Raw genomic sequence first — 69,690 nt, forward strand, 5'->3', positions numbered from 1 at the left:
CACAAACAATTTTTTTTAGGGCTTAAAATCTGAGCATCAAAGGGGATGTAGGCTAGGTAATAAACATTTAAAATACTGACATATCAGACAACCAAGCCGGATGTGCGTTAGAATGTTTACATACAAAGTACAAAGTAGCCTTAGCTCTCTTGGGGGATCTGCTCCAGCAGTTATTATAGGCTACCATGGCGAAAAGAAAGGCAGAGCAGGTGCCGCAGAAAAAGGTCTGCCTAATGTTTAAACATGAGTGGATATATGAAATAGTCCAAACTGAGGTAGGATACAACTTTCAGACATATTTACATATGAAGAAAGGAGTGGCGTGATCTGCAAATTCTGCTCGGCGGCAAAGTTCATGGTTAATGAAAAAAAGGAAAAGCGGGCTGCTTAAGTCATTTTCTGATATTGTAACCTGGTCGCTGAAAAGTGAGCTTTTTCCAGATCTGGTACAACTTCTTGACATTTGCGGCACATTCCAAGCATGTAGCGCCGACTGTGAACGCGGTTTCAGTCTAATATCACTAAGACAAAATCGTGAGGCAAGAGAAGATTTGAGGAAGACATTTCCAATATTTTGAATTTGACCTATTAGGTCTTATAGATCAAAGCGATCTTGATTACTGCAACAACATTTTGACATAATGTTTAGTCAGAAAGATGTGTCTTCCATAGGCCTGAAGACAAGATGAGTCACACAGCCAGATAGGCCTATCTCCCTCAATGAAATTCAAATGACTTGTTTTGTAGCCTAGTTTGTTACAAACCACTCCAGTTATTGAATTATTTATAAAGGCTACCTTTATGAAAAATTACACCATAATTACTATATTTCTTGTAAAGCACTGCATTAGCATTTTTCTTTAAATGAAGTTCCTCTTAAATGTTGTACCTGCTCAGAAATGACTAAACACCTTGGATACTTTTATTTTGTATATATATCATTATCATTCATAACCAGTGAACCAGTCATAACCTCTCTAAACCTTATTTTTATTTTTTTTTACCAAATATCCTTTAAGTTCAACTAAACTGACTGGTAAAACCATCAATACAATGTTCCAAAGTCCAGCCATTATAAAGGATATTGAATAAATATCAACCTTGTAGACATATTGATGCATTATCTGTCATCTCTTTGAAAACCTATTGCTAACGCAGGCTCGTGGTCATTTTCGGCAGGTCGCGTGGTTTACGAACTGGTCACAGTGCTGAAATGTGCGCTCAGAATAAAAAATATTTGCTCAGTGCTGAAAAAAATTAGAGGGAACATTGCTGGTACTCATCTTTCATTATTCGAAAATGTGCCAATGCCACTGAGCCATTGAGGACATTTGGGTTAGCCTAACACTGTCCTGTTCAATGCAAAATCTCCTATATTAGTTTATCCAATAATGAATCCAGCCACAACACATTACAGTGGCCATGAGTTATTGGGTGCCAATACGTTTATTTATTCTCTTTTTTATTATTATTATCATTATTAATAATGAATTAATTAAAAGTGTACATGGAGTATTATTAACCCCGACAAACAGGTTGTTTTCGGTGCGGTTTTTTAGCAGGATTCTAGAAAAAGAAGTGCACGATTTTGGTGATTATTGATGGAAGGGCGTTGCATGCCACGGGAGAACCCATTAAAGTTCGGAGGGAATCCGAAACAGGAGGCGGATCCACAAATTTAGCTCTACTTTCGTTAACATTGCAGGATATAAAAGTAGTAGCCTATGCCGGTCCTCTGCATCTGAAATTAAAGGCACCCAGTGCAACTTTCGAGGCTTAAAATTAAACATTCAAGTTCTAGTCTTTTTTTACAAGTAGCCAAGTAAGTTCCAATAACTCCATACCATTAGCCTACATATCGACATTCAAGGAGCAAAGATGAGACATCGTTGTGTGGTGAGAACGGATAGAAAATCGTAAACAACAACAATCACCGCCATTTCCCCCCCAAATCTTTATTTATTGGTGCCACCAATAAATAAAGCAGGATTCCAGTCAATGGAAAAATGGCCTCTTCCCACCAGCGATTGTTGTTGTGTACGATTTTCTATCATTTCTCACCACACAACGACGTCTCATCTTTGCTCCTTGAATGTCGATATGTAATGGTATGGAGTTATTGAAACTTACTACGTGTAAAAAAAGACTAGAAATTGAATGTTTATTTTTCGAGTCTCAAGCCTATAAAGTTGCACTGGGTACCTTTAACCTATACATGCCCTACCTGAATTATCAACCAGGACACATTTCTGATAAGGATAAAAATAGCCTATATAGCCTAGAAATTGAATGCTTATTTTTCGAGTCTCAAGGATACAAATAGCCTATATACATTCATATAAACACACACAATAATATACACACACACACACACACACACACTCAGCGGTTCAAGGTGTCAATACAAGGGCAAATGAACTGGTCCAGGAATAAAACTCTGTGGGTAAGTCCCTTTTTATCTATCTCCAGAAATCTCTGTGTGTCTGTCTGTCAGTCTAGGGCGTATCTCCCTGACGTTAGTTTCGTTAGAAATTAGACTTAGCATGTAGCTAACGCATGTCATGAACCTGTGCATCTTTGATTTTGAAGATTTCTGAATTCATAGTTCGCGAGATATTTGTATTTTATCGTTTGCCGTAAGCACTATGGGTTATCGTTTGCCGTAGGCACTGTGGGTAGACGATGGATTGACTCCTAAAACGATCGGTGGACAATCAAATTCTAGAATGTTGACGCAAAAAATGATGGGTTGACAATGTAATTCTAGTACATGGATTGGTTAAGATTGGGTAGACGATGGATTGACTCCTAAAACGATCGGTTGACAATCAAATTCTAGAATGTTGACGCAAAAAATGATGGGTTGACAATGTAATTCTAGTACATTGATTGGTTAAGATTAGTTACTAGGCAGGAACTGGCTAATACCAGGACCTCTATTTTTCGCTGAGCAGCAACGTCGTTTGCCTGACTTTTAAATTATCGTTTTATTTTTTTAATTTTAATTCTGTGAAGTTATATGTTTTAACACTCAACTGTTTTGTTAACAACATTTTTACGAAGTCATACGGCTAAACACACAAACGACTTGTTAACCGAACTTTTCAACAGTGGAAAATACATAGCTGCAAGCTAATGTAGCTAAATGATTAGTTAGTTTAGCCTGGTGGTTAACCTGTTGCCAACGTATCTTGGTCGCATTGGGCATAATTCCGTTTGACACGTCTCTTACGTCTACTCCTCATGTCACGAAGTTGCTACACTAACTGTCCGTAACACTATGCACAATTTAATATACACAAAACAATAAAGCACATTGATATACAACCTAGAATCTATGCACAATTTAATATACACAAAACAATAAAGCACATTGATATACAACATAGAAATGCTAAGCCCCCTGAACTCCTATGCTTGGTTATGTTATTGTTCTCAGTTTGCGTGGAAAAATATGTCTGCAAAGAAAAGAGAAACCTTCCTCGCAATATACATTTATCTTAGTTACAACCAGTCAACTATTTTACAGAGGTATATAAAACCTTGGCGATAGAAACTAGGTTCTAAAAATGGTTTCCAATTAACGTCTTTGAAACCAATCTATTTATTTAGTGGCATAGTCTTGACACATTACTGCTCAGTCATATGACTGACAGCTGAGTACTTACACATTACAGCCATCAGTAGAGCTAACAATACATACATTTTCCAAACCAAGTGAAGTAATTGCACTAGGGTGTAGATATGCACACACATGATTAACAACATATGTGAACGAATTTTACAATTCAATTGCCAACATTGAAAACACTATGACAGTGTATATGTTTTTTATTTTTTATTTTGATGCAAGACATTCAGTGTCGAGTGATTGCAGGGAGATAGGTGCCAGTCTTCAGGTGGAGGTTCTTGTATGCTGTGGTCAAATTCATTGAGTCTTGATGAATCTTCAATTCAGTAGAGCTGTGGAAATATACTGCAAAGCATATACTTGTTTTAAAAACATGACTACTAACACCCTTCAAAGCATGACCTGTTAAGTTGAAAGCCCACTCGTCAAGGTACAGGTTATTGGTGGGATGTTAGTAAGACAGGACAAAACAATACAAGGTTAATAAAAAAAACAAAGGATGACCAGGACATGTGACAAACACATACAACCATAGAACATAAATTTAAACCACACCTGTAAAGCTACACTAAAGCAACCTGCACCCCACATCTTTCTAACCCCAGGCCGCCACTCACAGATTGTACGCCGCACTTGGGAACCGTAAAGGACATCCTATTAGCGCAACGTACGCACTGCTCGCTGACCACACCTGTAAGACCTATTTTATTTTATCTTTCTATTTTTACGCAAACCTACACAATTGTGCTGTATGGTACAGCCTGAGGTGGGAGAGCTCTGCTTCCCTTAATTCAACCCTCTCCATCTTGATACGCCTGACTATAGCCTCTGCTGCTGTGCAGACAAAAACACCACAGTAAGTGCTGTCTGTCTGTTTCCACTGTGGTGGTATCACAACTTCCCAAAGGGACAGATCAGCAAACATATTCCTAAATGCGTTGGCCAAGACTAATCTGTCCTTTGATTCTAAACTGTTGTACATTCCTAGTGAATTAAAAATTTGGATATTTTTCTGGGTACCATTAATTACCCATAAAATAAAATGGTTGCCATGTTCAGGAGAGCCTAAACCAACAAGACGGGGCAGTAGCACCACACCATCTGGCTTAATGCCATCTATACAAGTTAAAGCTCTATCAGTAATACAACTATTTGCTTGCCAGTCACGACACCACAACGTGTATCGACTGTGGTAAGATTGTGAAACACTGCCTTGTCCTGTGAAGACAAAAAAAAACAGGGGTAACTTCAAAAACCATAACAGATATTGGTAGGTTGTCAGACTAGAGAGAAAATAGAAACTACTTACAGTGGAATGATATGCCCACTTACCACGTCAAGGTACAGGTTATTGGTGGGGTGTTAGTAAGACAGGACAAAACAATACGCTGACCACACCTGTAAGACCGTGATAGGATAAGGCACATCTTTCTATTTTAACGCAAACCTATTATACTATACATATTTGGAGGTGTATAAGTGAAGAAGTACCTACAGTACTTACAGTAGTGAAGAAGTAATGAATGAAGTCTAGGTAACTTCAAAAGAGGCTTTTGGTCTTCAAAAGGCTTTTCAATGTCTTTAAGTCTTAACGTCTCAATGTCAGGCATTTAGTGTCTGGTGATTGAAGGAAGATAGGTGCCAGTCTTCAGGTGGAGGGTCTTGAATGCTGTGGTCAGTCAAAATGAATTGAGACTTAATGTGTTAAATTCTGTCAGTAACACAACTACAGTACGTTGCGTAAGTATTCACCCCCTTGGATGTTTTACCCTTTTATGGCTTTTATAAATCAGTCATGGTCAATATAAGTTGGCTTTTTGGACAAAAAAAATTCACAAAATAGCTCTCTTTAATGTCATAGTGAAAATATATTTCTACACAGTTATGTAAATTAAATACAAATATGTAATGAAAATAAGTGCTTGCATAAGTATTCACCCCCTTTATCACCCCCTTTATATAGACTGACCTAATTCAACAGAGGTCCAGCCAATTGGTGCTAGAAGTCTCACAATTTGTGTAATGGGGGTCAGTGTGCAGTGAATGTGTCTCAAGTGATTGTAGTATAACGACACCTGTGTCTGGAAGGTCCATTCACTGGTCAGTATTCAGTAATCAGTATTACTGGCTATTGTTAAACCATTAAGACCCAAGATCACTCTAAGCAACTCAGAGAAAAGGTTGTTGAAAAGTATAAGTCAGGGGAAGGATACAAAAAAATGTCCAAGGCACTAAACATCCCCTGGAATTCTGTTAAATCCATCATCAAGAAATGGATGGATTGTGGCACATGTGTAAATCTGCCTAGATCATGCTTATTCTCCTGATCAGGAATTACAGTGAGGTAATTACACTTAGTTCCTATCGCGCGGCATGCTACCGAAGGTCAACGATTGTTACAATTGTGGTACTTGGAAAGCCAAATATTTTCTGAGATGGTACTCACAGTGAAACATTTGAGAACCACTGACTGACCATGCGTATGATGCGTTCATGCATCTACTGACGCAATGAGAAAGGTTTTCCGATGTATTAGTGTCCCGATGTATCGGTTGTAATTCGTGTGCACTTTGTTTTCTCATTATTGCAATATTATAAACCTCAGTCTGTGTTCCCATCAGTGGCGGTTCTAGACCATATTTACTAGGGGGGCCAAGGAGGGGCCAGGGTTTAACCAGGGGGGCACATAAAAAACCCGCAACAAATGATATTTAAAGATTATAAACTTATATTACTTTAAAAACATATAAACATGTATAACTTAACTTAACATTATAAGAATGAGTGCAAGAGAGGTAGGGCCATACAAAATGAACAACAAGTCTTTTACAGTCATTTAACCCACCATGGGCAATGCTGAAATCACTGTTACAGATAGTACAGTGTGCAAGACTGTAATTGTGGTTTACTTTTATAAGACAGGGGTATGTACACCTTTGTATAGTCTGTTGTAAAATGTCTTACATTTTCTTTTTGGGGGGCACTCTCCCTGTGCCCTGTTCCTAGATACACTGAACTGATTCATTTCATTATCGATTAATTCGGTCGGGAGAAGAGATAAAAGCCTGCCCACACTGAAAATTCATTTGTTGACTTACCGAAACAGGTAAATCAGGTTGCTCCTGAGGCACACACGCACACTGCCTCACACACGCACAGTCTCTAGGTCCCTCTCCCTCTCTGTCGTGAGCGCGCTACACAGATGCTAACGAGGCGTTCACACTAGCCGCGAATTTTCTCAGGCGGTATGCCGCCTAGGGGGCATGGTCAGAAAAATATGTTTGGTTGTCATCTTGCGAGTGTCATGTAGCAAGTTCGACTGCAGTGCAGCGCTAATAGCATTTTAGCAGCTAGCTTCTTCATTCATCTTCAATCAAAGCGTTAGCAGCAAGCTAACATAACGGTTAGGAGCTTAATTTAAGACCTACAATATTCAGTTTGCTCTGACAATGTTCGTATAGTATATGCATAACAAACTGAGTCGATGTAGACTTATAAAAGTCGTGTAAACACCTTTATTCACATACAAATATTTCCAGTTAAACAGACTCCCGGGACCCAGGATTAGCAGCTAGCTTCTACATTGATCTTCAATGAAAGCGTTAGCACCAAGCTAACAATAACGGTCGAGAGCTTAATTTAAGACCTACAATATTCAGTTTGCTCTGACAGTGTTCGTATAGTTTATAAACAACAAACCGAGCAGATGTTGACATATTAAAGTCGTGTAAACACCTGTATCCAGCTTGATTCACATCAAATATTTTCCAATCCGGACTTGCGAGGCTCCGCCATTTTGTATGAAATATTTTGAATTCACCGGGCTTCTGCACTACGTCAGTAACGTCAAACTCCAATTCTGACACACGCCGCGCTGATTGGTTACCGCCTGGTTAACATTTGCATAAAGTTAAAGGTTCGTCAACTTTGATAGTCAGGCGGCGGCGTTTTTTGCTCAACAGATGGAATTTCGTTTCCATTCATTCCCAATAGGAGCGGCACGAAGTTCGTCTGTGTGTGAACGTACCGTAACGGTGTGGAAATAGCATGCAGTCCAACTGTCAAAGACGACACCAAACAATCTCATTGGCTGCTGCCGGGAAATATCGCTCCTCATTTGCATAAGTTTCAACATGTTCGAATTTTCAACGGACGCGTCGCTCAGATCGCTAATTTACGTCACAATGGATTGGCTCCCATTGAAATGCATTGGGTTTAGAGATCGCGTCGCTCACAACGGTGGCATGGGTTTGCACCGTAACGCGGTTTGGATCACGTCTGTGCGCGGTCTGGCTCGCTCGCTCTAGATTCCGGGAGATTTTAAGTAATTTGCGGGCATCAAGGAGTCGTTATCAATATGCGGGAGACTCCCGGAACTTCAGGGAGACTTGGGATGTCTGTGTATTCACATAACATCTGGGAAAGTCAACAGGCATAGGATATTTCCATCTTTTGGTTCTTGAAAAAAATCTTCTCTGCCTTCATGTGGCAGAAAAATCACCAGCTCAGCCGGTAGACAGTTGTATATCATCACTATGGTTACCACTACAGGCACAGGCAGACTACCAGTTTAAGCTTAAGACCCAGCGATCCATTAATGATAGGAAGCGAGCTAAACATTTAAATCGTAGCTCCTCTCTCCAACAAGCACCACACATGGCAAACTACAGTGCGCTGTTTTAATTTACCCGTGTGGAACGTTGCGTCGCATTAGTACCGCTTTTGGCGCTTGGTGTAAAATCATAATAAATTCATATTTTGTTTTATTTGGTCAGCACGGGGTGGCCGCAGGGGTGGCCAAGGACATGTCTACGGGGGCACGGGCCACCCCCGGCCTCCCTGTAGAACCGCCACTGGTTCCCATTGTAGGGACATTATTAGCTTACGATCTGTCTGAGAGTGGGCTGTCAAAGCTAGCATCATCGAAGTCATACAGTACAGTACATACATTCAATAAAATTAACCTACATTTGAGTCCAACTGCATGACCATTCTTACCCTATACACTTACCATTACAATAAAGAAGTGATCCTATTTCAACCATAACTTAATTTTAAATTATTTCTTTCTTTATGACATTTAGTTTATAGTTTAGACAGCAACTTTGACATCTATATTCAACTGCATCCACTACATAATCTTACATTTTATTTGTTGGTATATCTCCAAAAAGGCTATACAACATTAAAACATTTCTTAATGAAAAGGAAACATGCAACACAATAATACTTCATTGTAACCTGTACCTATGTGGAGTGCAAATATGTCTTGCTATTACACTACCCAACAGCTACACCTACGTCTGCTAACACTACAGAATGCATAATTCCTACGGGCACTGCACTAGTCATTGTAAATGCACAAATTAACTTAACTTTGCCGCAGAAGAGGTATAAAATGTAAATTAAAAGTATTTTGACAACTCAGGGCTCCATGTTCACTGTGCTAAGACACTCAACTTAAGCTTACTCAAACTGATCTTTTTCTCACTCAAGTAATTTACTTATGCAACTGGTGAAGGAATATTCCATCCAGTTGCACATCTCCACCTAGTGGACACTGTATACACCTGAGACAATATAGGACTAAGTTGCAGAAGTTTCAGTTTCATAGCAAGGAGCTTACCACCTCAGTACATTGGCGTGTACAAACTCTGCCAATAACATCTTTTTGTTCTTTTCAAAACACTTGTCGACTATCTGAAGTCCTCAAAAGTTAAAAAGTAGATGCAAACCTACTTTGTCTAAATAAATTCTACACAAATTCTACAAAATAAGCTTCATGTGTCTAAGACACAAAAACAAATATAGGATTAGAAATATACAATACTGAAAACTATATAATAAATATCAAATAACTGTTGCATATTAATAAATATCTTTATTATGTAAATTTTGCACATTGCGCTCCTCATTACATCCAAATGTACACCCATCACACCCAAGTGTTACAAATGGATTTTTTTCTCTGTAAAGTCTTTATATTCAGATAATTTCTGTACACATTTATTGGTAAATCCTTTGCCACCAAAATGTCACAGGCAGTGAGACAAAATAAAGACAAAGGAAAAAAAAAAAAAAAAAAAAACAAGACTAGTCTATCGGCATCTAAAACTTAGTCACAGCTTTACAAGCTTGATTTCACTCTCAACCAGCAGCCCTACTGAACTTGAGGAAAATGGATTTGGTCAGGTGTGAACAAGATGTGGTGAAGGGGGATGAACATGGTGGAGGAAAAAAAAGGGGGCACATGGAAAAGGGGATTCTGGACAACGAGAATCACATTCACTTTCATGGAGAAAAACCATAACTGAACAAGAATGAGTGTCTAAAACTTAAGTCTTTTTCTTTCATTTGAATTCATATTTTTCGTCTTTTGTTTAAAGGCATTGCAGCAGTAGTAATAGTGAGTTATCAATTCATAAAAAGATAAATTCTCTAGGTGTGTGTTTCTAGTTGACGCTGGTGGTTGGAAGCCATTCTGCACTGCATACAGACTTACTCTGCTCGTTGGAGCGGCAGTATTTAGTGAATCGATCTTTCAGGTGCTGTCTGTACCGATTCCGGTTGCTCATGAAAGACTTGTTATTTTCCACAAACGACTTTATTTCGTCTTGTGTGAGACAGTTGTCTTCATCTGAGGTCACTTCAGATTCATCCTGTTTTCACACAAAGAGAGAGAGAGAGATTACCAGCGCTGTAAGGTTTGCCCACAAGAGGACTCCTCGCCTAATTTCCATGATGATAAAGCTATCCAAAATACATGATGTTTAAATTAAGTTCACCTTATGCTGATACTAGGGCTGGGAAAGGTCAGTAGGTGAAGTTCACCATACGCTGAGACCAGGGCCCGTACGCTGATACCAGGGCCCGTACGTTGATGCTGAAGAATCACTAATCTGGACTTTGCAAATTTTGCATTTTTTTTTTTTACCATCGTTTAAAAACACTTAACTCATCGAATTAGCCCTGCCTGATACTATCAAGTACCGAACACTACATAAATGTTACGTGTGAACGTTGCAGCGCACAACACGATAATACTTAACTACAGCCTAGGTCTCGGCCATCACTGCACACATTAAAACCTGCCCTACCTTTACAAAACGGACACAATGATGTGTAATGATTTCTTCAGACAGCAGCCGTCATGGTTAACCAACAGGGCAGACCTGACTCACCAGAAGTTGCATGAGGCTCTTGGTGCCGCCGCACTCCCCCTGGGTACACTCGGCTGGCAGGCCGGGGAAGAGGGCGCTGCTCTTCGGATGCTCCGCCCACGGGAGTTGAAGTACAATGCTAGCAAACGAGTCACAGCACAGCTGTGCACAGGCTTCCTTCCCTCTGCACGTGTGTGAGATCGTTACGCCGTGAGCCATTCCTGGGGTCACTCTCCTGTTGATGTCCACCATACAACCCTCTGGCTTGGACCCCTGGGACAACCAAAGGAAGAGTCAACATTCACCCTAACTGGGGCTGTTTCACTTAGTCAGACCACAATTTATATATATATATATATATATATAAAAAAAAAAAAATCTAATTTAGATGTTTGGGTGTGAGAAAGATAGAAAAAAAAAAAAAAAAAACAGCCTTGCGTACCTGATCGCTCCCAAACATTCCAACCTTATTCTTTCTTTTCTTCTTTTTATTCTTGCCTAAGAGGTTCTCTTCGGAGTTGGCCCAGCATTCAACACAGCTGTCCACACAGTCCTCCTCCTTGTCCTCTGAGCACCGGTGACTACACGAGTAATCACCTGCAGAAGTTCACAGAAATACATCAAGTCACGCAAAGAGCAGGCGCCTCAGGCAGCATTCACATCGCATTCATATGTATATATTTTTTTTCACCTTTCTCAATTTCAATTGTTTCTCTACGGAACAGTGTGACTAGAGAAACACTAGACCGGTGGGACTCCCCTTGCTAAAATAATTAGTTACTTATTTTTGTAAGGGACACAACTCCTGCAAGTAGACTCCAAACCTTAACTAGGTCACCAGTCAGGTACTGGTGGTAACACTGGTCCAAGAACAACAAAGCAAAACACAGAAGAACCATACACAAAAACATAGGTTTTAAATTCTTCTAAGACGCATTAAAGGTAATTAGTTTGGAACCGCAACCACTGCACATTAGAGCTGTGACCCATGTAGAAAATTGTATTCTCCGACTTGGTTACAAGATGCACCAGATTTCAAACCCTTTCTTCTTTTCCAATGACTACCAGAGCTAAAACCAGTGATGCTTCAGGACTGACCTGCTTCATCATGGTTGCAGATGCCCTCGGTGCACGCTACATCTGAGCCTTCCCTGGAGCTGGTCTCGCTGCCCTCCATACTGGATGAGTAGCCACAGTCGCTGCCGTTACTGCGGGGTGACAGACCTATGGAAAACATCACAAAGAGGATTTACTTAGATATACTGGTGTAAATAGCCATCAGTGGCCACACACTACTTTATAGTACTACAAACTCTTAACTGACACACAGACGGCCAGCTCAAGGTCTTACAGGTAAAATAAGGAGTGGGAGAATTACCCAGGAAAAGAAATGAGACTCAAGTCATGTTCACCACATGCAGACCCACATACCTTTTTTGACTTTGGTCGAGCCCAGTATGGACGCTGCGGGGCAACTACAGGAGGAGCCCTCATTGGTGACCATGACTTCCCCACAGCTTACAGACTCCTCTCCAATTCTGCAGTCCTTACAGCCACCGTTCACCGACTCCGTAGAGCCCTGGAGGAGAGGAAAAGACAAGACTGAAGAAACAGAAGCCTGAGTGAAAGCAGCCAAAGGCTGCATGGTAGGCCACACTGACAAGACCTTCTCACCAACATCGGAACTGAGATAACAGACAGACCTGAACTCTCTACTGAACCACCAGAAAAACACATCATCTTTCCCAGTATAATAATCACCTTCCCATTTTGCTGCCTTTCATGATAATATAACCAAAGGACTAAGGATGGAGATTACCCAGTGAGGTTTGACCTCAACAGCCAATGAAATTACACCCCTTCCTTCAAAGCTCCTAGAGCACCATACTTATTGGCTGGAATAGTGTTTGGCTCCGTCTGAGCAACTTGGTGAACAGTCCTGGCTCTGTAAGGACTCTCTAAGCAAACACCAGGTTCTTGAGCATGCACACAGAATGTACAGAGGCCCGCTTGAGGATGAGAGAATTGCGGGCTGCACCTTTAAGTTGTAACACTGTTTTTTCACCAAAACTGTAAACCCTATGAGGGGTTGTCAGCAGTGTTGTACCTGAACGCGTTCATTGAACGAAAGTTCATGAACTCGTTCATAATTTTGGTGAATGTGAACTGAACGTTCTGTATTATTGCCTGATGAACGATACTGTGAACGCGTTCATTCGGGTGTCTGTGAACGGCACGTTCACTCTTTTTAATCTCGTTCAATAAGGTGCCAGATTTCTAGAGACTTCCAGGCGAAAAACACACATTTAACAGACATTTAACAGTTTCAAATCGCTGCGTGTGCTTTATTTTACTGCCAATGCCTGGCAAGTGTGAGAGCGACAAAGTTGCATAGAGGCCGAAAGCGGTATTGCAGACATATAGAGATTTCGATTTTTTTTTAGCTCGCAACATATTGAAAAAAAGAACTGAACTAGTTCATTTTTTGGAGCTGTGAACTTAGTTCAAATTTTTGAATTATGAACTATGAACTGAACTAGTTCATTTTAAAATGTGTGAACTATGAACTGAACTAGTTCATGTAGAAAGTGAACTTTCCCAACACTGGTTGTCAGCATATGCACTGGCTACAGTCACGCCAAATTACACAAGAGAAACTGAAGCCCTATTAAATATCACAACACTGAAGAGATAGATAAGGGGCATCAGGTCAAGATGGATAATCACAGGCACTGGAACTGAAGTTTGATACGGCAACAGTTCTATGAATGGGCAGTTCATGTGTTACCAAGCAACACAAACAGACTTCAGAGATGGGAGTGATACAAGCAGTAAAACGTCATACAGCTTAAGTAAATATCTACGCTCATAGAATGCCTTGTTCAATGAAATTGCTTGAATAGAGTCGTAAAGGATTCTGTTAGGAGAGCAACAGAACTTGCTCAATAAATGGGCTCAACAAACTGGAATTGGCTAGTTGGCCACAGCGGTAGGACGTGTCCGAAAATTAGGGTACATTTGAGCATGTACCCCTTGAATTAGCATGGTATTCTGTTACCCTCTGTGGTAGTTTTAAACAGGCAGCATTAACTTTGGTGTTGGAAGCTATTGGTGGCTGAATAGAGCCAATGCAACCAGTGGCTAATTTACAGACAGACTGAGGTACTGTTCAAATAGAGGTCCGCCTACTACTGAAGGCACGAGACACCGCTTTCAGATCAGGTGATGCTCAGGCCTACAGTTCATCCAGGGCTGACCTGAAGAGGGGCATCAAGCAGGCCAAGCACTGCCACAAGCTAAAGATCGAGGAGCACTTTAAGAACAACTCTGACCCCCGACGCATGTAGCAAGGCATCCAGGCCATAACAGACTACAAACCCACTAGCACCACCCCCCAAAACAGTGCTGCCTCCTTCCCTGACGAGCTAAACAGCTTTTATGCACGCTTCGACAGGGACAACCAGGAGGCTGCCATCAAGGCTGTGGTCACTTCAGACCACCAACCCCTAACACTCTCCTCCACCGACGTGTGTGCTGCACTGAGCAGGAAAATGCACGCAAGGCCGCTGGCCCTGATGGCATCCCAGGACGCGTGCTCAGGGCCTGTGCTGGGCAGCTAGCTGAGGTCTTGACTGACATATTCAACCTGTCTCTGGCCCAAGCTACTGTCCCCGCGTGCTTTAAAAATACCTCCATCGTGCCGGTGCCAAAACACACCACTGCAGTGAGCCTAAATGACTTCCGCCCTGTTGCACTGACCCCCACCATCATGAAGTGCTTCGAGAGGATGGTCCTGGCTCACCTCAAAAGCTGCTTACCACCCACACTGGACCCCTTCCAATTCGCCTACCGTAAGAATAGGAGCACGGAGGATGCCATCTCCACGGCATTACACTCCGCCCTTTCTCACCTGGACAATAAAAACAGCTATGTGAGGATGCTGTTCATTGACTTCAGTTCAGCCTTCAACACCGTCATCCCCTCCAAACTGATAATGAAACTAAGTCACCTGGGTATCAACCAATGTTCCCTCTAATTGTTTTCAGCACTGAGCAAATCTTATTTATTCTGAGCGCACATTTCAGCACTGTGAGCAATTCGTAAACCACGCAACCTGACGAAAATGACCACGAGCCTGTGTTAGCCATAGGTTTCCAAAGAGATGACAGCAAATGCATGAATATGTCTTCAAGGTTGATATTAATTCAATATCCTTTATAATGGCTGGACTTTGGAACATTTTAATGATGGTGTTTTACCAGTCAGTTTAGTTGAACTTAAAGGATCTTTGGTTGAAAATAAATAAGGTTTAGGGTTTATGACTGGTTCACTGGTTATGAATGATAATGATATATACATATATTTATACAAAATAAAAGTATCCAAGGTGTTTAGTCATTTCTCAGCAGGTACAGCATTTAAGCAGAACTTCATTGAAAGAAAAATGCTAATGCAGTGCTTTACAATACATATAGTAATAATGGTGTATTTTTTCCTAAAGGTAGCCTTTATAAATTATTTAATAACTGGAGTGGTTTGCAACAAACTAAGCTACAAAACATGTCATTTGAATTACATTGAGGGAGCTTGGAGCTAGGCCTATCTGGCTGTGTGGCTCATCTTGTCTGCAGGCCTATGGAAGACACACCTTTCTGACTAAACATTTGTCAAAATGTTGTTGCAGTTATCAAGATCACTTTGAATGGGGCCTTATAGGTCTAATTGAAAATATTGGAAATTTCTACCTCAAATCTTCTCGCCTCACGATTTTGTCTTAGTGGCATTCATTAGACTGAAACCGCGTTCACAGTCGGCGCTAGATGCTTGAAATGTGCCACAAATGTCAAGAAGTTGTACCAGATCTGGAAAATGCTCACTTTTCAATAACCATGAACTTGAATTTGTTGTTGACAAATAGTCATATTATGCTTCCTCCAGAAGCGCTTCGAACCTTTTTGCCAGATTGGTCACGTCATTCAGCCCATGATCAAATGTACTAACTGCGCAACGTGTCTGGCTCAAAGGCAGCCCACTCAGCTCAGGGAAGTGAGCATCCAAGTGCTCACAAACTTTAAGGACAAACAGAATAATGTCACTTTTGTTCACTGCATGTTTTCCCACGAGCGAACTCTTTTCGCGTTTGCCTCGGAGCATATGTAAATATGTCTGAAAGTTTTATCCTACCTGAGTCAGTTTGGACTATTTCGTCTAGCCGCTCCTGTAAACGTTAGGCAGACCTTTTTCTGGGACACCTGCTCTGCCTGTCTTTTCGCCATGGTAGCCTATAACTGCTGGAGCAGAGCCCGGCAAGAGAGCTAAAGGAAATTTTGTATGTAAACATTCTAGCGCACATCCGGCTTGGTTGTCAGACATGTCAGTATTTTAAATGTTTATTACCTAGCCTACATACCCTTTGATGCTCAGATTTTTAAACCCCAAAGAAAATCGTTATGCGGTCTGAACAATGTGCGCTGTCTGCAAAATCTATTGCGCGGCCTCTTCGACTGGCCTGCGCGGGCGTGCGCAGCTTAGAGGGAACATTGGTATCAACCCTTCCCTCTGTAACTGGTTACTGGACTTTCTAACCAACAGACCCCAGTCTGTTAGGTTAGAGAACCACACCTCCTCAACCCTCACCCTGAACACAGGCCTGCCACAGGGCTGCGTGCTAAGTCCTCTTCTCTACTCCCTCTTCACCCACTGCATACCTGTACATGGTTCCAACACCATTGTCAAGTTTGCAGACGATACAACGGTGATTGGCCTCATCAGCGACAACGATGAGTCGGCCTACAGAGAAGAGGTCCAGCACCTGGCGCTGTGGTGCGCTGACAACAACCTGGCCCTCAACACCATGAAGACCAAAGAGCTTATTGTGGACTTCAGGAAGAAAGATGGCGCACACACCCCCATCCATATCAACGGGATGGAGGTTGAGCGTGTTGCCAGCTTCAAGTTCCTGGGTGTCCACATCTCTGAGGACCTCTCTTGGACCCTTAACACCTCATCAATAGTCAAGAAGGCACACCAGCGTCTCTTTTTCCTGAGGAGACTGAAGAAGGCCCATCTGTCTCCTCAGATTCTGGAGAATTTCTACCGCTGTACCATTGAGAGCATTCTCACTAACTGCATCTCAACATGGTATAGCAGCTGCTCTGTCGCCGACCGAAAAAGACTGCAGAGGGTGGTGAAAACTGCCCAACGCATCACCGGTTCCACTCTTCCCACCATTGAGGCTGTCCAGAGCAAGAGATGTCTGCGGAGGGCGCGCAGCATCACCAAGGACAGCTCACACCCCAGCCACAGACTGTTTGTTCTCCTCCCCTCTGGGAGGCGCTACAGGGTCCTCCGTTCCCGTACGAGCAGGCTCAAGAACAGCTTCATCCCTGTGGCTGTCACCATAGACATGTATAGGTAGACGCCTCTAACGCGTCGCCGCCATTTTGGGAAAGGAGCTCTCTGCCGTCAGAGGTCTGTCAGACATGTCAAACAAGCGCAAGTTGCCAGGAGCTGCGGTTTAACTGGATAAAAATCACGATAACCTTTTACATTTCGCAACCAATTTCATGGAGTATTCAAGGGTTTATGCTCTACGTGAAGTGTGTGAAAAAGATTTGCCTCTACGTTACTTTGAATCTCGCTAGTTAAATCGCCAGTCATACATGTGCATGGGTCTATGATAAACGCTCACTTTTCTTGCAAAGCTCGTGCATTTTGAAAATACTGAGAAGATCTATAAACTATCGAAATAGTGCTTCTTTAGTTACTACGTATTGACCATCATTAAGAGAAAGAGCATACATCAAATAGTGAGAAACTGGCAGTCAGTGTGTTTTTCATAGTTTAATAGTTCCTTTTCAAGTATGTGCATTAAGAAACCTTGAACAGTGCAATTGGCAATACACAGTTATTTCACAAATCAACATTACAAAAAAAAGCTATATATTTCTACAGCAGTAAAAATATACACATCTCAATATATACATACACATCTCAATAGTTGAACTGTAATATAAATAACGTATATATAATACAATATAATATAATGACTCAGTATAATGTGCAATGGAATAACATATATATGATATATACAGCCGCGGAAAAAATTAAGAGACCACTTCAAAATTATCAGTTTCTCTGGTTTTACTATTTATTGGTATGTGTTAAAGTAAAATGTACATTTTTGTTTTATTCTATAACCTACTGGCAACATTCCTACCAAATTTCAAATAAAAATATTGTCATTTAGATCATTTATTTGCAGAAAAATGACAATTGGTCAAAATAGCAAAAAAGATGCAGTGTCTTCAGATCTCGAATAATGCAAAGAAAACAAGCTCATATTCATTTTTAAACTACACAATACTAATGCTTACACTTAGGAAGAGTTCAGAAATCAACTTTATGGTGGAATAACCTTGATTTAAAATCCACCAGTCTTTCACATTGCCGTTGGGTGACTTTATGCTACTCCTGGCGCAAGAATTCAAGCAGCTCGGCTTCTTTTCATGGCTTGTGACCATCCATCTTCCTCTTGATCACATTTCAGAGGTTTTTGATGGGATTCAGGTCTCGAAATTGGGCTGGCCATGACAGGGTCCTGATCTGGTGGTACTCCATCCACACCTTTACTGGCCTGGCTGTGTGGCATGGAGCATTGCCCTGCTGGAAAAAACATTTCTCAGAGTTGGGGGACATTGTCAGAGCTAAAGGAAGCAGGTTTTTCTTCCGGGACAACGTTGTACTTTGCCTGGCTGAGGTTTGTAAAAGACCATAAGGATTGAAAAAAGCGGACTGGAGGGTCTTCTAGTTCGTCTTCTCTGATGAGTCCAATTTTCAGCTTTGCCCAACACATGGTCGTCTGATGGTTAGACGGAGACCTGGAGAGGCCTACAAGCCAGAGAGTCTTGCACCTACTGTGAAATCGGACTCATCAGAGAAGACGAACTTAGAAGAACCTCCAGTCTGCTTTTTCAATCCTTATGGTCTTTTACAAACCTCAGCCAGGCAAAGTACAACGTTGTCCCGGAAGAAAAACTTGCTTCCTTTTGCTCTGACAATGTTCCCCAACTCTGAGAAGTGTTTTTTCCAGCAGGGCAATGCTCCATGCCACACAGCCAGGCCAGTAAAGGTGTGGATGGAGTACCACCAGATCAGGACCCTGTCATGGCCAGCCCAATTTCGAGACCTGAATCCCATAAAAAACCTCTGATATGTGATCAAGAGGAAGATGGATGGTCACAAGCCATGAAAAGAAGCCGAGCTGCTTGAATTCTTGCACCAGGAGTAGCATAAAGTCACCCAACGGCAATGTGAAAGACTGGTGGAGAGCATGCCAAGACACATGAAAGTTGTGATTTTAAATCAAGGTTATTCCACCAAATATTGATTTCTGAACTCTTCCTAAGTGTAAGCATTAGTATTGTGTAGTTTAAAAATGAATATGAGCTTGTTTTCTTTGCATTATTTGAGATCTGAAGACACTGCATCATTTTTGCTATTTTGACCAATTGTCATTTTTCTGCAAATAAATGATCTAAATGACAATATTTTTATTTGAAATTTGGTAGGAATGTTGCCAGTAGGTTATAGAATAAAACTAAAATGTACATTTTACTTTAACACATACCAATAAATAGTAAAACCAGAGAAACTGATAATTTTGAAGTGGTCTCTTAATTTTTTCCGCGGCTGTATATATAATATGTGATACAATATAATATAATTTTAAAGGCACAATATGCAACAATTATGCTTCAGGATTAGGGTTAGGATAAGCAGTTTAACCTTAAAATAACAGCTTAAAAAAAATTGGGGCGCTACAATGACTTTTAATATGAAGAATTGCGTCTGTGCCAATGGCATAGCAGGGTCGATAGGCATATAACTGCCTTCTGTAGTTTTGCCTGCCGATGCCCGCCGACCTGACTTTGATTACCTTCTGCCGATCTAGTAAGTAGCTTATTTGCCGTCTTGCTTAGTCTTGTGTTGCACATGATTGATGTTTGACTGTGTAAGGACAGTCGTTGAGTAATTAGTTTGTCATAATGTCAAAATCAGCACATTTCAAGAGATTTCGTTAGTTTTTAGCTACTAGCATACCTTTAGCGAATAGCTATTAATCCTTAATGCACCTTTAAGTATAAGTATATATTCATATTATACAATATACTGTATATATATATATATATATATATATATATATATATATATATATATATATATATTTGTACAATTTGACATAATATACAATCATGCTCTTAACATTTTCAGATCTATGCAGTGCAATTGACACAATATATAATTGTGAAATAACTATGTATTGCCAATTGCACTGTTCAAGGTTTCTTAATGCACATACTTGAAAAGAAACTATGAAAAACACACTGACTGCCAGTTTCTCACTATTTGATGTATGCTCTTTCTCTTAATGATGGTCAATACTAGTAACTAAAGAAGCACTATTTCGATAGTTTATAGATCTTCTCAGTATTTTCAAAATGCACGAGCTTTGCAAGAAAAGTGAGCGTTTAAACTATGAAAAACACACTGACTGCCAGTTTCTCACTATTTGATGTATGCTCTTTCTCTTAATGATGGTCAATACGTAGTAACTAAAGAAGCACTATTTCGATAGTTTATAGATCTTCTCAGTATTTTCAAAATGCACAAGCTTTGCAAGAAAAGTGAGCGTTTATCATAGACCCATGCACATGTATGACTGACGATTTAACTAGCGAGATTCAAAGTAATGTAGAGGCAAATCTTTTTCACACACTTCACGTAGAGCATAAACCCTTGAATACTCCATGAAATTGGTTGCGAAATGTAAAAGGTTATCGTGATTTTTATCCAGATAAACCGCAGCTCCTGGCAACTTGCGCTTGTTTGACACGTCTGACAGACCTCTGACGGCAGAGAGCTCCTTTCCCAAAATGGCGGCGACGCGCCGAGAAGCAGTGGAGGCGGCATCTACCTATACATGTCTATGTGGCTGACTGCCACACACCTCTCCAGCCACTAATCATTTGCACTTTACTCCCCCCACCCCCACCCCCACCCCCACCCTGGCTTGACTGCCACACAAGTTCCAACCACTGAACATTTGCACATTGAACATTTGCACAAGAATGTCTTTTTTTTTTTATCACACTTTACCGTTTACCCAACTCTTAACTGTATTACCTGTTCTTAGAATACTTTTTTTTGCTGTTTTACTGTACTAACCGTACTTACACCACTTACTAATCATTATATTACTAATACCTCATTCACTTCTTTTTACTTATTACCACCACTAATACTTACACCTGCACTTTACTTTATATATTTCACATTTATATATTTCACATCTATCTACACTTCCTACCTCAATTGCTGCTAGTCCCAATTCTGTTCTTTTTTCATACCCAACTCTTACTGTATATATCTTATTTATTCAATTATTCCACTTTACATATGCACATACTCTGCACTTTTATTGCTATTTTGCACTTCTGGTTAGATGCTAAACTGCATTTCGTTGTCTCAGTACCTGTACTCTGTACAATGACAATAAAGTTGAATCTAATCTAAAATAACTGGACACATAGCAATAAAACAACCGGCACAGCAAACCCTGCCATTTCCACCAATACCTTTTCAAGACTCTTGACTTCGCATTCAGTGTCCGGCTCAATGATGTCAAAGCCACACTTGTTTTTACGCCGGTTCTTGCGTTTCTGCCTCTTCTTCTCTTGTTTTAACTCCTTGGCTCTCTCCTCCTCTGACAGCTCCTCGCACAGCTGCTCCAGTCGGCTGATGCCCTGCACCTTCTCCACTGCCATCTGACAGAACGAGTGAGACGCACAAATCGACAGACACACATTATTCAGCTGCATAACTTCCCCCCCCCCCCCCCATCAATCGCTCAGCTAATGCTTCACTAACTGATGAATATATGTATAGGAATGCCACGTTGTTTGTTACAATGTTTGTTTGACTCCAACTGTGAGCCACACAATAGACATAACTTTACTATTTTAGTGGGACATTCCCACCTTAGTGGGAAATTGTGATTGTAATGTCTAAAAGCACAACTATAGCAGAAGACATACAACACATACATATTGTGTTGGGAGAAGGCATACTTGCAAGTTGCACCATCACACCTAGTTATGAATTATTATCTCACTCTCTAAAAATAGTCCCAGTAAAGGGTCACAGCCTGGTGCCTGTAATACTGTACCTCAAAACTTTTGCGTAGAGCATCAATGCCCAGATAGAACAACAACTGCCAAGTCTGCTCCTCAGCTCTCAATTTCTGCCAGATTCGATGCAGCCTCTCGTAGAGATGTATGCCCAGACAGGTCAGAACCTCCTCTTGTGCAATATCTATAGTTTTGGCATGTCTTTCTCTGCGTCTAGATCAAAAATAAGAATATAAATATTAGAATATATGCTTCCTAAACCAAACAAAACACACACACATTCTCAAAATGAGTAGTGAAAGTGAAAGTGAAAGTCCTCTCTATGGCAGAGGTGGTGTAGACACACACACTCTGAAATCCACCTCTACATTTAACCCATCCAGGGAAGTGACACACACACAGTGAAGTGAGGTTACACACTAACCCGGAGCAGTGAGCTGCCTTTGGCGGCGCCCGGGGAGCAGTGATCGGGGTTAGGTGCCTTGCTCAAGGGCACTTCAGCCATGGATGTGGGCATGTGAGAGCAGTGGTCTACCACTTCCCCCGTCCACATTTTTCCTACTGATCGGGGATCCAACCGGCCACCCTACGGTTTCCGGCCTGAAACCCTAACCAGTAGGCCACGGCTGTCCATGTATGTAGATAATTACTGCCATTACCAAATATTCAGAAATAAAATAAAGATACAGTATAAAAATTAAAGTATAAGTGAAACTATAAAGTTGCAAGTTGTTCAAAGCTCCCCATATTATAATAGCACCATGTAACTAGAAAATGCATTTCCTGAAGGAAATACCAGTGCATGAAATGCAAAGGTTAAGAAAGGAAGAAGAAAAGAAAGAAGAGTGAAAGAAGGAAAGAAGAGTGGAAGAAGGAAAGACAAAAGGAAAGAAGAGTGAAGAAAGGAGAGAAGAAAGGAAAGAAGAGTGAAAGAAGGAAAGAAGAAAAGAAAGAAGAGTGAAGAAAGGAAAGAAGAGTGGAAGGAGGAAAGAAGAAAAGAAAGAAGAGTGAAATAATGAAAGAAGAAAGGAAAGAAGAGTGAAGGAAGGAAAGAAGAGTGGAAGAAGGAAATAAGAAAAGAAAGAAGAGTGAAAGAAGGAAAGAACAAAGGAAAGAAGAGTGAAAGAAGAAAATAAGAAAGGAAAGAAGAGTGGAAGAAGGAAAGAATAGTGAACAAGAGTGGCTCTGGATGAAGAGATAAAGAGAGAGTGAAAATATTGAAAAAAGGAGATAAAAATGGATTGAAGAAGGATGGATTGAGTGTGAGAGAAAGTTGACTGAGAGAGAAAGATGGAGAGATGGAGTGAAAAAAAATAGAGAATGGATGGTGTCTTAATGTTCCTAGTTACAGTTAAATTGAGAGGGACAGAGAGAGTAGAGGTTCCTTTGATTCGATGCAGCTGTCAGTGAAGCACAGGTGCAAGCCAGTTTAAAGACCCTATTATGATGTCATAATGGCCCAATGTAAGTCAATGGGAGACATTTATATTCGTTTTTCTTTAATATCTTAAAAAGTATAAAGTTTAGAAAAGTGAAAAATACATAGCATAAGTGTCGTTTACAAGACCTACGCGACAAAGTTTAAATGAAGTTTCTACGTTAAGCGGTTCGGGCTGAATTAATCGCAGAAAAAGGTAACAAGAAGAAGAAGAAGAAGAAGAAGAAGCCTAGGAATAACAATACAGGGCATTTCATGCACTGTAATTAATTTTCTGTTGCACTTTTCTAAACTTTATACTTTTTAAAATATTAAAGAAAAACGAATATAAATTTCTCCCATTGACTTACATTGGGCCATTATGACATCATAATAGGGTCTTTAAACTGGCTTGCACCTGTGCTTTACTCTGCCGTGCTAAGGCAAAAGACCGTAACTTCAAGTTTGGTCAAAAATGAGTTTTTGACGTATTTGTAAAATATCAGCAGTAATTAAACAAATGTACTGATATTAAATGTACTACTAACATGCCATTATCAAATTAAAGCCAGTGACATCAGTATTTTGGTTGATTTCACGATGTATAGGCTACCGACAGTTAGCATACCAAGCTAGGTAGCATTACCATTAGAATTGCATGGCAGATATGCTAAGCTATCGGGCTATTCCCCCACCCAGTGCCTGTGGCTAGTCCGAAAAAGGTGCATCTAAATCGGGTAACTTCGCTTGGCGAGCGGGGGCATGTGGAGGGGGAAAATGGGCCTCATTCTCTATCGTTCTCTCTCTCTCTCTCTCTCTCTCACACACACACACACACACACACACACACACACACACACACACACACACACACACACACACACACACACACACCCCAATGGACTGACATAGATGTTTTATGTGTTTCATGTGACAATTCAAGTTCATTGTTTTATGTGCTTAATGTGATAATTCAATGGTGTGTGTGTGTGTGTGTGTGATAATCATTGTATTGGTAATTGTGATAAATGAAATAGTATTACTACTGATTAATTAATAGGGTCATTATTCCATTGTTATCATACCACTGAGCTTTAACATAGAAGTTACTGCCTTCTGCCTTAGTATGCTTCACTGACACCTGTGCCAAATCCAAAGAACCTCTTCTCTCTCTGTCCCTCTCAATTTAACTGTAACTAGGAACATTAAGACACCATCCATTCTCTATTTTTTTTCTCTCCATCTCTCCATCTTTCTCTCTGTCAACTTTCTCTCACACTCAATCTCTCTTCTTCACTCCATTTTTATCTCCTTTTTTCAATATTTTCACTCTCTCTTTATCTCTTCATCCAGAGCCACTCTTGTTCACTCTTCTTTCCTTCTTCCACTCTTCTTTCCTTTCTTATTTTCTTCTTCCATTTTTCTTTCCTTCTTCCACTCTTCTTGCCTTTCTTTTTTCCTTCATCCACTCTTCTTTCCTTCTTCCACTTTTCTTTCCTTTCTTCACTCTTCTTTCCTTCTTACACTCTTCTTTCCTTTCTTCTTTCCTTCTTTCACTCTTCTTTCTTTCCTTATTTCCTTCTTCCACTCTTCTTTCCTTCCTTCACTCTTCTTTCCTTTCTTCTTTCATTATTTCACTCTTCTTTCTTTTCTTCTTTCCTTCTTCCACTCTTCTTTCCTTTCTTCACTCTTCTTTCTTTTCTTCTTTCCTTCTTTCACTCTTCTTTCCTTTCTTCTTTCCCTCTTCTCTCCTTTCTTCACTCTTCTTTCCTTTTGTCTTTCCTTCTTCCACTCTTCTTGCCTTTCTTTTTTCCTTCATCCACTCTTCTTTCCTTCTTCCACTTTTCTTTCCTTTCTTCACTCTTCTTTCCTTCTTACACTCTTCTTTCCTTTCTTCTTTCCTTCTTTCACTCTTCTTTCTTTTCTTCTTCCTTTCTTAACCTTTGCATTTCATGCACTGGTATTTCCTTCAGGAAATGCATTTTCTAGTTATACTGTTCTTCTCCCATCACAAGGATACAATTACCTTCATGCTCCCATTAAACAAAGTATACATCTTAACAACACTGTACTGTGTTGACATTTCTCCTTCCCTTAAGAAACGTGAGGAAATGCATAATATTCTTAAAATTAGGGCTGGGGGTAAACGATTATTTTATAAACGATTTATCTGGCGATTATTTTATCGATTAGTCGACTAATCTAACGACTAATTGGACGATTAGTCTAACGATTATTTTTCTGTTGCCCGATTAAAACCATAATGTATCTCAAATAAATACCCAAAAAAATCTTAATAATATACTTTATTGAGCATCGTTTTGCACAGCAAAAGTCCAAAAATGCATTTCATGTTTATTTAGAGGCACAGTAAAAATGTTTGGTACTCAAATGAGCCCTATCACACTTGGATGTGGTGCTCATTAATTTAAATGTTTTCAGTGCTCATAAAAACATTTATTCATTCATGAGCACTGCGCACCACCTTATGTGCAGCCCTGGTCTGGACATTGCTCTGCGCCATTAGTTGACATTGCCGATCTAACGTAGTGAATCATGATACATACTATAAGCTGGCCAACGTTAGTCTAATGTTATGTGTTTGACTCGTAAATGACCACAGCATGAGTTAGCTCTCTGTGCCGTTTGTTCGTGCTTGGTTGCCGTGTTCTGCAGCCGTAAGTTAACGTCAACTAAACTGACACAGCTGTCTAGCCGCTAGTAGTTAGCTAACGTTAACTTCTAGCTACCAAGCACGTTAGCTAGCTACTAGTGTGTCAGTTTAGTTAACGTTAACTTACGGCTGCAGAATACGGCAACCAAGCACGAACAAACGGCACAGAGAGCTAACTCATGGTGTTGGGCAGCTTATAGTATGCATCATGATTCACTACGTTAGATCGCTAATGTCAACTAATTGCGCCAAGCAATTCCCTGGTTTTCTGCTCTCTCAGTACTTGCACAATGTTTGTTTCTGCTTGGGTCAACCACGTGTATATGGCGAAGCGTCAACGTAATTTTGAAATCGACGCGTCAACATCATCGACGCATCGCTACAGCACTACTTAAAATAAAGAATCAACTTTCATACAGGGGTGCAAACTCATCAGGGCTGAAAAAGGTGACAAAGTGGATCCTAAGTGGATCTAGGTACATTTTAATAATATTATGATGATACATTATGGACCTGGGTCCTAGGTTAACATAAGAATAGGGATGGGTATCGTTTGGGTTTTTTCCGATACCGGTACATAACCGATACTTTTAAAACGATACCGGTGCCTAAACGGTGCCAGAACCGATACTTTTTTTTTTTTTTTTAAATTAAAGACATTAGGCTTATTTATTGCCAAGGCAAATAGTTTTCTTCAAATTTAACAATATATTAACTGTTTAAGGTATACTATAAATAAAAATAAATACAAAACACTTGGCTTCAAACCTTTTAACTTCAACTATGAACAATATATTAACTTATAACAACTGTTTACAGTATACTTAAATAAATATAAATAAATACATAACACACTCTGTACACACACTTCACACTTCAGTAATACTTTTGCAGAAATATGAGCATGTTTGCCTTCAGAGTAAAAAAAATATTAATTAGTTTGCATTTATTTAAACCCACTGGTTTCGTGAATGTGTACTGCCCCTTTAAGAGTTTAGCTTCAGAGCCTCTTGAGTTCTCTCCCCCATTTACACTCAATTTTGTTGTTGCATATGCTGCACGTCGCGTTGTTTGAATCTTTTTGTGCGAAATACAGCCACACTTTTGATCGTTTACCTTTCGACATTTTCTCCGTTATATTGATGGCTAGCTGTGCTTGCTCTGTGCAAGGCTGCCTGCTCTTCACTGTCAGACTGTTGCAATGTTATTGTAGCGTCCGAGTGCTCTCTTAAGAACTCACATTGAGAAGGAATATCTTTGGATGAGACGGTAGCTCTCCGTTTAATAAAGCGTATCCAACTTCTGCTTAGAACAACCACACTTATCTTGAAACAGAAACCACACGCAAGTCAACCCATTACCATGGCAACTACTCAACACAAATCTCGTTTCCACTAGTCCCATACGGAATGCAGCGTGAGCGACACAGGCTAGAGTCTACATTGGGAGATGGAGAAGTTTTATATGTGCCCCACGAAATCTGTTAGCAACACAAACAAGTATACAGATCGTACTCAGAAAGATCTACGCCACTAACGTTACATCTCGTTAGCTATCGCTAGTTTTGTTAAATTATAAAAATTTAAATTAAAAAAAAAAAAAAAAAATCTGCTCAGGCACCGAAAGGAAGCACCGAAATCTGCGTTGCATTTCGGTCCGGGTAGGTATCGGTTGTATGGAACCGGTGCCGTATTGGTACCGGTTCTCGGTACCCAACCCTACATAAGAATAGTCAGCCGAAGTTGCTACAGCATTGGAACTATATTTGCTGCAAAAAAACATGCCAAATAGCTTATGCTGCGATATCTGACATTTATTGTCGACTGACCACTAGCAGTAGGTGACTGTCTGACAATTACATCATCTTGAGCAGTTCATTGTAGATTTTTCCAAGTTATAAATTAAATAACATCTGACCCAAGGTGTGTTAGCCACCAAGAAAAGGCCCAGTATGCCAGTCCCTCTCAACCACAGGGTGATGTGTTATGTCTCCTCACAGACGACTTGGATGAGACTAGGACCTACCCCCAATATTTGCTCTGCAGATCTATACGATTCACATAGATTATCTATTTTGAGGTAAAACCGGTGAATTTCGCAATAAAGTTTGCACCCGTTTTTTATAATGTCCAGGAACATTGGTACACACTGGGAACCTTTTAACTGATCATTCTGAATTATTTCTGTATGACTAGACCCCATTTCTATTTTGTTAAACCAAAACTACATATTAAACCTTTAAATGGCCAATACAAAGAAATAAACTCTATACAAATCAGTACACTCGCCACTTAGTAGGCAACTGAAAGATGTAAAAAAGTCTTCCATACTCATATCCTCCAGCAAACTCTGGCTCAGCCCGACCCAGGAGGTGTGCGATGAAGTCTGTTTCGCAGCACACATGGATGTGGTGTTCATGGGGGCAGCAGCGAAGACCCTCGTATAGAGCAGCGCAGTAACCCTTCTCTTTACTACAGTCCAGCTCACCCACCAGGATGTTGTAGGCTCTCAGCACCTTGTTTTTGCAATCAGTGCAAAACCTGTTGGGGGAAAAAAGTGACGAGAGGCAGTCACATCAATTTGTTGTTGGTGTATAAAGCTTTCAAAAGACTGACCAAGATGAAATAAAAACATTCCCGTCAGTGGTACAGCCTGAGCAGAAATACACCCAACGATACATGTAGACAAAAGCAATACTGGGGGTGTCAGTGAGCTTTTACCTGTGTTTGCGTAAATATGTTTCTAGGGTCTCTAAGAGACAAGCGCTGTCGATAAGAACCACCTCGTCTCGGCACTCCTGAGACATGAGCTCCCACACGTCCATCCAGCTACCACTGCAGGAGAGGCAACGGAAATACAAATGAATGCTTCATTTTGGTCGGTCTACACCCAACAAAAATGACACAAAACCAACCTATTCCTACTTTCCTATTGTCATTTAAGTCTGCACAAAAGAGCAAAGGTCCTCCTGCCTACCTGCTTGGAGAATGAAATGGTCCAAAATGAAACTGGATGTTACATCTGACCACCTTCTTGGATGAATCTCCACTGTCTTTAGCTAAAACTACATCTCTCTCTCCACTCCCTTCTCTACAGTTTCATAAGGACAGACATCAATAAACAGCAAATTTGCCTAAAAGATGGTCACTAAAATCTATGTGGAACTGTAGTGACATCACTGCAGTCCTTTGAAGGATTAAGGCATTAACATTTTTTTTTACGTTGCTATTTAAATGCAGTTTATAGACAACAATAGCACCTTTATGAAAACACTAAGGACAAAAAAAATAAAAATCACACTCACCCTAAAGGCTTAGGTTTGTGTGTGTCTAAAGAGTGCAACTGGCAGCGTTTGTTCTTCTTGCTTTTAGGAATGGCATCAATCCTATCATTCAATTTCGACCTGTGAAAAGACAAATGTTAACATCCGGCAAAATTTCAATAATGATTACGGTAGAATGTTAACATCAATGTGCTTTTGGTCATTCAACACATGATGCAATTACACATACCCATGGACATAGAAGAGTGTGTAAAGCTTCTTGGCATCTGCCATGCAGGACTTAGTGACTGATAATATGCCTGTGGACCTCACAGTCAGCGGCTCAAGGGCCGGATTCCCTGACTCCACTAACTGGGAGAAGAGACGCTCCACGCTGCGCCGACACCCCACACATGGGACCAGCTGTGAGAGGGCACTGAACACCTCCCGTGAGGTCACCATCATGGAAATACTCAGGTCTTGCTGCTTTAGCATGGCATGATACTACAAGGAACAGAATAATGAGAATAATGAGGAAAAAAGGTAATGTGCCCACTTGACAGAATCACAATCAAATTGCAGTCAGTGTGAAAAGTTTTGACCCTAAATCACAATGTGAACAAACAAATCACTCACCTGAACAAACTGTTTCAACTGTGAAGAGTTATTTTGATGACTGTCAAGGTCCATGACACTGTCTGAAAATTCCATAACCATCTAAAGAAAAAAAGAAGAGCTTGATGTTTAAAACCACCCCTCACTGCATCCAATACTACCTGAGAATTACAAACTTAGGTCACTCCCTTAGCAGCACTGTAAAAAACCCTGATACATTACAGTTGCTTCAGTGAGCAGATTTAGTTAATCATTCACATTGAAAATAAAATAAAAATGCCATAGGACAGTGCTATTGATATCATACATCGCTTGTATCTACAGGTATTATTAATTGGCATGCTAGTCCATACGTTTGACAGCACGGCTAGCATGTATCTTTAAGCCAAAGACACCTTGCAATGCTAATGCCTAGCTGACCAGCTCAATTTGACCTGAGTTTCCTGGTCATGACACAGATTATCTAAAGGGGCAAACTACAGACAACATACACAGCGGTCACCTTGGAACACATAAAATGTACTTACTGTCAAAGTGTCATTAATGAAGAGTGGAATTTGGCGTGCAAGGAACTGATAGTCATCCTCTCCTTCCCTGCAAACGGCAACAAGACGCGCCATGTCTTCTCCCAGCTCAGGTCGTAGTTGTAGTGCCTGTGGACGGTGCAGTAGACGGCAATTATTCCCTGATATTCATTCGCAGTTTCACCACCGCGGGTCGTTCAAATATTCATACAATCTTGTTGTAGAAAAGATAAACATGCCTAGTGTTGTAATATGATAATATACAAGATAACCGGCATTTAAGCCTACGTTCCTAGCTAACTAATTGACTAACTAGCTAATACCCCTAGTAAAGGTAGCAATAGCTGAGATCAACGGGAAATTTAGCATGCCAATTTCCCCGACTGTTTAGGTTCAAATAATATCAGGTGTAGCTAACGCCATTTCCCCTCTACATGAGAAAAGTTTTATATAGCAAGTGCAACCTTTTCAAGCTCCGTGCTAAGTTGTCCAGCAACCATCTTTTCTACTGCTGACTCGGATATACTAAAAAGGCAGCTCGAGAGATCTAGCTAGCACACCAGCTGTGCCAGGGGTAGATAGCGACTGCATCCTGAGATGCGAACCTCATGTCTGTTTATGCATCTGGATAGTATTATTAACCTTTCAAGTTAGATATGCTAACCAACTATCTAACGTAGCCAGCAAAATAATGCAGGCGCCGGTCTTACAGATCTGTTTCTGATTTTTCTAAGCAACTGTCCACAAACTGCTAACTGATTCCCATCTTGCAATCGGTAGGTCAAAGAGGGACGAGGTTGGACAGTGCCGCTAACTAATGAACTAGCGAACGTGCTATAACCCACATAATTATTAGTCAATTTACACTACCTATCGATAACAGTGGCGTTATACTACAGACCGTATAAATTGTTAGTCGGCTAAACAGTTTACGCCAATGTCGAGCAGCATGGTAAGCAACGTTCTCAAAGTTACCCTGACAGTTGGCTAACATTGCTACCCTAGCCATAATGGCTTATATTTAAGACTTAATCGGGCTGCTACATGACCCTGTCAGCCAATTGATTTCCTCGATTTGCTGCATCACCCAAGTTAACTAGGAAACGTTCATCGCAGGCAGATAACGTGAAGTACCTAACAATGTCAACTCAGATTAAACAACCAAATTAGCTAAACCGAGTACCTGGTAGTTCACTGCGATGATACACTGGCAAGCTAACTGGCCAGTTAGTTAGCACAATGGCTAACGTTATCAAAGTTTGGCAGGCAGCATTAGCAAGTATGTGAGCTAGCTATTAGTCAGAAAGAAGTTTGCTAATCAGTTTGAAGTAATATGAAAATTAGCTAGGGTAGTTAGCGATGGCTAGGTACCAATCGCTTGCTAACTAGCCGCCAGGACATTTTCAGTATAATACAAACTGCTGGCAGATAAGTATATATAAGAAAAAACGTTATTTATCATGCAAAGTTGTGTACGCTAGCTATATACTTATTGTGACAATTTACTTTGTGGTTGTTCTACCACAAGTTACCTCCAAAGCCAGAGCTTGAGGAAATGTTCGAACACAAATGAAGCGTCAAACCGCCTGACAACTCTTCGTGTTTCTTCGCTAGCCTTAACGTTACAACTGGGCGCTGGCAAATCCATTGCAAGTAATTTCCACTAAGAACCTTTCAGTTTTAAAATAGATGTAAATGAACACTACTGAAATAGCCAACATCATAATATAGCCAATGAAAGTTGTTGTCATACTCACTTGCGTTCAAATGCTGCTTTTTTGTATAAAAACAAACAAGTGCGACAGAGGCGTATGTGGCGGCGGAATTCTCTCCTAACCTTTGACCCAAGACGTGGAGTACAGTAAAAGCGCCAGCCCACACATTTTCACGACGCTTGGTATTTGTGTACGTTTTATTATTGGTCACAGTCACTGAGATCAGTGGTCACAGTCGATAGTATTGCCTTATAATTTGGATTTAAACTTAAATCACTTTTAGATTAATGCGCTGTGTCTGTCATAAATTACACCATAAATATATACTGGAGTATTTCTTTGAATGCTAATACATACCTATGTGGCTTAAATATCACGAGATGATCAATAAGTTAACGTGTTGGCCCAATAGTTGTATTTTATAATCCAAGTAAGCGTATCACACAGAAAAAACACAAGACACTTAGTTATCCTTATTCTTCCACTTGTCTTAGTGATTCATAATAAGCGAAGACTTGATTGGTGAAAGATTATGACAGGAAAGTGGTCATGGTGTTTCGGTGTAAACGTCTATTTTTCATACCTCAAAAGAACATTTCAAAAAGATTAAAGAGAGTATGTACATAGACAGTAAAAAGTACGGATTTTCTGCTTTATTGACCAGGTGGGGGCGATAACACGCCAAAAAAAAGGTACAACATAATGCTAGATTTATGACTCGATTGAACAATGTCTTTCAGTTCCCTTTTCTGTCATTACTCTGCAGAAAATTGATTTCCTATACACAAACAAAGAAATGACAAAATCTTTATTTGGCTTCTAGCTAAGCTTTTCAAGTGCATTGCATGCATACTTTTATTTCTCAGTAGGTCACACTTATGGGTCTTATATGCATCCCAAATGCAATCCTTTAGAGAAGCATTTGCTGTGAATGAGTCACAAAATTTCAGATGTTCAACCATCTTCATTGTTAGTGCAGCAGCATATACAACATGCTGTTGATTTTTCCTCTTGATGGGTTGACAGGTTTCTTTTATACAAACGTTTACTGTTGTGTGAGAGGGACTACCAAAACTTTAATGTAATTCCTTTGCGGTGTAATATAAAAATGAGTGTACTGTTAATGAACATGTACATCAGCAAGACAAACACGGAAAACAAATCATTACTACTGACAGTATCTACAATTACATTTGTAAGTCCAGTCATTAGATTTGCAAGCATGAAAAATACAAGTTGATTCCGGTTCACAGATTGAATAAGGCACAAGTCTTCCATTTCTGCTCTAAGATTCGCTTTCTTCAATTCAACATCTTGATGCATGTTCCACGAGGATGGGACAACGTAACAATTTGTCAGTGATTTTGCAAACAGTAAAACAACGTCGACAACAGTTAAACAAGTCAGGAAAAACAAACACTCAGCAATGACCCAGACACAGTAAGGCAGGTTGGCCATCCGACGTGAAACAGGTTCTATGTGTGTTTGGCAGAAGTATAAGATCACATATAATACACAACTTGAAATTAGAAGATTCTGAATAACTTTAAACCATTGTTTTATCAGTAGTCTTGTTTCCATTATGTACAGTCCAATTTGCACCCCAGCCATGTAAATAGACACATAGCCAAAAACAGAGAAGACACCTTCTCTGTTAGCAGCAAGAAAACTTCCTGTCCTGTCATCATTATGAATAATGAAGGTTTTCAGGCCAGTTGTCTCTAGGACGACCTGATAAATTCCACAAATCAAAGCAGCTAAAAGCCATGATTTGTTGACAGGAAATATAGCCAATAGCACAGATGCTACGACTCTTACTATGGCTAAGGTGAAGAAAAAGTTCCAGTGAACTCCATACTCTGTCACATGCTCCTGATATCCTGACATTTTTACACTAATCAACCTTGCCATCCCAAGCAAAACCAAGGGCCAGACAGACCACAGTTGTCTTACAACATGGCTGAAATTGGACCCTTTCTTTTCCTTGCTTCGGGCCTCAGGACAGACAATTGCATTTGCAAGTATGTAAGCTCCCACACCTATGTCCATGACACCTGTTCCATAGGTTTCTGTTTTTGCATAGCGTCGGGGGAACACACTGAAGTCAACTGCCAGAATGCATAAAACTGTTTTTACATTAACTTGCACTCTAAAAACAGTTATAAATGGTACCAAATTAGTCTCAACTTTGCTCTGTATAAACCTCCTCAATTCATCAAGTAATGATGCTGACCGTTTCCTCTTCTGATATACTTGGAAGAGTACACCAATATTAATTAGGGCAACGCCTATGATAATACGATACAGCACACCACTCAACAATGAGGATAACAGGACCAAGGGAAGTATGAGGAAGGTAAAGTCTAACAGAAAGTGAAACGTCCAGGAACGTGGTAGAGTCCTTTTGTTGAGATGATAGAGGATCAGAAACAATCCTCTGCTCAGTACACACAGGGGTGCTACAAAGGATCCAAAAGCAACTTCTCCTAAACTTGTGCCATTCAGATTGCTGACAAAGGCCTCCTTCATCAACTTATTGGTCATAACCTGTTAACACAACAATATTTTAGTTACGAAATTAAAGAATGGTGTACATGCAGGAAAATATTCAACAGGGAATTAAATTTCGAACAGTATTCTTGTAAGCCTTTATTTTGCGTGTGGTGAGGAGATGAATTTAATGTATTTATTTTCAAACACCTGCAATGGAAACTATTCAAATCCCGTTTCTATTTGTTCATGATTCTAGAATCTAGAACAACTACAGGCAAGTATAAGATACGACCCAAAACCTGGGCGCTAGCTATCCAACAGCAGTTTAGAAGAGATGGATCAAAACAAATTCATAACCTACCCCATCCATTGCTGGAGGCAAATAGTACGTGGAAACGCCTGGATAACACCGGCTTGTAAATCAGCTGGTAAACATTATTTTACTTCCGTCACCCAATCGTTCGACACTATCTAGCTATCGCTAGCTATTCTATGCTAGCTAGCTAAGGTATCTCAAAACCGGTCGACATTAGTCGTTTGCTGCTAAAGTTTGTTCGTATCGTGTCAGTGTAAACTACGACAAAAAAAGAATCACTGTTACAGCAAGTTGTATTTGTATGCAGCTTCTTGCGATAAGGTTGGTGTTACCATGCCTGCAACCAGCCGTTTGTCTTCATTCATTTCCGTGTTTAAAACTTGGGCGTTCTCATGTGAAGTGTCAAAGTAGAGGTCTGTTTTTACTGGTTTGAAAAGCGAGGAGGGCGTGTTTGCTCGTTTGTTCCAGTAGTTAACATGACGCTGGGGCCAGTGTTGCCAACTTAGCGACTTTGTCTCTATATCTGGCGACTTTTCAGACCCCCTTGGCGACTTTATTAGCAAAAAGCGACTAGCGACAAATCTAGCGACTTTTTTTTAAGTCATTTGTTGGATTATTGTGTTGACAAAGTACTGTGAAAGCATCTTGCATATCCTGTTCTGCAGTTCACGTAACAACTGATCTCACGAGAGCTGAGAACAGCGAGGGCTGTCATTGTCTCCTCTCCACTCACACAACGCCTGCACAGCAAGTCTGGCTAAATAAATAACAGCAAAATATTAGAGCTTTGTATTCGCGGGAAAATATTAATGTAACCGTGCTCAGAATGGCATATTGTGCGCATGCGCAAATTAGTTGAATGCGTCATCTAGCGACTTCTGGCGACTTTTCGGAGAGCTAACAGCTACTTTCCTCACAGAAAAGTTGGCAACACTGGCTGGGGCATATTTCAGCAACCGGTGTGAGATTTGAGAGCACAACGAGGCGGGGAATGTTTTGTCCTTCACTGTGTTTTTTTCTTAAAAACAAAGGAGCAGGAAAAATGCCATTCTGTTTGAAATGGAGGAGTAGTGGAACATAGTGCTGGTCTTCGGAAGTTTAAAGTTTTTTTTACGATGGCTGATAATAACCACACAATTCCTACGAAGGGCTTGTTGTCCTCAAACAGAGAAAACTGGGATTGTGACAAATCCACACATTTTGAAAGTGGACGAAAAAATCACCAGATCAAGGTGGGACCGATTTAGCTAGTTATTACGTTAATTTGTTAACTTATAAGCGTTGTCTTTAGAAATGCGATCTTATCTACCACTACAATTGACTATGTATACTAGTATGTTATGGGAAGTGTTGTAGCTTATGCGTTATGCTAACGATACTCCCTGTAATGGGACAGTGGTTGGTGTGGGCCAGTTTTCTGGGAGGGGATGTTAAAAGTTAGCAGAAGCAATTAGCCCGCAGATAGACAACAGTATGGTAGATATGGGGAGCTTTATCTTTCTATGACAACAACCGATATATTTTCTAATAACGTTAAAACTTAATCACATGGTTAAGAGTAGGACATGACACATGCATGCATTAACCGTTCTATTGTAAAAGTTTTGAAAGACTGTTTGTTACAATAAATTATGTTATTCTCTAACCGTAGACAAGTTTAATTAACATAATTTGTAACGGGATGAGGCGAGACGTCATCAAAACATGGATAGTGCCGAAGCATTAATCCAACCATCCACACTGTCACGGTTGCAATCATAGACATGTCTATGGTTGCAATACTCGAGCTCATATCGTTACCTTAATCTCGCACGATGCTGTTCCATTGAGGACTACTATGGAAGTTTATTAGACTCTTTATTCAAATGGCAATGCATTTGTCAAATGGCAATTCAATGCGCAAAGTGACAATGCAATCCGCAATTCAAATGGCAAACCAGTTGTCAAATGGCAATTCAATGCGCAAAGTGACAATGCAATCCGCAATTAAAATGGCAAACCAGTTGTCAAATGGCAATTCATTGTGCAAATGACAATGCAATCCGCAATTCAGTTTGTATTATTTTGAATCAAAATTTGAATGAACGCTTATTGCATTGCATTTCATATTGACATGGTTTTTTCGACTCTTTATTCAAATGAAAATGCATTTGTCAAATGGCAATTGAATGTGCAAATGACAATGCAATCCGCAATTCAGTTTGTATTATTTTGAATACAAATTTGAATGAACGCTTATTGCATTGCATTTCATATTGACATGTTTTTTTTGACTCTTTATTCAAATGGGAATTCAATGTAGTAGCTAAACAGCACCCCCAGTATATTGCATAATCATTACTTGTCATCACGCTCTTTTTGTTGCAAAACTCAAATGAAAATGCAATCTGTCAGTTGCCCCATCAAGGCGGGTCCCTACCCCTATAACCAATCAGCGCGGCGTGTGTCAGAATTGGAGCTCGACGTAGTGCAGAAGCCCGGTGAATTCAAACAAGATGGCGGAGCCTCTCGTGTCTGTTATTGGAAAATATTTGATATGAATAAAGCTGAATACAGGTGTTTACACGACTTTTATACGTCTACATCGACTCGGTTTGTTTCTTATATACTACACGAACACTGTCAGGGCAAACTGAATATTGTAGGTCTTAAATTAAGCTCTCGACCGTTGTTGTTAGCTGGGTGCTAACGCTTTAATTGAAGATCTATGTAGAAGCTAGCTGCTAATCCTAGGTCTCGGGAGACTGTTTAACTGGAAATATTTGAATGTGAATAAAGGTGTTCACACGACTTTTATATGTCTACATCGACTCGGTTTGTTGTTAATATACTATACGAACACTGTCAGGGCAAACAGAATATTGTAGGTCTTAAATTAAGCTCTCGACCGTTATGGTTAGCTTGCTGCTAACACTTCAATTGAAGATCAATGTAAAAGGTAGCTGCTAAAATGCTATTAGCGCTGCACTGCAGCCGAACTTGCTACTTGACACTCGCTACATGCTACGGTTGAGAGCTTAATTTAAGACCTACAATATTCAGTTTGCCCTGACAGTGTTCGTATAGTATATAAACAACAAACCGAGTCGATGTAGACATATAAAAGTCGTGTAAACACCTGTATTCAGCTGTGTGCTGGTGGCGGGTTTTTTCCCCTCAGTTGAGGTTCATACTAACATATCACGTGACTGACATCACGTGGATATTGATATGTTGCGGATTGCATTGCCACTTTGCACATTGAATTTCCATTTGAATAAAGAGTTGAAAAGACCTTGTCAATATGAAATGCAATGCAATAAGCGCTCAGTCAAATTGTTATTCAAAATAATACAAACTGGATTGCGGATTGCATTGTCATTTGCACATTGAATTGCCATTTGACAACTGCTTTTCCATTTGAATTGCGGATTGCATTGTCACTTTGCGCATTGAATTGCCATTTGACAAATGCATTTTCATTTGAATAAAGAGTCGAAAAAAACGTGTCAATATGAAATGCAATGCAATAAGCGCTCATTCAAATTTTTATTCAAAATAATACAAACTGAATTGCGGGTTGCATTGTCATTTGCACATTGAATTGCCATTTGACAACTGGTTTGCCATTTGAATTGCGGATTGCATTGTCACTTTGCGCATTGAATTGCCATTTGACAAATGCATTGCCATTTGAATAAAGAGTCTAATAAACTTCCATAGGACTACTACATCATCTAAACCGCCCACTTGAAATACTTCCAACGAAGCACTTTGTATCCGATTAAGTTGTGAGATCTGACATGCCTAGCTATGTGTCTGTACACAATCCAGCCCGTCAGGTGTAGACTGTAGACTACTAGACTTAGACAGGTAGAGAATTAACATTTCATATCTTTACAGAGCAGCAACTTTGAAATGTATCATCTTCAGATATCATATTTTCCCAGCGCTTCTTCAGAAGTTGGTATAATTAATGAGACCGCAAGTTTTGAGATTGCTTGACAAATCACATTACAATCAGTGTATGAAATCATATAAGAACAAACATAGTGGGTAGAACATGAGGACTGAAGGTTTGTTTTGTTCGCTCAAAGACTGACCCATATGGAGTAAAGCCATTAGAGGTGTCTGCCAATTGGCAGTGCCACAGTTAGCCTGTGCCTGACACTAATGGATACTCGCAAGGGCTGGAGGAAGTCAGTCTTAACTCATGTAGGATTCAGCATCTGGGAAGGATGTGTCAATGACATATTTCGTATTACATAACTTGTATAACATAATCCCACAAAACCCATAAGCCTTCTGGGTTGGGGAACGTACAATGTAACTATTTCTGATTTGGCAAACAACAGCTGTACCACATGAGGAGGGCAGCTATATTTACCACTGGTGCACTGTATCTTTGCCTGTCCATGTGAACTTTATTCTTCAAAATGTTTTAAACATTTGCAGAACCATGCCCGGTTTGCTTGTAGCTTTCCCCTATTTTGCACTGATCACAGAGCTGTATTACACAGGTCCATGATCTGCACAAGAGGGTTCAAGCCCGTCGGAAGTCTCTCAATGACTCTCTGGAGGGTGAAGTCAGGGCCTTTCTGATCAACGAAGCAGAGCTCCACACCTATGATGACCTCACCAAAGTGAATCCAGTTACGCCAACTACAGGTATCCCATTTAGAAGTACTTACTTATGATTTTTGCTTTGATGTCCCAATTGCCTTTAGCAATAATAAAGCCCTTGGTGTAATGTTTTCATTCTTTATTTAATTATTGTTCACGTCAGTTTACCTTCTATGAGTCACACCTGATATCCTCTCAGTGGCTTGTGTGGCTGTCTCTTAGGTAATTAATACAGGCTACTCATTGACCTCTCCCTTTTATCTCACTCCTGTTGTTTTCCTGCACTGATAGTCCTTCAATGCCTGCAGGCCAGGTACAGCGCAAGGGTGTTCTACACTCATGCAGGTTGCACCCTGGTGGCTCTCAACCCCTTCCATCCTGTACCGCACCTCTACTCTCTAGATGTGATGAAAGAATACCACACTGCTCTGAAGCCTCAGGTGGGTGGACACCACGCATCACTCGTTAGACATCACATGGTTTATGAAGATGTTTGCACACCTGTGCACTGACAAAAAGTGCACGTGGAATATGCACACAAAAAGCAAGGACGCTTTTCCCAAATATGGCAAATGACTGTCACATGAAAAAAACTATGTGCGTGTTAAAAAAAATCTTTCAACTATTAAATCTGCAGAACCATGCAAAAGTTTTAGGCCGCTTATGAAAAAGAATTAAATTAATGTGAGGATGATTTGAAAATTATTTGAATAGTTTTTACAACATACAAAGTGCCGTAACCAAAAAAAAAAAAAAAAAAACAGCATCAAATCAATATTTGGTCAGACCGCCCCTTGCATTTAAAGCCCCATCAGTTCTCCTTGAGGTACACTTGCAACATTTTTTAAGTCTGAAAGTCTTTCTGTCTCCTCATGTATTCTCAAATTACTCTGGTTTCAGCTAGTTCTGAGCTGATGGCCTTTAGTTTTTCAATTTGCAACGTGGTCTGTTACTTTTTTACTTTCTTTCATTAGCTGCATATAAGACTCACTGGAATACTATTTCCTTACGACACACTGATGCTAATAAGGATAGTAAATAACAGTTTGGAGACACTTCCCATGCAAATTCACAAAGAGGAAGATAAAGTTTCACTCCTTATTGAACTTATTTGCTATCTGGTGAATTGTGCCATCTGTCTCTTTCATAGTTCATCATTAATCATTCCTAAGAAGGAAACACCTCTTGTAATGGCAAGGTAGAGTTATTTATCATTGCCAATGTTTATGCTGGTGTCTCGTGACCTTGAACACCTCCATTCCAATGTTTGCTTTATTATTGTGATTGTATTGTGAGTTTAGATAGCTGCTCAGTCTTTGACAGGTTTGCCTCGGATCAGGGGGGTATTCCAAGTGCATGGTTTAGTGACAAACCTTGGTTTAGTGACAAACCTTACTCTGAGTTTGTCACTTAACCACGGACTTGGAAGACTCCCCAGGCCCTGACCCTAACCTGGCAGATCTGTATATTCTTCCCATCCTGTGTTAGGTTTTACAGTTGGGTCGGACCTGGGCTAGGTTTGTGTCAGATTCAGCTCCCGTCAGGTGTAGGTGTAGGTGTAGGTGTAGGTGTAAAGTTTCCATAAGTTGATTGAAGCGCAATGACTTGAGTTCAGTTTACCAGAAACACCAGACACATCGGAAGACAGATGACAAACGTCTGCCATTTTCTCCTGAACAGGAATTCAAGCCTCACATCTTCATAGTGGCCGAGGAGGCATACAGGAATGTGCAAGGTCAAGTAGAACCCATCAACCAGTCTCTTGTGGTCAGTGGAGAGAGTGGAGCAGGAAAGGTATGGAGTTCTGTTTTCCTTTGGTTAAATTGTTCACTACTTGTAGCTAACATCCAAGGTTATTAATGGATGGAGTTAATAATGCATATTCCTCCCCAAATTTGTACACCTGCAAAGTGTATAAAGACTTTCCTTGAAATACACTCTGAGATGCTTTATTTTATTTAAATTATATTGAATGTATCTGTAGACGTGGACGTCCAGGTGCCTGATGAAGTACTATGCCACAGTGGCTGCCTCCTCTCAGAGCTGTCAGGACATGGTGGACAGGATCGAGAAAAGAGTCCTTGACTCCAACCCCATCATGGAGGCCTTTGGTGAGCCCATGGCCTTCTGTCTGTTTTATAAGGGCTGCAGTGTTGTGTGCCCTCTCCAAATCACCAACTTTGTGTCCTCCTTTGTCTTCAACAGGAAATGCCTGCACTTTACGGAATAACAACAGCAGTCGATTTGGAAAATACATTCAGCTTCAGCTAAACAGGTCCTTCTGGTCTTCTAAAAACTTTCCCCTTTATGCCCTGTTATATTTAGAAATATAAAACCCTGACAAAGGTGATAGTGCACCTTGTGACTTGGTGCAGTGGTCACTGGTGCAAAGCTTGAAGGGCAGTTTATCCTTTTTTTATGCAGGTCTCAGTTGCTGGTTGGGGCGTCGGTCCAAACGTATCTGCTAGAAAAGACCAGGGTTGCCTTTCAAGCTACTAACGAAAGAAATTTCCACATATTTTACCAGGCAAGTTGTGATTTGTAAGAGATGTTGATGTTGTGGATTTGTCTTAACAAGTGAAATATTTACTGAGCTTCCCTATTATGATCATTTAATATTTTAATGCGTGAATTAATGTTGCAAGCCGTGAAGTATCTATGTGTTTCTTTGTGTTTGTTTGAGTGTATGTGAATATGTGTTTTATGTATTAAAGATGATGAAAGGGGCCACGGAACAGCAGAGACAGGAGTGGAGGATGCCACATGACCAGAGGTTCAACTGGTTGCCAAATGCTGACAAAACCTTGGAGGGTGAGTTTGTGTTAATCTTGGACCTCTGTTTTATACTTCACCTTCCCAAAACACAAGAACAACAACAAAAACATTCACAGTGTGTACAACTGAAACCTTTGTTGGCACTGTGCAGGCAGCAGTGGACCAATAAGAATCCACTCAGTATTGATTTATGTGGGTGTCTTGGTATGACATCCATTCTCACTCCTGATTTATTTGGCAGAGGATTGCTTCGAGGACACACTGGAGGCCATGGTTCATCTTGGCATTGACCCAGAGAAGCAGGCACAGATATTCAGGGTAAGGGGAATGTTTTGGGGGCTCAGTGCCTTCCATCATTCTGTGGTTGGAGACGTAACTACCTCAACTCGTGAGTCATGTTTTTTTATTTTAGTTATTTGTCTGTGCCATCTTTCAGATTTTAGCTGGCCTCCTCCATCTTGGGAATGTGGCCTTCAGTCCGTCTACAGATGAATCTCAGCCCTGTGACCTTGAGGAAGGGTCAAAAGGTGATCTGCACATGTCCTAGAAAAAAAAATGTATCTCACATTTCTGTGTCTGTACACAATGTACCTCATAGCAGGACTACAGCCCAGGTGCTCTGGAAACAGTGTGTGCATTTTGATGACTTTACTATTTAAATAAATGATCTATATCTCCTATTCAGCATTTCATACCAGTAGCATTTACCACAGTGGGAATTCATCATGAGTTTGTCGTCTGTAGTTTTCTTGTCGACGACGTCAGAGTTGCTGAGGATCCCAGTGGAAGAGCTGCAGTCCTGTCTGCGAGTGCGTGCCCTGAAAGCGGGTAGGCAGAGTGCCCTGCTCAAGCCCTGCTCTCAGGCTGAATGTGGTGTGCGGAGGGACTGCTTGGCCAAAGTCATCTATGCACAGTGAGTGAAGGATTTTCTTCATATTAATGTCAACATTCCCTGCCTCATCATCTTTCTCTATATGTATTTTTCTTTCTTTCTCTCCTACTTTTTTCTCTCTCTTGCGCTCTCTCCCTCTTGTTGAACTGAGTGCCTTTAGCAATCATTTAACACCTGCCCCTTTTGTTCTGAACAGATTGTTTGACTGGATAGTTTCCTTCATCAATAAGAGCATGTGTGCTGACAACTCCAGTTGGTGCAACTTCATAGGTACAGATGTTTTCTCTTTGTTCAGTCTCTTCTTAAGTTTATATGTAGCATGTCATATGTAGGAACATTCACTCACCCACTCACTCACTATATAGAGAAATATATTTAAGTAGGGAATCAGACGTTAAAACAACTGGCTGATTTTTGACACTACATCCCAAAAGATTCCATGTCTGTAACTTAGCAACATAGTAATGCTAATAGTAAAATGAATAACATGCTGTTACAAGGCAACAATTGAGATATTTAGCTAAAATCCAGTCTATATTTTCCATGTCATTCAAATGTTTATTGTGGCTTTTGTTTCATCACACATACTTATTGTTTACTTGATTTCCTTTACTGAACATGAATTAAGAAGTATAATGAAAAGTAAAATTAAACTGAAACCATTTGCGGTTGACTGTTCTTAATGTTCTCGGACATAGCTTAATTTGAAAGTTTCAGGTGTCCTTTAGGCATAACCAGCTAATGATTAATATGTCACCTAAGAAATGTTCTGGCCTTCTTTAGTTTGTTCACCTTACAATGAACTGAGATATACAGGAAAGCGATATACGGGCCATTCTACCGAATTCGTGTAATATGCAGTCCCTCAACAATACAAACTATTTACAAAACAATTAGGTATCTAGGCATAGATATTTAATTAGAACATGTTATGGTCTATATAAACCCAATGCATTACATGAGATAGTGATAAGCTAAATGTATACAAAATCATCATTTATAGGGTACTTTCTATTGGGAAGTAGCTGTCCCCAACCCTGACATCTAAATTTCAATGCCTTTAAATAACACTTTTAATTTTTTTTAGATTTTTTTCAATTATTTAATTTCAAAGATCTTTATTATTGGGTTGAAACAGAACTTGGAATATTTAGAATTATTGTGGGTTTAATTTTTAAATCAATTTACTATACTCAAAAAATCATGTCCCTAGTTTTCATGTCACTACCGAAACACAAGAGTTTTAGTCCATTGGCTGAGCCTGTGTTTTAGCCACGACTCTGCATTTTTGACCATGCAGTGACACTGCATCTCTGTCCCACATGGTTGAATGGTAAGTAGCTAAATCCCATAGTTTTTATATAAATGTGTTCCAAAGTCTGAAAATCGACGTGTAACCTTAAGAATTGTCACTACCGAAACGCATGTTTTCTTCAATTAAGTAAACCTTTTGGGGTTTCATGGAAAATCTTATGTTTGTATGTGTGTTCACCTCTTCAAAGATGTGTTTGAAAGCCGTGTGCTTGCTAGAATTCTTTATTTATGCTTAAAGTTAGCTAGAATTGTCACTACCGAAACAGTCACTACCGAAACATATGGTAGTGACCAGATGATTTGGGTAGTGACAAAATGAAATGGTAAGTAGTTCAATCCCATAATTTTTAAATAAATGTGTTGTGTGGACTAAAGGGCGGCCCAGAGCACCTTTTGGATGATTTTGGGAGAAAAATTAACATCCATCCAACAGTGCAGTCACTACCGAAACAGTGCAGTCACTACCGAAACAGATAAATTGAACTTGAAAATTTGGTAAAAAAATCATTTCTATGGATTTCATTGTGAAAACCTTCAAGAAATATTTGTAAAAATACACTTTAGAAAAGGGAAGGAAACACAATCTGAACAGGTCAATAATAATACTTTTTTACTATAGTAAATGTGATGTTTCGGTAGTGACAATTTTTGGAAGAGGAAAAACATTCCGACACATTCTGAAAATACAATATAAAACTTGACTGTTCTTTTACTAGATATGTGTACTTTAGATATGGTACAATATACATACGGACAAAGTTTTGGGAATAAACCATAAAAAAATTCAAAATATATCCGACATGACTTTGCATCAATTCGGTAGAATGGCCCATACACTACAATTTGCAGCACATTTGGGAATTGTACAGTGCAGTATACAATGAAAGAAAATTACAGTTGAGAATTCAAACAGAACTACGAAATGGTTGATACACTATATAGTGGAGTAGAGAGAGAGAGAGTGAGTGAGTGAGTGAGTGTACGTTTCGAACATAGCTATAGTCTGACTCCATCCCACTAAACCACCTCTACAGGACTGCTGGATGTCTATGGTTTCGAGTGCTTTCACAACAACAACCTAGAGCAGCTGTGCATCAACTATGCTAATGAGAAACTGCAGCAGCACTTTGTGGGCCACTACCTCAAATCACAGCAGGTAAGTGTTAGCCTGAGGAAAAAGATTTGGTGATGGCTGTGTTGACACCATTAATATATGTGGTGGACTGACTGGTTTTAATGCTATATTTGGTATGACCATCAAGAGGAACATTTACTTTTCACGTCACAGATATATGATGCAAAATGTCATGTTCACCACTGGTTTGATCACATGAGCGGGAAGGCTTTCAGTATTTCAGTAAGGCTCCAGTACCGGCATTGTGTAACTATGCTAAAGACTTCTTCTCTGTATTCAGGAGGAGTATGTGTCCGAGGGGCTGGAGTGGTCCTTTGTCAAATACCAGGATAACCAGGGCTGTTTGGATCTCATAGAGGGCAGCCCCACCAGCATTTTCTCTCTGCTCAATGAGGTTTGCTGAACATTCACAAGTCCAATATACATTTCAGCCTGCCCCCCTGTTAGGTCCTGCCATACTGAAGCTATGAGTGTAAATAGGAGTTGATCTGCCCTTTAACAGGTTTGCCGTCTGAACCGAGCCTCGGACGCCAAGCAGGTCATGGTTCGCCTTGAGAAGGAGCTGTCCAGCAATGACCGGGTCAGCTGGGACAAGTTCAGCCAGCAGCCACATTTCACCGTGTCCCACTATGCTGGGAAGGTCAGCTATCAGATTGAAGGCATGATGGAGAAGAACAAGGTATGTTAACAAGCTGCTGAAACGCATTAATAGACAAACATGACAAAGTTGCTAATATTATGTAATATTGACTCACAAAGATACCTAACTAGGAGGTCACTATTCAAGTTTATTATTTATAGTTTATTATATAAAGTTTTTTTTACTCTCTGAAAAAAGGTGTGTGATGAACAGCCCCATGCTTGCATGTGGACTGTATTATTATGTTCATTGGCTGACTTGACATTACCTGTCCCTGACTTGCTGTCTGCTGTCACCTGTGTAAAGTGTGTGTCCCTCACCTCTCCTGCAGGACCCAGTTCCCCCTGAGCTGATCCGGCTACTGCAGCAGTCTGAGGACCCTCTGATGCACAGCATGTTTGTTGATACTGATGCCGAAGGGGCGACTGCTCGAGGACACAACAAAGTGGTCACTGTGGTCTCCAAGTTTAAGGTATGGAAATATAAAGCACTGAGAACTGGCTCAGTGCCCCTGCTCACTGCTGTTCAGATATTTGAATCATGTTTGGGGTCAGTGACTTTTTAAAAATCCTGTAGTTTGCTCTCCACGTTCTTGTGTGAAATGGCTTTTTACTAAATACTGTTAGAACTTTGTTATTAAATACACTAAGTGTGTGGCAAATACTTCATGATGGGACTATAGTAGGTACACAAACACATTCAATTGTTTAGAAATGTATTCAGCTTTTGGTGCCTTCATCCACGATTTTCCTCTATGTATTCTGTTCAGAACTCTCTGGAGAGCTTAATGAAGATATTGCACGACACCACACCTCACTACACCCGCTGCATCAAACCCAACCCAGACTGCAGACCTCTCACTTTCAAGAAGGAGGAGGTAGGAACTGACATTCGATTACATTAGTATTCAGTTACAACTGATGTTGATTTACTTAGGGTTCAACTCAATAAGAATGTTGCTGTGTTCTGCTGAAAGATCAATTCAAGCTTGTTTGTCATCATCTTGTCTGTCAGAATGCTTACGTTTATGAGACGAAATCAGTGAGTCGTCATGTTGATTTGCATGTTTTTATCTTGTGTCAGTTTCATATATAGTTTGGCATGTTCAAAAATGACTTGGAGTGTATGATTTACTGTAGCCTTTAATAAGTAACCCTATGTGCCCTCAAAGGTGATTACTCAGCTGGAAGCTTGTGGTATTGTGGAGACCATCAATATAAGCGCAGCAGGATTTCCCATACGGTAATAGCTTAAGCTTCTCTTGAATGTTAGTGTGTTTACATAATGTAAACAATGAGATTATCGCTTAGGTATTGAAGTTAATTTTAGTATCTTTACATCTATCATAAGTACTGCTGTTCTTTACTGTTCCATGCACTCAGGACTCCTTACGCAAGCTTCCTCCAACGCTATGGACTCATCACCCATGCCAGAGCACCCATTCAGCTGACCAGTCAAAATGGTAAGTGGCAGTGGTAAGCAGGGGAAACATAATTATTATTGATACGGCTATTGTATAATCAGAAAAAAAACCTGTTCAAATGATATATCCCGCTGTCATTGGCCATCTCATTTTGCTTTGGTTCTCTTTTTCGGCCAACAGGCTAGTTTTTTGAGGGAATTTGACATTGTGCCTGTAGTGCATCATTTGTCAGCTAGTATTCTATTGGTCCCAATTCTGTTTCATCAAGGCATTACCATGTTAAATGTTTAGTCTGTGTTGGCCCAATACTACTATAGAATGCCAACGACTACTTTCTAGCCTAGTACTGCTTGATGCAGTCCATTATTCTAATCCAAGCTCTATCCAGCTGTTCATTCAATGTGTGTGCAAAACCCATGTGTGTGTGTTCATACACCGTCCTGGCTATTTTAATGGGAAACAAACATAAACAATACCATAAACACGTTGCTTTAGGGGCACAGAAGGGTGGGGGTTAATTTTATGTAGCTTTTAAACTCTGGAGCTTTCATACCTCCCTTACACTCCTCTGTTCTCTCTTTCTTTTCATGTCGTTCGATCCCTGTCCTTCCTTCCCTCTCTCTTTCATGTCAGTTTCTCTGGTATTCCTTCGTTGTCAGCTTCTTTTAAATGAATCTGTACCTGTGGCACATGAGACTAGTGCACAGGTAAATTCATGCATGCATTACTGGTAATAGAACAGATTGAATTGCATGTCAGAAGGAACCACTGCATGAGAGAATGTCCAAACCTTTCATTTAAAAACATTACCAAACTATTATTGTGTTACAGATGAAGTATACCAAAGTCTATTGTAGGCCACTGTATTTCCTTAAAGGAACTGGCAGTTAATTTGCCTCTGTCCAAATTAAGTTTGTGTTGAGTGCATGCATAGTTCTGCATTACAGCTATTTCCACTGTTTTTCAGGGTGTCAGATCTTAGTTTTTGTAGCACTGTCTGCTATTGTCTAAATCCCTTTTCTCGCCTTCAGGATTTGAGTGTGGAGACCAGGGCAGTCGCCGTTCAGCTTTAATGGATGTTCTCAGGGTGGTTTTAAGAAGACACACCCCTTATCCCCAGCTGCACTCAGACACCACTACCCACAGCTCACTGGTGCATTGTGGGAGGACTAAAGTCTTTCTGACTCATGTCATGGTGTGTATCAGTGACGCGTGTCATTTATCTGTCTAATGCGATGAACATAGTCATGGCCAATGTTCCCTCTAAGCTGCGCGCGCGCTCGGCCGCGCAGGCCAGTCGAAGTGGCCGCGCAATAGATTTTGCAGACCACGCACATTTTTCAGACCGCACAAACAATTTTTTTTAGGGGTTAAAAATCTGAGCATCAAAGGGGATGTAGGCTAGGTAATAAACATTTAAAATACTGACATATCAGACAACCAAGCCGGATGTGCGTTAGAATGTTTACATACAAAGTATCCTTTAGCGCTCTTGGCGGGCTCTGCTCCATCAGTTATTATAGGCTACCATGGCGAAAAGAAAGGCAGAGCAGGTGCCGCAGAAAATTTGTGAGCACTTGTTTAATGCCCGCTTCCCTGAAAATGAGCTGAGTTGGCTGCCTTTGAGCCGGATACGTTGGGTCGTGCAGTTACTGAATTTGATCATGGTCTGAATGACGTGACCAATCTGGCGAAAAGGTTCGAAGCGCTTCTGGAGAAAGCATAATATGCGGTCCCGGGACGCATTTATCAACAATACAACGAATTCAAGTTCATGGTTAATGAAAAAAAGGAAAAGCGGGCTGCTTAAGTCATTTTCTGATATTGTAACCTGGTCGCTGAAAAGTGAGCTTTTTCCAGATCTGGTACAACTTCTTGACATTTGCGGCACATTCCAAGCATCTAGCGCCGACTGTGAACGCGGTTTCAGTCTAATATCACTAAGACAAAATCGTGAGGCAAGAGAAGATTTGAGGAAGACATTTCCAATATTTTCAATTTGACCTATTAGGTCTTATAGATCAAAGTGATCTTGATTACTGCAACAACATTTTGACATAATGTTTAGTCAGAAAGATGTGTCTTCCATAGGCCTGCAGACAAGATGAGTCACACAGCCAGATAGGCCTATCTCCCTCAATGAAATTCAAATGACTTGTTTTGTAGCCTAGTTTGTTACAAACCACTCCAGTTATTAAATTATTTATAAAGGCTACCTTTATGAAAAATTACACCATAATTACTATATTTCTTGTAAAGCACGGCATTTAGCATTTTTCTTTAAATGAAGTTCCTCTTAAATGTTGTACCTGCTCAGAAATGACTAAACACCTTGGATACTTTTATTTTGTATATATATCATTATCATTCATAACCAGTGAACCAGTCATAACCTCCCTAAACCTTATTTTTTTTTTTTTTACCAAATATCCTTTAAGTTCAACTAAACTGACTGGTAAAACACCATCAATAAAATGTTCCAAAGTCCAGCCATTATAAAGGATATTGAATAAATATCAACCTTGTAGACATATTGATGCATTTGCTGTCATCTCTTTGAAAACCTATTGCTAACACAGGCTCGTGGTCATTTTCGGCAGGTCGTGTGGTTTACGAACTGGTCACAGTGCTGAAATGTGCGCTCAGAATAAAAAATATTTGCTCAGTGCTGAAAAAAATTAGAGGGAACATTGGTCATGGCATAAAGAGGGCTTGAAAAGTTTGTGGGGGGGGGGGGGGGGGGGGCACCATCAATACACCAAGGGGCAGCCGTGGCCTACTGGTTAGGGTTTCAGGCCGGAAACTGAAGGGTGGCCGGTTCGATCCCTGACCAGTAGGAAAAATGTGGGCGGGGGAAGTGGTAGACCACTGCTCTCCCATGCCCACATCCACGGCTGAAGTGCCCTTGAGCAAGGCACCTAACCCCTATCACTGCTCCCCGGGCGCCGCCAATGACAGCCCACTGCTCCGGGTTAGTGTTACTTCACTTCACTGTGTGTGTGTGTGTGTGTCACTTCCCTGGATGGGTTAAATGCAGAGGTTAATTTCAGAGTGTGTGTGTCTACACCACCTCTGCCATAGAGAGGACTTTCACTTTTCAATAATGTTTGAATGGAAAGATTCATTATATGATCACATTATATTTTATAAACACAATGTTTATCTAGACTTCTCCTTTGACTCACTTGCAATGTGACTCTGTAAGGTTGGGTTCTAAAATGGTTCCTTTGAATGTATTCACAGCTGGAGTCGCTGGAAGAACATCGGGCCAAAGTACGCTCTCAGAAGGCCAGGTATATTCAGTGCTACTGGCGGAAATATCAGAGACGGCGTCGCGAAGCTAGGAGACAAGCTGCTACCCTCATCCAAGCAGGTATGTAAGACACAAAACGGCGAACGACTGAACTGAAATTATACTGAAACGTCTCTGTAGGTCCCATTTAACAGATTACAAGACAGAGGGGAACGAAGGAGACCGATGTCCAGTAGACTTCCAGACATATGGGGTTTGACTGATGTTAGGGAGTAGGAGAGGTGTATTAAGGGTCACCAGTCTTATGACCTGGACTCAGTGTGTTTGGCTGGCTGGCCAGAAGATGACCACTGACAAATGTCTGCACGTAATGTCCTTCGCCAGGCTTCACCTGCTTATCCTGTCGGAAGGAAACCGATTAGACACTCGTAAACAAGCTATCATGACTGGCTGGCTGGCGGGCTGGCATCACAAGCTCAAACTGGCCTTAGATGTCTGGCGATTCCTAGTCATTTAATTACATTAATCATTCAGGCTGTGAATTGTGTTTGTGGCAGGTGTTAAGAATACACTAGAATGTTAAGGAGGTTATTTTTTAGAATGTGTTAGAAACTAATTTAGCCAGTTATTCATGTTCATAGAACCCATTAACAACATTCACACAAATTAGTTTAGACGTAGGTATACGAAACGATCGCACACTCTGAGTTGAAATTGAATGAAGTTGTTATTGTTGTACAAACCTTTTGCAGTGGTTAGATCCTGGTTGATTCGACAGCAGATAAAGAAATGGACCAAAGCTGCTGCCGTCATTCAGCAGAAGTGGAAAGAGTGGAGGGTAAGGTTATACTTTTTTTTTTATTATTATTTAATGTTCAGGAGCTGGTTGCCATTTGGTAGATGTGTTGCTTAAGTAGAACAATATCCCCCCCCCCCGTTAGACGTTAATGGACGCCCTAGCTGAGGCAGAGCTGGACGATGCAGAGGACATGCTGGAGGTGACTCTGACCTCGGTGCCCGTGCTGGACCCGCTAGTGAGAGAGAGGGGCTCGGTGCAACTCTCCAGTCTCCAGGAGCCGGTGGTGGTGCGGAGTTGGCCCATGGGCCTGGCACTGGCCTCGGCGCCCAACATCACCGTGGCTCTGACCGCCACAGGCTTCCAGAAGGTCTTGTCCATGTTAGCGACGCTCAAGATGCCCTTCAGGAGTGGGGAGTACAGAGTGGAGACAAATCAGTTCGACCAGGGCGTCGCCTCCATACGGGCTCAGCCACGGGTAAGACCCTGTGAAGTTCATCTCAAAACAGGTCATAGAACACCTTTTGTCCGACTTGCTCTGACTCTGTTGTGTTCCTGTCACCAGGGATCCGTGAAGATGCACCTTCAGAGATCACCGCTCCGTTTTGCCGATATGAATCCTGGACACAAGGGTGATGGGATCACCGGTTTCAACCAGATCCTTCTAGAAAAACAGAGACAGTCGGGAGTTTAATCTGTTGCAGTCAACACTAGTATGTATCAAATGAATCATTGCACCTTCAAAACAATGTGTAAAATTGTCCAAGCAAGGGAGATTTTCCTGTTGCTGCCTAATTTATATGTTATTTAATGTCTTAATGAATGAATGTTTCACTCTTGACTTTGTGGGTGATAATGTTTAAGTGCCTTAGGTTATGATTGGGTGTATGTATTTCAATTGATCTTTAATAAGAACAGTTATTCTAGCAGTATAAAGCAGTTTAGAGTATTTTATTGTAGTAACCTTTTATTTCACATTCGTACACTAAGATTCTAAACGTTAATATAGATCTTGATCAGGGAAGCTGAAATGGTATGGCTGTATGCATATATGCTATATGATAGTTAATACTTGAACAGAGGCATTGCTGATTGTACTCACGTGTTTATTTCACCAGTGTTCTACTGGTCGGTTCTGACCATGTATTTAAATTTATGCTTTTCTACCCTAAAAGCTGCTAATAAGCCAAAGAATGCTTGGGTTTTTGGTCAGAGAGGCATGATTAAGCAATAAGATTCTTGATTCCAATATATCAGAAGGGATTTTACTTTGTAACATTTGCGACAGGATGTTGAAAGGGCTGACTTGCCTCATTCCTCAGTATCATTACGTTACCAGAAGCACCTGGAGAATGTACAGGACTATTGACCCTCTGATGTTTGTGCATGTTTTCTTGGCTTTGCATAGGGTCTAGTTATCCAAATAAGAGGACCACACTTTGCTCAGGATGTATTGTGCCATAGTGAATTTAATACTGATTTGACACTTCAGGGAGTTCATCTCCAATGTCTGTAATGTTTGGTGTAATGCATTCTGCTTCATAAGACAACACAACAATAGCCAGTTGTTCTCTTGCTGATTTCTTCAAACTTCCATGGAGATTTGCAGCCAGGGGAGGAATAGACCAATGAGGCTAGTATTTTAAGTGATAAGGAATACACCAATTTTTGTAGCGACTCCAGATATGACAATAAAAAAAGCATTCAACACATTCAGCAGGTTCTTATTCCCTTTGAAAACATTTGTTACAGACAGTTTGGCACCAGTTCAGAGGGAGCACATCTGATTGAAAACTATTACATTCAGACTATTCAAACTGTGTCTATGCTTTTTTACAAATGTTTGTGCAGACAACTTTGTATGGTTTAAATATGTTGGGCCCTTTTCTTTAAAGTACCGTAGTGGCATGTATCAGTAAAAATGGAATATAGTATTCAAATATGACGTATCGTGATTTCATGAGTGTAACTACAAATCGTGTTTTCGTTAGCCTAGAATGAGCCCTTTGTATCTACATTGGGAGCGGGTCCGCTTCCACTGAGTCCGCCATGTTGCACCGCCATGTTTCTGTAGTAGCCTGGAGTGGACAAATCAAAACAATGACTCAAGATAGGGCTTTTCACGGTTGTATGGCATTTGACAGCCACCGTAGGTTCTCGGACACAGTTGTAAAGGGTAGGAGTCAGCTGGTTGCATTTTGCCAACCTCACCACTGGATGCTGCTAAAAACTACACATTGTACCTTTAAGTGTATAACACTCACAGAAATGTACTGTATATACAAGGAAATATTTCAAAAGTGTTAACTTGAAATTCTTTTGTAGATATTTTTCATACTTTACTACCTTAGTATCTACTGAACCAAAGCCATTTAGATAATGCTCACGGTGTACTGTTTTAGGTACTCTGTGTGGACTTAAAGGTACAGTCTGCAATTCTGGCGTAAGTTTGTAGCTTGGTCTGAGCCACTTTGTTTTCTAGTTACTAGTACATACGCTAGCGGCTAGGGTTTCTTCTTTTTTTGAGCATGCAGAAGGGACAGCTAGAGGAGGAATTTGAAAAGAAGTGTGTTGGATTAGATTAGCGGACTGTATCTTTAAAGACTGCAACATTTTGACTCTTGGATCTGTCCAAATTCAATTCCAAAGTTAAGAGAGAAATATTGGTATACTTCTGTCATAACTCCAGATAGTCATATTGAATATCAAATGATTTATTACCATAGGTCAAAAAGATCAAACACTAGCCAGGTTGAGATTTTATTTTTCTGCAGGTTTTCATATCCTGTCAGGAGAGCCACTGAGGGTATGTTTTCGTTGCCTTTTTTTCTGTCTGTCAGCAGCATTTCGCAAAACTATTAGGTCGGTTTTCATGGAGGGGTATGTAGCATGGGCCACGTAGTATATTTTATATAATTCTGACTCAGATCCGGTGTCAAATATATATACAGGTTTGTAAACTGGGAGGGCACTATACATATATTGATTTGATATGTTTTGTATTATATAAATATATGCATTTTATATATACTGTGTTTATACTGTATATGTATATATTTTTTTTTTTTCAGACCGGAGTCAAAATTATTTGTCGCTGACATGCGAAATAGGTAATATTTGACTTAGCGAAGGTATGCGCTCTCCGAGTGTAGACTATTTGTGACAAGGTCATTGTTCTAGATCTTTGCCGCCACAGGGAGAAAAAAAAATACTGAATGGAATGTGTTTGCTTCAAATCAAAACCCAGCTCAGTAAAAGCAAAATGATGGCATCGCGCCATCGAGTATCCACTGACTACGTTATGTTTCTCGAGATCAAACGTTTTCTACCGGGAGAAAGGTAAATTGTAGGGTGCATCTTGAACAGTCTAGCATATAGCCTATACATTTCGAGACAATAGGGCAGTTTATGCGTCCACAAAAAAACAAGTTTAGTTTTATTTATAATAACCACAATATTAAACATCTTAAAATTGCGTCAAAACACAAACACTTACTCAGCCAACGCACAAACAAACAAGCTATTCTTAACTGTAACCCAACACTGTAACAATCTTATGTAGGCTTGAGCGTGAAGAATAGGAGAGAAGGCTAGACGTGACCGAATCCATGGCCCCATTCCTTGGCCGGGCTGAAGTCGCCATACTTTTTTTTTTGTAAGGAAAAGCAGAGCCATGTATTTTCGTCTGTACGTGGCTTTGGGGAAAAGGCAGACGAACAGTTCGACCACGTTTCATTTTCACATCTTGACCAAACTTGGGTTCTGCAAAAACAAGAGTCAAGACAGTTCGATTAAGCTATCTTATAAAATGAGATTTGGCATGTCATTACATTCTACGTTAAGAGCTAACAGTATAAACAAGCTAGACGTAGCCTGTTGAAATAATGTTCGTCCAGATAGGCTATATCTTGCGTTCCACAACAGGTCAAAAACATGCCCGACATGTGAATGTTTACATTCAACGCTGACCAATAAATAACTAAATAAAATACACAGAAAGTGTCCATGACCAAGCGTATGTGTTGCCTTTATGCACTCATCTTACCGATATCATCAAGATCACATTTCAAGAAGATGCGCTCTTCGTTCTCCGACGTTTCAGTTCAGTGTTACGGAATTTTTCCGCAATTTTGCGCTCGTGCCCAGATGGGATATGGCGATTAGTGTTCAATTCAATTTCTCGCTTGGTTCTTCCCTTTCCTCCAGCGCGACAAGAATAGTCGATAAGATTGTAATATTCATACTGGTCGTAGGTAGACAGCTCAAAAGAGGCCAACCTTTCCGTATCAGTTGCCATGTTTTCAAACTGATTTTCTCTGTAACAGTCCGAACAAAGTGCAGGGTAACGTGTGTAAACAAGATGATGTCATTCCGTTTTTATTCCTACGTATGTCATTTACCTACATTGATTGGCTTAGTACGTTATGTGTGTAACCTATCAGCATGAACTTCCTTATACGAAGTCTTCTATCGTCCTATACATTTTGCCTATCTTTGATTGACACACTTTTTTCGTTAAGGTTATGAAAGCCTATTTGAAAAGTAAACGCAGTAGGCCTAATATACAAAGCGGTTGAGTTTAGAAAAAGCATGTCCTATTAGTGTACCTGTGCCCACTTGCCTAATGCATAGGCCTACTAGTTGAAAGAGCAAAATTAAATAAGTAGAAGTCAAATGTCATGACGCCTTGTTCATCCACTGTAATGCACTTAAGGGTTTTCAAATGACATTTCCCCCAATAACCCTTTGGTGAATTTAAACTATTTGTTGAATCACCGCTCCGCAATAAACTCTGTTGGACACCACTGTGTGGCAGTATGAGTCTGCTTTGTTTTGGAGAAGGCTAAAGGTTTGGATTAACCTGCGAAACGTATACATTTCTATTTGCCAATGCCCCAGGTATACCATAGCCGCAAGGATATTTTGTGTACTATCAGCATGGAGAGTCTAGGCCCACTTAAATCCACTTCTTACATAGGCAGGTTAAAGTAATACATGTTAAATGTATTTTTGAAGCCCAACTGCTGTCTTGTTTACATTCGACTTTCACGTTTTAACACAAGATAAGTTAGGCTACAACATTTGTGGGTCTACCACTAAGTCAATTGTTACATTATTTGTGTACAGCCAAGTTGCATGGAAATGACTTATAATTGTAAAACGTACTGGTTTGTTATGTAAGGACAGTTAGCCCCTAGTGGACGAGAGGTGGCGAGACGGGTTACACGCCCCTGGTGGAGTTGCACATCCTGACGCTTTTACACGTAGCAGATCTATCGTAGCCCTCTATGGTAGGAGGCTGCGTGTGAGAGTAAGGCCGGGGAAAATGGCGGCGCCCGTCCTGAGAGTGTCCACCCCTCGATGGGAAAGAATAGTCAGGTTCCTTGTATGCCTACTTGGCATTATGTTGTCTTTATACGCCTTTCACGTAGAACAAGAAAACGCAAAGGACTCGAAATATCGGGCATTATGCGACCTCAGCAACTCAATAAGCTGTTCCAAAGTCTTCACCTCCAGGTACTGTAACGTTACATTCAATGGGCAGAGGCGCTTGAGTTAGCTGGCTAGCTTACTGAACCTGCGGTATTAGGTGGTAACAAACATCACTATATGGAATGACACTTACCAGTTATCATCCAAGTACACAGGTTAATAGATTTCAACAAGCGTTTCGCAAGTTTGTATTGATGTATTGACAGATGCCTGTATCAATTGTCGAAATATTGACTTGCCAAACTGTATTTGAAAGAGACAGGCATGAATCTTGAATAGCTAGCTACTGGGCAGCTCGCATTAGCCAGTCTACATTAGCTATTTGCTCAATAGACAAACTAGCAAGCTGCAAAGTAGACAGATATTAGCAAGCATGATATGTTATGCCGTTTAACTGACACACTATATGTTATTCTGTCCTGAACGGTCGCCGATGTTTTTTTTGTATGTATGGAAGTAATCTTGCAGCCGACCAGTCATTGTATTTGTATAACTAACGTTAGCTATCGCTAGCTATGATAACCGGTAGCTAGTGTTAGTTAGCCATGTCATCAATTGTTGAACAGCTTTCAGATATTCAGTTATCATTTATTTACCTATCCAACTTTAAACCTGGAAGAGTTTTTCTATGAGGTTAGACGAAGTTAGTGTTTATGAGAAAGCGTGCTTGAGGTTATTCAATATAAATGATTGGTGGCGAAAGGCGCAGTCAGCCTACAGAGCCTGTGACTTAAGAATGAAGGCGCCGTGTAACGACCAATGCACCATACCTAATTATATGGAATGACAACGTGTATCATGTGTTTCAGTCGTTGGCGTGCGTTGAAAGTCTATTTCCCCCGTTCAAATCAGTTGTTATGATTACGGGGATGTGTGTATATGTGATCTGTAGCAATGAGACAACGCTGGTGATCTATTTGCTATTTTTCAAGCATGCACGGCTTCAGGGACTATCATGTGAGTTAAGCTAAGGATGTACAGTTGTAGGTGGAACAATTACTGAGTACTTTTTTTCTAGTAGGAATGAAATAGTTCTTGACCTGTGGCATAGGCTTATATGTCTAAAAAAAAAATGCATCAAGGTTGGCCATTTTTACCCTGAAAGTACTGGTTTGATTAGAACTTGTCAGAATCAGAATCAGATTTTTGTATTGGTCATATCAGTCATTAGCCTGGTGACACCAGCCTACGTATTTCCGCCTGAATTGATTATTTCAAGCTCATACTCAGTCTGGCCCAACCCCGTTGACAATCGTCTCCAGGACTCAAAATCCAACCGCACCAATCAGCGAACAGTTCAGACCTGTGACGCAAAACTCACCTCGGAGGAAGAGACACGAAAAGCTATCGGGAAAGTTGTCTCAACTCTCGAGAACATCAGCAAATTAAAAGGAGAACAAGAGTATTGTCTTGTAAGTTTTATGATTGGAAAGGACGTCGTAGCTCTTCTCCCAACTGGCTTTGGGAAGAGTTTAATCTACCGAATGCTTACCAAACGTTGCAGATTGGTTAAGGGAACTCCAATGATTTTAAACCTCAAGCTAAGCACCCGTCCATCTCGGAAACGAAAATGAACGGGGTAAGGCCAGACTGACTGACGGAAAAAAATGGAGTCACAGGCTGGTAATGGCCAGGCTAATCAGTCATACTGAAGCACACAATTGAACGCATTTAATGAACAGTTTTTGATGGAATCATCTGGACCTATGCACACTACAAAACAACCCTTCGTCTTAAATAGATTTGTGTAGGCCTACAGATTAAAGTTTGTTGAGGGGCAAAAGCGCTTAATTTGTCTCTTAAAATGGGTAAATGTACCCCTTAAATGACAGCTGAAAAGGCTCTTATTTTTCACTTTTAATTTCAAATATTGCATTACAGCACCTTTTGCGTATAATGTTATTGCAGTGATCAAAGTATGTACCTAAGCACTTGTGTGTGTTTGTCTCTACTTTTACTTTTAGTTTGTACTTTTTCTGACCTATACAAAGTGACTGTTTACGAACACACAATAATAATAATCCCTTGCTTTTTTATGAACTCAGGAAAATACCTAAAATACATATTTAAGGACTTTTTTTTAAGGTAGAACTAAGTGCTTGGCTAAATTGGAGACCTTTGCCCTCTGACTTGTGTCTTTGCTGTGCCTAATAGAGCATTGAGATCACAACAGTCTCAGTTACAGGGCATCACTTGATAAACTGTCAAATTAAGAGTTTCATCAACTGGAGAATGTCCTCTTGAAAGTGATGATACCACTTGAAGGAACAGGTTAGCCTAATTTTTCTCTGATATACAGTCCCTTCAGAAAGCATTTACTTCAGTTTTCCACATTTTATGGTGCAACTTTATGCTTAAATCATTTAAATTAATGTTCCTTTATTAATCTACACTCAATACCCCATAATGAAGGCAAAAAAGGTATTTAGAAAATGTATTCAAAGGGAAAACTGAAATAACATTGACAACCTAACTTTGACATAAGCATTCAGACCTTTTAGTAGCCTGGATACCAGCCTGAACCCCGCCCACAAAAAAATTTGGTCGGGAAGTTCGGTCTGGCTCTTTGACCGTTGGGGAGAAATTTTTCCTGGTAGAAAACAGTACAGCCAATCAAAGTGCCAGGGCGGGCTTTATACGATGTAGGGCCAATAGTTTTCCGCGAAAACGGAAAACGGGCGGAATGGACCATCTGACACGGAATGGACCATTGAAAACGGAATTGCAACTTTTCAAACGGAAACATAATTTTATGCATCAAAATCGCCCAAAAACCCCTGCATTTTACCCTGTAAGACTGAATATCTTTCAAATAAACACAACAACGATTGCAACAATGAACAAACGTTAATTAAAGGACAAAAGTAGGGATGCACCGATCCGCTTTTTTCACCTCCGATACCGATATCTGAGGTTTAGTATCGGCCGATACCGATCCGATACCGATATTAAAAAAACAGCGTGAAAGTATGGTAACTGTGTGTATGTGTGTGTGACCACACATGCGAGAGGGAGAAAAGAGGAGTGCATGACATGAGATCTTGGTGCATTTTTTGCTCATTTGCTACTAAACATCATGTCTAGTCATCACTATCAATTCATAACATAGGATAAAAATAATGTACGTTCTAACTAGGGCTAGTCTTCATATTAGTTAGCAATCATATATCCGCTAGCGTCAACTTTTACGTTACATTGTAGAGGCTCAGCATGGTGACCTGTTAATGCATTTGCTGGTTCTACTCTGTTAAAAGACCCACAATTACCAAAACTGTATTCTTTATCTCTCTTTAATGTGCATTCATCAATTTCCCTTACATGACGATGCATGTGATTGTACACGTGTGTGCCTGCAATGAGAATGGGGACTGCACTGAATTACTTTAGCATGAGTTATTGCTACACGATAACAATTACACAACTAACATTACTCGATACATATAATTGTGGACATTACACTAGGCAACATGAATCTCATTCATAGCTCATCCAGTCGAAATCTTAACAGGATGAACCCATCTTTATTACAGCGAATCAACATCAGAACATAACTAAATCTCCGCTTAGCATGCTAATCGCTACTAATAGCAACCTGCACTCATAATACTCTACCTATCACAGCCGTAACTTCATGAAACCCCTTACATTCATTATGTACGCACACAATGCCTCACATACATGTCGAACAATGATGATTTAAGCATTGGAAATGTATAAGGCACAACTACTTTGCCACTGATGGGCGACGAACTGAACTTGTCACTATTCACCGAACTTAACTGAGCAGACAGCGTTGCTAGGCAACGTCACTATCAACAGATAGTTTTTCATACAGTTAACGTGCGGGAAGGCTTTTGATGGCTGTTCTCTGGATTGTCTGCTATCGCGCCACCCTAAATCTTTGAATGTGCGTGTTTCAATATAATAACAGTCCGTTAAAACAATGATACCGGAGCATGATATGAATTAAACAAAGCCTCCATGTAAATACATACAAATAAACATAAAAAAAAAAAAATGTTTTTCTTTTTTAAATATGGATCGGCCCATTGTCACCGATACCCGATCTAGAAATGTCTTCAATATCGGTACCGATACCGATACAAATATCGGATCGGTGCATCCCTAGACAAAAGCAGTCAGAAAATGTCACGTCTGCGCTGAACTCTGCTCCGGCCACGCCCCCCTTTTCAACGGTAGTCACGTTCATTTGCTCATCTTCCCAATCGCATTAAAAACAAGAAATGTTAAGTCTTCTGTTCTGTTGATGGCTGGCAAACAACAATCTAAGAAGGGCACGTATTATTCACTGAGTTACCAAAGCAGTCTTTTTTATGGGGACTAATTAGCACTGCACTGAATTACATTAACATGAGGTATTGCTACACAATAACAATTACACTACTAATATTACTAGATACATATAAAAGTGGACATTACACAACGGCAACATGGATCTCATTCATATCTCATCCAGTCGAAATCTTAACAGGATTGAACCCATCTTTATTACAGCGTATCAACATAAGAACAGAACATAGCTAAATCTCCGCTTAGCATGCATGCTAACACTAGCAGGTAGCCCAAAATTTAATACACGATCCATCACAGTAGCAACTTCATGAAAACCCTTACTTTCATTGGGTATGCACATAATGCCTCACATACAGGTCGAACAATGATGATTTAAGCATTGGAAATGTATAAGGCACAGTACGGTCAACTACTTGGCGACAAACTGAACTCTCACTATCTTAACTGAGAGAGCTGCAGGCACGCAGACAGCTAGGCAACATCACTATCAACAGAGTTTTTCATACAGTTAACGTGCAGAAAGGCATTTTACGGCTGTTTTTTTTTTTTTTTTTGACGCAGAAACACGGAATCATCAAAAACTTGACACGGAATTTGCTTTTTTTTGACGCGGAAAACTATTGGCCCTACAGATGATCAAGCGGTAGATTCGAAATCCAACAGAGATGGCGGCATCTTGTGAGCCTGTTAGTGGGAAATATTTTATGTGAATTAAGCTATCTACACAACTTTTTTAATGTCTAAATTGACTCTGTTAGTTGTGTATGTGCAACACGAATGTTGCAGAATATTGTTGGTCTTAACTAAAGCTCTCTAGACCATTATTTTTAGGTTATTGCTAACGCTTACACCAAAAATCCATTGAAACACATAGAAGCTAGCTAGCCTCGCTGCTTAACGTATAGTATAACGTGATCAAGCACATCTCACAGATATTGACGGCGCATTCATTTTGAAAGATGAACAGAGAAACGCGATTAAGGCATTTGCCGATCGAAAATATGTTTTTGCCGTCCTTCCTACGGGATCTGGTAAAAGTTTAATGTATCAGATGGTCATACTACGTTGCTCTGATTAGTTCTATGTATCCAATTGAGCGAAGAGGCATTTTCTTTCCTGGTTCGTTGAAACACGCCCCATATGCCACACCCCATACGCCCCATCACAGCTCAATGAAGCAGACTCAGACTCATATTCTGACTAGAATTATGAGTATGACATCGTCAGGCTAACCTTTTAGTGTATTTAGAGGAAAAACATTTGGCAGTGATTAGAGCCTCAAGTCTTCTTGGGTGACATGACAAGCTTTGCACACCTAGATTTGGGGAATTTCTGCTATTTTTCTCTGCAAATCCTCTCATGCTGTTTGGATGGGAACCTTCAGTGGAAAGGGTCTCTAGAGATGATCGATTGGGTTTATAAATCAGGGCTCTGGCTGGGCCACTCAAGGACATTCACAGAGTTTTCCCCAAGCCCCAGCTGTGTTGTCTTGGCTGTGTACTTAGGGTCATTGTCCTGTTAGAAGGAGCAACTTCGCTTAGGACCTTATTAAGGATATCTCTGTACTCTGCTTCGTTCAGCTTTCCCTCAACCCTGACCAGTTGCCTAGTCCCTGCCATTGAAATACACCCCCCACATAGCGCTGGGTGATATATGGAATTCCTTCAATTCATTGAAGCTATTGTTTTTGAACGATGTGAATAATGCCTAAATCGCAAACTTGAGACTAGTACTTCCTCTGCCGTCATTCAAATGTCAGTGCCAGCACTTCTCTGGAGTTACGATAGAGTTATGACGGTATCGTTGGTTTTCCTGTCATGTCAGTCACTGAACAATGCTATTGGTCTGTTGTTGAATGGGTCCTATATTAGAAATGTTTTCATTTTTATTGCCTGTTGTCAATCTTGCATCATGTTAATGGTGCTGGTAAACTGTAGATTAATAACAACGGAATTACACTTGAGGTCGAGTAATGTCTGTGTATTTATTGGCTAGTGGTAAATAATGTAATGCCACACAAGAACAAAGGTTAGACATTACAAACATACATAATTGATTGATTTTTACCTATGTTGACAAATATAGCCTAGGTCTACTGTCTGTTTCAACTGTTGTAGAACTGTAAACTGTACTTCTGTTGTCTTGATGCAGTCCCAGCATTTGACTCTTTTGTTTTGCATGTTGTCGTCGCTGTCATTTGACTTTGTTGTTGCAAATCGAATCTCACTCTATGAATGTTATGGAACTGACCTATTTCTAATTAATTTGCTAAATTGGGGAGTCCATGAGCTATTTTAGCAAATGTTTTGTGTTTCACATTACCATGACGACATCTTTAGAAATATGGTGATTCGTAACGTCTTGTAGCCTATGTAAAGTTTAAGTCATAGTCAAAATCAATACTGAAACCATCTTTGACTGTTCACATTCACAATGCAGATTGTATTATGTTTCATGTGATTGGACTGTGTATTATAGTCAGAAAATGTCATTGCCACTTACTGACTTTCTTGGTATTGCTGGTTGTAAATACTAAAACCTGTATGTTCTACCTAAGCGATATGGACCTAGTTACAGAGGGATGGCATATGGTTTAAATAAAGAAAACTTTTTTTGAATCATGTTTTGTCAAGTTCATGAAGGCAGAATTTTTTTTTATTGAAGTCGTGAATCGTCCATAACTCTGATTGCCCAGCTATACCCTTACAGCATGATGCTGCCACCACAATACTTCACCGTTGGGATGGTATTGGGAAAGGGATGAGCTTCTTTTTTTCCGGGGCATGACTCTTAGAATTGAGGCCAAACAGTTGAATCTTGGTTAATCAGACCAGAAAGTCTCACTGTTTGGGCTAATCTAGGGGCTTTTATGCTAACTCCAAGCGGGCTATCCTGTGTCTCTTGCTGAGGAGAGGTTTCTGTCTGGCTGCTCTACCATAAAACCCATATCAGTGGTGTTGCAGTGATGGTTGTCCTTCTGCTAGTTTCTCCCATCTCCACACAGGATCTCTGGAGCTCAGCCAGATTGACCATTGAGCTGTTGCCTCTCTTACCAAGGCCTTTTTGTAGCCTTCCCCAGATCTGTGCCTCAACACAATCCTGCCTCTGAGCTCTGCAGGCAGTTCTTTTGACCTTTCGGTTTTTGCTCTAAAATGCATAGTCAGCTGTGAGACCTTATATAGACAGGTGTGGGACCTTTCCAAATCATGTCCAATCAATTGGATTTACCGCAGGTGGACACCCATCAAGGTCTAGAAACATTTCAAGATTGATCTACTGAACTGTTACTGTTCTACTTTTCATATATTTTAAGGCGGTCATACATGTTTTAAAAAACATTGTGGTGAGTTGGGATTTTCATGGTTTCGCACTCTGACCAGCATTTTGAAACCAAAACCGCACAAGCTCAGGTTTAGATAAGGTATGGTCAGTTTTGAGGAAATAAGGAACAGAGTTCTGGCACACACACCATATCATTATGGCCTTTTCTCATGTAATTTGGGTGAACTTTTCAGAGTCATGCTAATCATGGCCATGCTATATCACCTGGAGTAGGATTGGCCTAATTGCACAGTCACACAAATGGAACAGCTCTTTGACATAGGCCTACTTACAAGTAGCCAAAGTAATGCTTTTTTTTGTTTTGGAAAACTCCAACTTGTTGAATACATTTCGATAGCCACCCTGAACATAGATGCTCTGGGAAGAATGTCTCTGAGAATCCTCTTGGCTCTCTAATGAGCCACCAAAATTTCAATTTAGTCCAACTATCAATTTGTTTCTTGATTTCTAATATTCTCAAGGAGACCTGCATCCCTGCCCGACAGTAGTTTAGTGTGTGCACTGCACACTGAAGGAGGGGGGGGGGGGGGGTGATGGTGACGGTGACGGGTGTCACTGAAGTCTTGACGGTGTCACTGAAAGCTGAAGTATACTTGTGCAGACAAACGGTGTGCATGATACAGATTGCCTCACCAGGATAGTCCACACAGCACCAACATTCTGTGTCTCGGACATCGTTGACTGCGCATGCAAGTTTTTAAGCATTGGCTCAGGGTAAAGAAAATCCATTGACACAATGTATTCATTTGGCAGACACTTTAATCAAAAGTGATTTACAGTACCGATGCAAATTTTCTCTGTGAATGAAACTACTGCGGACCTGCTGATAGAGTTTTGTATATTTCACGCTTCAGCGAGCCATAGCTGACTATGTCACCAGCAACGGTATTTTAAGGAAGATTCACATGATGATATTATTCCAAACACTGTGATTGAGCGGTTGCATTGAGACATGCCCGCAACAGCAAAACTAATAAATGCGCACGTATGCATCTACAGACGTTCTGGAGAATACTTAAGCCCTACAAAATGTTGGCTTTACAGAAGCAACATGTCTTGCTGCTGGAAGACTGAAGGCTTGTAGCATTGAGGTTATTTGATGTATAAAATATCTTGTAAGTCTTGATTCGAAATGTTTGTAAGATGGAAAATAAGCCGAATGGATAAAGGGATGGGTTTTCTGTATCGCCTCTTTTCTGTAATCAAGAAATGGTTTAAACCTGCTGATGTTTCTGTCACTGATAATTTGTTGCCACATACTGCACAGAAAACACATTCAGTTCTGCATACATTTGTCATTCATTTAAAATGATAAATTCAAACTGGCACAGCTGCTCTCCCACCAGTGTGCCTCGTCACCCATACACTGAATTAATGAGGTTCCAAAGCAGTGCAGTGTTCTAATTGAGGGTTGGTTTCAGAGTCCTGAGGTGGTTTAGATGCATATGAGAAGTTTTTTCTGAAGGGTTTAGCATGAGGTATGCTGGGCCTGTGTGGCACATTTGAAACTGCCAGGGAATTACGCAATATCGGTATACTCTAGGGTGACATCAGTCTGTGATTTTGGACTGGGTTTAAGTAATTTATGACATTATAAAACATTACCAAGCAGCTCGCTTTTGACCCAGTGTATCAGATGAGAATTGCATGGCACCATACAGCAGCGGTCATTCCATTGGAATGTGTCTAATCACTTTATTAGGTAGATGACATAGGAACTGGCCATAACCTTTTACGCAACAAACTGACTGGCACCCCCATATCCCAATCCCAGTGACCCTCTGCATTGTGAATGTCTTGATTTCATTGGGGGGGGGTTGGAGGGGGATAAACACATGGAAAAGTCAGGCCACCCCAGCAAATCAGGGAAACCCTTAGTGGTTTGCCATTATTGTTTCGAAATGAACTGGCTTCGACCCTCCAGTGCACATTCAATAAAGATTTGGGACCGGTCCTAAAAGCATGTTGCTCAAAGTCCGCCTTCAGTAGTGCAGTGGTGTGATTTGTGAGGGAAGGCAGGGAGTGGAGCCACTGAACAAGCACCCAGGGTTGCGTCATAGGCCCTTCCAGCTGGGCAAGGCGGAGTCGGCCAGGCCAGATGAACTCCAAAGTAATGCAGCATGTAAGACCCAATAAAATAAAGGTTATTCTCGCACCAGAGGTTGCAGAGGATTTGTGGTGTTATCATGTCTGATTTTAGGGGATAAGGTTTTGGTTGTGTAGTTGACGTCATATTGTGCTCTGTGTTGTGTGTGTGTGTGTCCGTATGTGTATATGTGTGTTTTCTGGTTTGTTCCAAATGAAGAGGAAAAATGACTTGACGCTGAGGTTTTAAACAGAAAAGGGATTTTTTTCATTCAGTTGGCAGAATTGAAACAAAACAAAAAAAGGCCTATATTGTCGACAGTGGCACAAAACGGGAAACCTCCCCATTAAACCACCAAATCTAATAACTATCCCTGGTTTGCTCTGAAACAAAACCACATTATTATGTGTTTGCATTTGGTAACTGTGTCACCAAGGCTTATTTCTTTGTGTACCCATTCATGATCTGTGTTCCAGATGGGGGCGAGGATTCGGGCTCTTGGGCTCTATCTTTGGCAATGACAGTGCAATGAACCAGCCAAACAGTGTCTACGGAATCATCTTTTACATCTTGCAGCTGTTACTTGGTGAGTGTTTCATGTTGCTGTTGGCTAGGGTTCAGGCCCTGGGCTCTGCAAAGTGCATTGAGACAATTTTATTGCTTTGGCCCTATATACGGGGTGGGGGGAAAAAATCGATTATTCGATTTTTCTCGATTCTCTCTAAAACGATTCTCGATTCAGAAAAGTACATACCGTATTTTCCGGTACTTAAAAGCCTTTAATTTTATCAAAAAACGACAGTGCGCTTTATAATCCGGAGCGCCTTATATATGGATTAATTCTGGTTGCGCTCTGTCAAAATGTTTTAGTACGGCTTTGGTAAACTACAAAGCCGCGCCGTTTGCAGCATTACGGCTACCGTATTTTATATAAAACCTCGAACAGTACATTGCTTCTGACCACTGTTGCTCTATTTGCTGGTGACTCGGTGTTGGAAGTGCCTTCTCTACAGCTAGCTTGAAATGACAAGGGGCTCGGGGGACAGTTTACCTCTGGGTCTCCCAAATGGAACTTGTTAGGTTTGAATTTTCCTCTGCTAAAGTAATAAACTAAGCCTACATGGTCATAGGCAAACTCAATATTCAAATTTTTTGTCATTGTGAGTCCCGTCTTACTTTCACCACTGATGTTATGCTAGGCTTAGGCAAGTTATCTCTGGTTAAAACTAGCTAACGTTAGCTATTCGCTAGCTAGCTAGACAGCTATCGTTATGGTGTTAATTATCTGACTGCATGTGTTTTTGCCAAACGTTCACGTTGTCATTTAATCCATTAGCTACTAAAATGAGCACATCGATTGTTAAACCATTATTAAACTTAGCATTTTGACTGTTTCACAGCATTGCAGATGTTTGACACTGTCAGATAACTGACCTAGCAGCTGCGCTAGGACACTTCCCTGTTAGCATAGTAATTTGCTATGAAGTAATGCTGGTAGCGTTGCTCTCTATCCATTACATATGGAATGTATTTCACGTGTAGAACCTATTAAGAATGGCTGGCCTTACATAAAACGGCAGTGAAAGACAAGCCTGGAGACAAACAGTAGGCTACCTACGCCTAAAGGAGGGGGAAGTGTGAGAGCAGCATGCTAACGTTATACTTATTAGCAGCGAGGCTAGCTAGCTACTATGTGTTTCTATGTATTTTTGCTTTATGCGCCTTATAGTTTGTGCGCTTTATACATGGAAAAATATCGAAAATAGACTATTCATTGACAGTGCGCCTTATAATCCAGTGCGCCCTATAGTTCGGAAAATATGGTAATCGATTTTGTAATTTAATTTTTTTTTTTTTTTACACATCCATTTTATGTTGAAATGCAAGCTGCATCGATTATTGGATTGTTCATAGAAAGTCAAAATTGTGACAAGGAAAAGCTTTTTCTCTAATAAAAAATAGAGAAGGTAATTCCTACTTTGTGTTTGATAATTAAAGAAAATCAACAGATGAATTACCTTCTCTATTTGCTTTATTAGAGAAAAAGCTTTTAATGGTCACAATTTTGACTTTCTATGAGCAATGCAATAGTCGATGCAGCTTGCATTTCAACATAAAATGGATGTGTTAAAAAAAAAAAAAATTAAAATTAAAATCGAATCGTTGACCTCTGAATCGATATCGAATCGTGAGGTGCCAAGAGATTCCAACCCCTACTATATACATTAAATGTAATTAGACAGTGGACAAATCAGTAGAAATTTCAAAAGTATAGTGAAATATGGGGGTCTCAATTTTTTTTGTAGGAGTTTAGAACTTATCTTTAGTAAATGTGCATCTGTTTCACTGCCCACAAATATCACACAATCCAATTTTTGGCTAAACGGTTTGTCAACATTGATGTTATTTAGTGCACGTGTTGCCCAAGAATTCCTTGGTGTCCAATCCTTTAAAGCTTTAATACAGAAAGTAACTGCATAGAACTAGCAGTTAAAAAGACACCAGTGTACTCCAGCTCACAAACACGATGGCTACTGGCCTGAAGTGAATTCACAGTTTTCTGTGTTCCAGAAAAACTGAGGAATTAAAGAAACTGCAGACAACAGTCCTACTGTTAAACCTCTGCCGC

At 40.4% G+C, this 69,690-nt stretch overlaps 4 protein-coding genes across 6 annotated transcripts in view; 2 read left to right on the plus strand and 2 right to left on the minus strand.

Moving 5' to 3' along the window:
• Positions 1–9,492: 9,492 nt before the first annotated feature.
• On the minus strand, positions 9,493–32,305 carry ggnbp2 (gametogenetin binding protein 2). Of its 2 annotated transcripts, none has more exons than XM_080853237.1 (14): positions 32,230–32,305; positions 30,476–30,601; positions 29,970–30,050; positions 29,584–29,837; positions 29,376–29,474; positions 28,792–28,899; positions 28,402–28,611; positions 22,019–22,193; positions 21,429–21,617; positions 12,223–12,370; positions 11,890–12,015; positions 11,234–11,388; positions 10,813–11,064; positions 9,493–10,290 (listed from the first exon to the last, which is right to left on the minus strand). In XM_080853237.1, exons 2-14 carry the CDS (start codon positions 30,566–30,568, stop codon positions 10,084–10,086), a joined length of 2,097 nt encoding a protein of 698 aa, XP_080709363.1. In that variant the 5' UTR covers positions 30,569–30,601; positions 32,230–32,305; the 3' UTR covers positions 9,493–10,083. The 2 variants fall into 2 exon arrangements, with proteins under 2 accessions (XP_080709363.1, XP_080709362.1); XM_080853236.1 differs by having other exon boundaries at positions 28,792–28,905.
• Positions 32,306–33,090: 785 nt separating this feature from the next.
• Positions 33,091–35,343, minus strand: pigw (phosphatidylinositol glycan anchor biosynthesis, class W). Of its 2 annotated transcripts, none has more exons than XM_080833933.1 (2): positions 35,329–35,343; positions 33,091–34,734 (listed from the first exon to the last, which is right to left on the minus strand). In XM_080833933.1, the coding sequence occupies exons 1-2, from the start codon at positions 35,329–35,331 to the stop codon at positions 33,253–33,255; spliced, it is 1,485 nt and encodes a 494-aa protein (XP_080690059.1). In that variant the 5' UTR covers positions 35,332–35,343; the 3' UTR covers positions 33,091–33,252. The 2 variants fall into 2 exon arrangements, with proteins under 2 accessions (XP_080690059.1, XP_080690058.1); XM_080833932.1 differs by lacking the exon at positions 35,329–35,343 and adding an exon at positions 35,042–35,131.
• A 768-nt stretch (positions 35,344–36,111) lies between these two features.
• On the plus strand, positions 36,112–52,520 carry myo19 (myosin XIX; the record flags this gene model as incomplete). The annotated part of the gene is made up of 24 exons (XM_080854279.1): positions 36,112–36,228; positions 39,496–39,643; positions 39,890–40,038; positions 41,279–41,392; positions 41,583–41,709; positions 41,804–41,873; positions 42,023–42,125; positions 42,313–42,409; positions 42,615–42,691; positions 42,810–42,900; positions 43,118–43,286; positions 43,462–43,535; positions 45,614–45,735; positions 45,995–46,108; positions 46,217–46,393; positions 46,686–46,826; positions 47,124–47,231; positions 47,526–47,596; positions 47,737–47,816; positions 48,809–48,972; positions 51,021–51,150; positions 51,783–51,868; positions 51,972–52,304; positions 52,392–52,520. 24 exons carry the CDS (start codon positions 36,112–36,114, stop codon positions 52,518–52,520), a joined length of 2,991 nt encoding a protein of 996 aa, XP_080710405.1.
• Positions 52,521–57,114: 4,594 nt separating this feature from the next.
• vkorc1l1 (vitamin K epoxide reductase complex, subunit 1-like 1) overlaps positions 57,115–69,690 on the plus strand; it is an 18,419-nt gene continuing 5,843 nt past the window's right edge. Inside the window, exons 1-2 of the mRNA XM_080849786.1 lie at positions 57,115–57,343; positions 67,538–67,647. Of these exons, the coding sequence (XP_080705912.1) occupies positions 57,153–57,343; positions 67,538–67,647 (301 nt within the window). The 5' untranslated portion in view covers positions 57,115–57,152. The remainder of the gene's footprint in view (positions 57,344–67,537; positions 67,648–69,690) is intronic.

This window comes from Sprattus sprattus (genome assembly GCF_963457725.1).
Source record: "Sprattus sprattus genome assembly, chromosome: 1".
Classification (NCBI taxonomy): domain Eukaryota; kingdom Metazoa; phylum Chordata; class Actinopteri; order Clupeiformes; family Clupeidae; genus Sprattus; species Sprattus sprattus.

What these genes read in the sequence shown, in the direction of transcription:
- ggnbp2 (XM_080853236.1), bottom strand. Translation starts at nt 30,568, where the DNA reads ATGGCGCGTCTTGTTGCCGTTTGCAGGGAAGGAGAGGATGACTATCAG. An exon ending in AGTTGAAACAGTTTGTTCAG is followed by an intron (nt 29,838 to 29,969) that starts GTGAGTGATTTG and finishes TGTTCCTTGTAG; the next exon opens with TATCATGCCATGCTAAAGCA. An exon ending in AAGTCAAGAGTCTTGAAAAG is followed by an intron (nt 12,371 to 21,428) that starts GTATTGGTGGAA and finishes CCTCTCCTCCAG; the next exon opens with GGCTCTACGGAGTCGGTGAA.